Source organism: Leiobunum rupestre, chromosome 2 (genome assembly GCF_980474605.1).
Source record: "Leiobunum rupestre chromosome 2, qqLeiRupe1.1.hap1, whole genome shotgun sequence".
In the NCBI taxonomy this organism is placed as follows: domain Eukaryota; kingdom Metazoa; phylum Arthropoda; class Arachnida; order Opiliones; family Sclerosomatidae; genus Leiobunum; species Leiobunum rupestre.
Genome location: NC_143385.1, coordinates 6,745,459 through 6,806,470, shown reverse-complemented (window position 1 = coordinate 6,806,470; position 61,012 = coordinate 6,745,459). Strand labels below are relative to the sequence as shown.

General features: G+C 36.5%; 1 protein-coding gene across 1 annotated transcript; it reads left to right on the top strand.

Annotated features, from left to right (window-relative positions):
* The first annotated feature begins 10,178 nt into the window (after positions 1-10,178).
* On the top strand, positions 10,179-57,254 carry LOC149955614 (cytochrome P450 3A8-like). Its single transcript, XM_090164568.1, has 14 exons — positions 10,179-10,455; positions 30,218-30,317; positions 37,426-37,478; positions 37,823-37,919; positions 38,172-38,288; positions 39,031-39,119; positions 41,858-42,003; positions 47,015-47,130; positions 48,088-48,226; positions 49,017-49,177; positions 49,299-49,387; positions 54,749-54,892; positions 55,517-55,679; positions 57,066-57,254. The coding sequence occupies exons 1-14, from the start codon at positions 10,382-10,384 to the stop codon at positions 57,144-57,146; spliced, it is 1,569 nt and encodes a 522-aa protein (XP_090020694.1). The 5' UTR covers positions 10,179-10,381; the 3' UTR covers positions 57,147-57,254.
* The last annotated feature ends 3,758 nt before the right edge of the window (positions 57,255-61,012 follow it).

Genomic DNA, 61,012 nt, shown 5'->3' with positions numbered 1-61,012 from the left:
ACGCAACCGTCACCAATATCTACTCTGGCGCTGACCCAACGCCACTTTTAGCGATAGATTCTCTGGCGCTGACCCGACGCGGCCATCACCGATAGCCTTTCAGGCGCTGACCTGACGCTGCCGTCACGGATATCTTCTCTGGCGCTGACCCGACGCCGCCGTCACCGATAGCTTCTCAGGCGCCAACCCAACGCCGCCATCACTAACATCTTCTCTGGCGCTGACCTGACGCCGCCGTCACGGATATCTTCTCTGGCTCTTACCCGACGACGTCATCACTAATATATTCTCTGGCGCTGACCCGACGCCACCTTAACCAATTTCTTCTCTGGCGCTGACCCGACGCCGCCGTAACGGATATCTTCTCTGGCGCTGACCTGACGCCGCCGTGCCGATAGCGTCTCAATCGCCAACCCAACGCCGCCATCACTAATATATTCTCTGGCGCTGACCCGACGCCGCCTTAACCAATAACTTCTCTGGCGCTGACCCGATGCCGCCGTCACCAATAGCTTCTCTTGCGCTGACCTGACGCCGCCGTGCCGATAGCTTCTTAATCGCCAACCCAACGCCGCCATCACGCATATCTTCTCTGGCACTTACCCGACGCCGCCACCACTAATAAATTATCTGGCGCTGACCCGACGCCACCTTAATCAATTTCTTCTCTGGCGCTGCCCCGACGCCGCCATCACTAATAGCTTCTCTGGCGCCAACCCGACGCTGCCATCACTAATATATTCTCTGGCGCTGACCCGACGCCGCCTTAACCAATTTCTTCTCTGGCGCCGACCCGACGCCGCCGTCACGGATATCTTCTCTGGCGCTGACCTGACGCCGCCGTCCCGATAGCTTCTCAGGCGCCAACCCAACGCCGCCATCACTAATATATTATCTGGCGCTGACCTGACGCCGCCGTCCCGATAGCTTCTCAGGCGACAACCCAACGCCGCCGTCCCGATAGCTTCTCAGGCGCCAACCCAACACCGCCATCACTAATATCTTCTCTGGCGCTGACCTGACGCCGCCGTCACGGATATCTTCTCTTGCACCGACCCGACGCCGCGGTCACCAAAAGCTTCTCTTGCGCTGACCCGACGCCGCCGTCACGGATATCTTCTCTGGCGCTGACCTGACGCCGCCGTCCCGATAGCTTCTCAGGCGCCAACCCAACGCCGCCATCACTAATATATTCTCTGGCGCTGACCTGACGCCGCCGTCCCGATAGCTTCTCAGGCGCCAACCCAACGCCGCCATCACTAATATCTTCTCTGGTGCTGACCTAACGCCGCCGTCACGGATATCTTCTCTGGTATTTACCCAACGCCGCCATCACTAATATATTCTCTGGCGCTGACCCGACGCCGCCTTAACCAATTTCTTCTCTGGCGCTGACCCGACGCCGCCGTCACTGATAGCTTCTCAGGCGCTGACCCGACGCCGCCGTCACGGATATCTTCTCTGGCGCTGACCTGACGCCGCCGTCCCGATAGCTTCTCAGGCGCCAACCCAACGCCGCCATCACTAATATATTCTCTGGCGCTGACCTGACGCCGCCGTCCCGATAGCTTGTCAGGCGACAACCCAACGCCGCCGTCCCGATAGCTTCTCAGGCGCCAACCCAACGCCGCCATCACTAATATCTTCTCTGGCGCTGACCTGACGCCGCCGTCACGGATATCTTCTCTGGCACTTACCAAACACCGCCATCACTAATATATTCTCTGGCGCTGACCCGACGCCGCCTTAACCAATTTCTTCTCTGGCGCCGACCCGACGCCGCGGTCACTGATAGCTTCTCAGGCGCTGACCCGACGCCGCCGTCACGGATATCTTCTCTGGCGCTGACCTGACGCCGCCGTCCCGATAGCTTCTCAGGCACCAACCCAACGCCGCCATCACTAATATCTTCTCTGGCGCTGACCTGACGCCGCCGTCACGGATATCTTATCTGGCGCTGACCTGGCGCCGCCGTCCCGATAGCTTCTCAGGCGCCAACCCAACGCCGCCAACACTAATATCTTCTCTGGCACTGACCTGACGCCGCCGTCACGGATATCTTCTCTGGCGCTTACCCGACGCCGCCATCACTAATATATTCTCTGGCGCTGACCCGACGCCGCCTTAACCAATTTCTTCTCTGGCGCCAACCCGACGCCGCCGTCACCGATAGCTTCTCTGGCGCTGACCTGACGCCGCCGTCCCGATAGCTTCTCAGGCGCCAACCCAACGCCGCCATCACGGATATCTTCTCTGGCGCTGACCTGACGCCGCCGTCACGGATATCTTCTCTGGCGCTTACCCGACGCCGCCATCACTAATATATTCTCTGGCGCCGACCCGACGCCGCCATCACCAATAGCTTCTCTTGCGCTGACCTGACGCCGCCATCACCGATAGCTTCTCTGGCGCTGATCTAACGCCGCAGTTACCGATAGCTTCTTTGGCGCTAATCTAACGCCGCAGTTACCGATAGCTTCTCTGGCGCTGATCTGACGCCGCAGTTACCGATAGCTTCTCTGGCTCCGACCTGACGCCGCTTTTAGCGATAGCTTCTCAGACGCTGACCCGACGCCGCCGTCACGGATATCTTCTCTGGCGCTGACCGGACGCCGCCGTCCCGATAGCTTCTCAGGCGCCAACCCAACGCCGCCATCACTTATATCTTCTCTGGCGCTGATCTGACGCCGCCGTCACGGATATCTTCTCTGGCGCTTACCCGACGCCGCCGTCACGGATATCTTCTCTGGCGCTTACCCGACGCCGCCATCACTAATATATTCTCTGGCGCCGACCCGACGCCGCCATCACCAATAGCTTCTCTGGCGCAGATCTAACGCCGCAGTTACCGATAGCTTCTTTGGCGCTAATCTAACGCCGCAGTTACCGATAGCTTCTCTGGCGCTGATCTGACGCCGCAGTTACCGATAGCTTCTCTGGCTCCGACCTGACGCCGCTTTTAGCGATAGCTTCTCTGGCTCCGACCTGACGCCGCTTTTAGCGATAGCTTCTCTGGCGCTGACTCGACGCCGCCATCACCGTTATCTACTCTGTAAAATAACTAGAAGAACTATTTAAAATGTCAAAAAAAATAGTTGACGCAAAATATTTAATGCATTTTTAATACAGTTTTGAAATTTGCGTGCATAACGTGGCTCAGCTTTGCTTGTTGAAGTCGAGTTTTCTGATCATCGAGAAGTTTGGATGTTAACAATTATTCAGAACGGTGATGCTCCAAAATGGCCTTTTTAAATTTAGCTCCATCGTACCCCAAAAAAGTGAACGATTTGGAAAAAGAAATGAACTGGGTTTTAGAAATAATTTGGTCTGGGTAATAAAAAAAGTCAATAAATGAAAGTAGTCTCAAAATCATTCCCGACTTTTTAGCCCTAAAAATTGCAGCCTGAACAGCTTTGTCAGTATAAAGAGAAACCAGATTATAAATTCAGTCACGTAGTTCGAACTTTGACGGGGATTTTACGGAAGTGATTTTTCTCTACAGTTTCTTCAACAATGCATTTATTTTGATTGAGCGAGAATTTGTTGAGACGATCCTCGAATTCCATTTGGCGCGAGAGGGGGGAGGAAAAACGTCACCGCTGCATGCTTCTATGGTGTCAGAAGACGTCAGCCATATGGAACCACTGACATACTGGGCCTTTTTGATTATTTTGGGGAGAAGAATCTTACTCTTCGAGTCACGCTGACATTGGTCTTTACATAATCATTTTCTCGACGGTAGAAATAAATACGTTCTTGGTTTCAAAGGTTTCTTCATTTGCTTTTCCCAGCGGGGTCACTCCACAACAAATCATACAAATGGTTTTATATTTGTCCACTATAAATTTTTCTTACAGTTGGTTCTACGGACCTTTGGTCACAAAAACATGGTTTTAGAAAATCGATATTTAAAATATATCAAAAATGATAAAAATTACCCCTTTAAATTCCTAACCGATTTTAATTCTACAAAGGTTATTTTTAAGCGTTATTAGCTACAAATTAGCCACATTCACACGTACCCTCGGAAACATTTTGCCTCGTTTTGATATCGCTGCGGTTCTTAGCATTTGGGAATCATTTTGTTCACACGTTTGATTTCCTGTGAGTTTTGAAGAAAATTAGGCATGCGTAGTATAGAAATATATTTAGAAGTTGGTCTGCTCACGCATTTGAGTTACGTTTCAAAACATTCAAACCCAGAAGAAATTTGTTGTATTTTTAAAACAAATAGAAAGAAAGTTGCGAGACATTTTCTTCTAAAAAGGCATAACAATTTTACTAGGCGCAAAAAAATTCACGATGGACGATTTTTGTATAAAAAGGCTCATGGTTTGCAAAAACCGACTCGATGACGTCACGAATCGCTGCCAAAATGGTCAACGAAGCGAATCAGCTGGAGCGATCTGAAACGCTGGGACGCGCAACGGTCACTGTTCACACATACCCTCTACAACGTTGCAGAGGGTATGTGTGAACGCGGCTAGTGTAATCTTAAAGTTTTTTCTTAACGCTTATGCGTGAACGAAAACTATCGCTACGCCCCCTTTGGTTCGCCATTGAAACCTAGCAGACGCTTTTAGATTTTCCTGATCATTATTCGTAAATTTAACTTTATAAATAATGATACTTGCATTTTAAAATAATTTAGGCACCCTTTGCTTATATTTTGATAAGCTTATTTAAAAAAAACCGTTCGTATGACTTTTTAATTGGTCTGTAACAGACACTAGATCATACGCGCCATTTCGGAGAAGCTAGTGCCGTTACGCAGCCTAGACTCATTTCGGAAGCCAATAGAGGTTCAAAAACCTTTGACCTTTAAACCGCTACGCGAATATTAGGAGAATGTATCAGATATATTTTGAATAACCGAAATCCCAAAAAAGAATTTTTAGTTCTAGAGATAAAATATTTTGGAAAACCCAGTTAGCATCAAAATTTTGTCATTTAAGTTGTTAGAAATAAGGTTTTGTTTAACTTTGAAACATTTTTTGTCTTGACAACTTAAAACAATATATAAGTATTTTAGAATTTTATAGTAAAACACCGTGTCAAAAACTTTAATTCACTTTTCATTGTAAAAGTCAAAGGGCAACTGTTAGCAGGTCAAAGGTTAGGAAATATAAATTTCCAATATCATCTATAAGACAAGCTCTTTAAAATGAGCGCAAAGCCATCTAAATTGTACTATTATTTTAGACATATAGTATGCTACCTGATTTAGTGGTGAAAGTCATTTTTAATAAATATAGAAAAAAGGGTTTTACAAAATAACTTTTAGATTTTGGTATTTTCTATTAAACACAGACCTGAGATTTGAAAATAAATATTAAATTAATATTAAATAATTTGATAAAATTTGAAACGAGGGTTGACTGATTTAAATCAAGTGATTGTTTTTGAAAAATCATTGTTTTAAATTGAACAAGGTAATTCAATCGAAGAATAAAAAATGGCGAAAAATAGTTTCTTAAAATAATAAAATAGAAAATCTGAGCAAAATAAATATTAAATAATAATTAAATTTAATTAAGATTTCATTTAAATCAAGATAAGGTAACGGATAAAAGTAAAATAATCGTGAATTATACAGGAAAAGAGCCATTAATTGTATAAAAGTCCAAAAAATCCGATTTAAATAAATATATCGATTGATTTTATTTTTATTAAAAAATCAAAAAGAGCCAACCTTGTCTATGATGTGCTATTTTTAACAATTTTTTCACAATTTAAATATGAAATATCTCAAAAACAGTTTATCGTACAATAAAAATAATTTGAAAATTGGAATTTTCTCACAAAACGACTTCAAGAACCCAATTTTTAATGTGAAAAGGTAGGGCGGAAAAAGAAAACCAAATTTTGGGCGATTTTTCGTGGAATAACCCAGTGGTAGGTACTTCTTCACGATTAAATTAAAATGGGCGGAACGTCGCGTCGTATGCTTTCTATATTTAGTAGCCTCGTTTCCTGGTTTTCCAAAGGGCGTATTAACCGGGCATTATTATGTCACTAATTTTTGGAAAACATGTTTGCGACTTATATTTTCATACCAAAAATGAAACTATTATTAGTATCTTGTATCGCAAATATTTATTATTAAAATAGCCAAAGATCCTGAATATATCATACGGGTATTCAGTGGTAGATTTATTTATATTATTTGTCCTACTTTGAAAGTGTACACCATGCATACTCTTCATCCTTTTACAATCAAAGGGTCACAGGGTCATAGCTCGACAAATTTATTTATTTCAATATTTGGTACACGTTGAGGTAAGTCATCACCGTGTTTGCCTTTAAAATGCCATTTTTCTTTTAGTTAATTAATTTCTAAAAGTTTAAAATTGTCGCCCACGTTGAATAATCGTTACCACTTTTTCTTCACACAAGCAAAAGTTTTAAGAGAGTAGCATTAGGAGATGATTGCCTTAGCTTGAGCGTATAAGCGCTTTCATTCCTCAAAATAAAGAGTAACCACCCAAAAATTGTTGTTGTTAATTTGGTTTGTACCAGGGAGCACGATTACGAAATAAAATATTAATAAAAGTAAAACGAGTTGGTTGAATTTTTTTGGAAAAGCGCTTCTTAATATTGTTCAATTTTCGTGGTTTTCGTGTTCTCTTTTTTAAAAAAAATGTCTAAATTGCTACATAATCGTTTTTTAAAGGTGTTACTACAAATATATTTCATGTTTTGGGTGACGGGACGAAGTTTTCAAACGATTCTGACGACCTTCAAATTTCCAAATCAATACAAATTGCACGCACATTTTTTATCTTTCAAGAGGCGTGCGCGAAATTGAACGATTTATTCGATATTGAAATATTAAGCACGCTTTTACAAGTATTTCCCGGCTCTCTGTATTACCATATGTAACATAATTACTCATAAGTGTGCCAGAAAGAACTTTTTCACAATGAGACCTTGTTGCAAGGATATGACGTAATTGACGTCACTTAACCAGTTGATGACGGTTTTATCGTTATCAAAACTAGTTCGGGCGGGGAGTGAAGGAAGTTAAAACCAGTTTTACGCGACGTTAGTCTGTATTTTCTTTGGTGGCTGTGAAAAAAGGTTTTATGTTACATATGGTATTACTACTAACCTCCCTGGGTACGCCTTCGATTTCTTAAATTGGTGGTACAGAGATCTTTATGCCACGCGGGCCAACAGCTCCCTTCCATTAATATCCCCGACTGATGTCGTATCATAAATTAATAATATATATCTTATTAGTGAAGAATATATTTATGTGTACAACTAATGTTAAAGACTATTAACTATTTAACTATTACATCGATAAAATAAGGTTTGTAAATAACTATTTATCCCTACGCAGTGTTTTTTTTTAAATTGCGTATACAGGGTCTTTTTTTTTGCTCGGAAAAGTGTTTTTTTTCAAAAACTATTTATAGTACCGATTTCAAATTTGGAAAGTCAATTCTCTATACCGGGGGACATCAGTTTGAGAAATTTGAGCGTTTTCGGTAATGTTTTTCACCAATTTTGAAAAATTATTTTTCGACCACTAGGTGCGAGATAAAAAATTTCTATTATAAAGTTGTAGGCCGTCATCGAAAACCCTTAAAAATTGTTCACTCGACGAAAAACAATTTATTTATCAGTGAAAATTCGAGCTTGAAAAATTTACAAGTTGGTGAAGCCAAATTACGATTGTTTGAAACGATAATTGAAAAGGGAACAAGTCTAATACAAACGTAGTAGAGTTTTCACACTTGAAAAATTGTACACGTTTGGTTTTTAAATGCAGATATTTTATTCACATAAATTTTTACAAAACATTTTCAATAATATCACCATTGGCTGCAACACAGGTTTGTGCGCGGACAATTAAGTTCTCAAACGCTTTCTCTACCATTTCTGGTGTGACGTCTCGGCAAGCACTGATTATTCGTCTAATGAGTTCCTCCCTAGTTTCAATGGGCGTGGCGTATACCTTTGCTTTAACGAATCCCCAGATAAAATAATCCAGCGGTGTTAGGTCAGGTGACCTTGCTGGCCAATGCACTGGACCATTTCTCCCTATCCACCTTTCAGGAAACTCGTTGTTGAGGTGCTCAGTTACTTGCCGGGAAAAATGCGGAGGGGCGCCATCTTGCTGAAACCACAACTGACGTCTTTCAGCCAATGGAAAGTCGTCGATTGCGTCACTCAGTTCGTTCTGTAGAAAATGTAAATACCTTTGGCCGTTGAGGTTCGTCGGCAGGAAAAAGGGACCAATCAAACGGTTTCCAACAAGTCCAACCCAAACATTGACCCGTTCAAATTGAACCTGGTGATGATATTCAAAACCCCAATGTGGGTTGATGTCAGACCAAAGATGGCTGTTTTGATGATTAAAGGGCCCATCTCTAGAAAATGACGCTTCGTCGGAGAACAAAACATGGCGCAAAAATTGTCTATCTTCTTGGACAGCATTTAGTAACCAGTTGCTAAATTCATAACGTCTTTGATGGTCTCCGTCAATTAGTCCTTGGTGGAGCGTAGCTCTGTATGGGTGATAGCGATTCTTACGAAGAATTTTCCACACACGATTTGCAGAACAACCCAAATCAGCAGCGGCGTTAGCGCAACTGTGACGAGGATATGCCACAAAGTACGCGAGTACATTGTTCTCGAAGTCTAAATCCGGTTGACCCAATCCGCGAAACCTAGATTGCAAGTTACCAAATTGATTCAAATCGTGAATTGCTCGTCTTACTGTATTTACAGATGGTGCTCCATTTGGATGTCTTTCTGCGAAGATTTCAGTCACTCTTCTAAGGTTTTGCGCTGCTTCTCCAAAGTAAATGGCAACTATCTCGGTACGCTCAGCTACTGAATAACGAGGCATTGTTCGAAATATTATCAAACACTGATAATAATCTCCCAAAGTTTTCCTTTAAATACCCAATGCATGTTTAGGATTGACCTATAGCCTCGTGTTTTTTAAATCCGGTCGTTGTTTTAACCAAAGTTTCAACTGGATTAGGTAATTCGGTTTCAATTATCGTTTCAAACAATCGTAATTTGGCTTCACCAACTTGTAAATCTTTCAAGCTCGAATTTTCACTGATAAATAAATTGTTTTTTGTCGAGTGAACAATTTTTAAGGGTTTTCGATGACGGCCTACAACTTTATAATAGAAATTTTTTATCTCGCACCTAGTGGTCGAAAAATAATTTTTCAAAATTGGTGAAAAACATTACCGAAAACGCTCAAATTCCTCAAACTGATGTCCCCCGGTATAGAGAATTGACCTTCCAAATTTGAAATCGGTACTATAAATAGTTTTTGAAAAAAAAACACTTTTCCGAGCAAAAAAAAAGACCCTGTATAGTTAAGACAAGTAGCTCTTTTTGTTCATAAAATATTTTGCATGCATGGACCAATAAGAGATTTTAAGGGAAATGCAGAGAAAATGACTGAGAGTGTAGTGATTTCAATGATGGCAGATCCTAAAAATTAAATTTCCTAGAGTTGAAAGTCGGAATATTATCAATGTAAAATTACCGAGGCCATTTTTCCGGAAAAAGGGGTTTTCATGCCATCTAGGAGCAACAAACACAAGGAGAACGCAGCTAGCCTTTAAACTTGCTAACGCAGTGCTGTGTACAAATTGCATTGGACGAGCCTTTACGCTGACCGTTTTACGGGCTCGATCCCATCTTGTGGCACTGGTAGAAAACTCGGAAAAACGCCTTCCGCGTTGAGCTTGCAAGTTCTCTGCCCACTGGTTTAAGGGGTTTTCCCCCGAGCTCTTCGGTTTCCCCTTCCATAAAAACTTGTCAAGGTTAACGGTAATAGTTAGTGTAGGGAGCTGTTGGCTCGATCGTGTGGCATGCAGGGCTTGCCACCACCGTCCTACGCATTGTAACCCGGCCACCTGAATTAAAGGCTTTAAAAGTCGCTTGATGACTTAGGCCTAAGGTGGTGCCTTGGGTATTATCTTAGCTGATTATTATTATTATTTTTATTATTAACTGTAAGTCATCCAAAATTCAAAATTTGCGCTTACCAATGTGGCAACTTTGTATATATATCTTAACTAGATTAAAAACATAGGACATTGTTGTACAATTGTTTTTTAAATAATCATTTTTTTATTGTTATAACATGTACAAGATAGTCTACAAATACAATTTGTATATATCTTAAATTTACGATCTACATGTGAATGATACATCGGCGCTTATCAAAACAGGTTCTACAAACGATACGGCTGTCTCTTTCGCGAAATCTTGATTTGCGATAACGATTTGCGTGTCTGACGACACAATAGGCGTCCTGAAGCGAGCAAATGTTGCCTTACCCACGTCAATACCGATGCGGGTCCTCTGTTTAGAGTTTTCACAGTTTAATAATTGAAAGAAAATGGCAGTGATTGAAGCCGTCGAGATCGCCTCCGCGTTAACACTAGTATTAATATCTTCGGTTCTGGCATACTGGTGAGTACTCTTAAATATTTATATATTCCCCGTTTTCTTGACGGTATGTTATTCGGATATTTTGGTCGTTCTGTGGCGAGGTCTCTAATTATCGTGAAACCGTTTTTTTATTGGAGTGAAAAATTCAGAAATACGATATTATACGTTTACTTTTAAGTTAAATATATTATGTAAATAGAATAACAAAGCGTTTGCGACCGTGTGTACGTTAAGGCTTACGTGAGGTTTTTCATTATCTTCACGTGTTTACCGAAACGTGCACTCGGAAAAATAACTACGGTTCAACGTCCAGGCTGATTCAATTGATTGTCCTTTAAATTGCTGCATTAATTGATTATAATATAACACTAGTTAAATAAAAAAACATGCAAATTTAACAAATTATTTTAATAATCTAATGATTAACGGTATATAAAAAAGTTGTTGGGTTTAATGGTATTAGTAAGTGTAGGGAGCTGTTGGCTCGTGTGGCATGAAGACAACCCTCCTATACACTTCTTTTTTTTTTAGAAGTTCGTTATGAGCGATTGTAACGGGTGGGACAATTCAGTCCGCTCGTCCATTTGATTAATCAGGTGCGAGATATGTGTTACGGCCACGCCAACGGGGGGATACTTGGGGATAGGGTTGGGACACCCGTGGCGGAAGTATGACAACCACCCGTTGGGGAATTAGTGGTCGTCCACACACGGCCATCCACAAACTCTGCCTCCCGGACGCCTGGGATTACAGGAGTGAGCCACTACTCCCGGCCGTCCTATGCACTTTATTATAAGAATAATAATATTATAATAATAATCAGCTAGGCTAATACCATTGGCATCACCTGAGGCCCAAGTAAACTAGCGACTTTTACCTAATTTCAGCTAGCTTCGCTACCATGCATGGTAGGAGGGTGGTGGCCAGCTCTTCAGGCCACGCGAATCAACAGCTCCCAACACTCACTAAATATAATCCAGTCCCCTAACCTAATGGTCATAAAATCAGGTAGATGACGTGGGTATACGGTGGTGTGAAAGGTATTAGATTATCTAATTATGAATTAAAAATAACCTCAATCTTACTCTTGGAAAAATTGCTTATTAAGGTTTAAATTAGATGCACATTTTTAATTAAGCAATGTACACTAAATAAACTTCACTATTTTTTAAATTTTGTTAACAATTTTAAAAGTAAATTTCACTGCTTAAGTAATTACTATAACAATTACGAATGATATGGATAACTTGCGTAGCATTTTACAATATCAGTGTCAACGTTACTTTAGACTTCGTGTCACCTTTTTGTACGCTTCACGTGGTCTCGAGCTGATGAACACGTGCAGGCGCCCTTGCCTGTACCTTGTGCCTGTACCATGGATGAAGGATATGACTGGAAGGCGATACAGTCATAAGGATACGCGACTCTATAGGAAATTTAGCAGACTGGATTTTGAAGCGCCGCCTGTGAGCCAGCGCTGGTACTGCGAAAATAAATAAATATAAATTATATATCGTTTTTTCCCGATCGACTAGAGCTTTAAAATGGCCGACGGTGGAGAAAGTTTTAGTTGGAATTTGTAAAGTTGCGCGGCCTATCAATGTGAAAATTCGAGGGCAAATAGTCCAGAATTATCATTTTTTCGATTTCCTAAGGATAGAGAAAGGTAATTATCATAAAATTCGTCCGTCGAAATATCATTAAACCGTACATTTTATACACTCATAATGTAGATGTCAGAAATGGATTGAGAAAACTGGAAGGCTAGATTTTTTAGAGCGGTCAGACTTGAACAAAACTGGTGTCGTTTTATGTGCAAATCATTTTGAAGAAAATGTCTTTGCAGATGTCAAAAAGAGGTTAGTGTTAAAATTACATATTTTAAGTACGTAACCTTTATTGAAAATGAAAAATTTTACAGGAATACTTTGTTAAAAAACGCTGTACCAACTATTTTCCAAAAACTACCAGAAATTGTCCTGTTTGAAAGTCAGCCACTTAGTGAATCTGGATCAGCCAATGCCGATGATTCTATGGTGCTTAATGAAAATCAATCTGAGAATGCAAATGTTGAACTACTGGAAGTGAATGAAGTCAATTTAGAAAATTTTAATTCTAATGTTAATTACCAACGAAAATTTGTAAAAGCTAGACGATTGCTTAAAACTCAATATAATGTAAACCAAAATCTCACTAAGAAAGTTTGTAAACGGGAGAGAGAGCTCAAATTGGATCCAATTGACATTCATTTTTCAAATTTACCTGAAAAGGGCAAACTCTTTTTGAAAATGCAATTACGGCTTAATAACAAGTCTGCTAGGGGTAGGAGATTTTCAAATTATGAAAAACAAATGTGTCTTGCATTACATTTTCAAGGGCCCAAAGTATACAGACAGCTACGTAAAATGTTTCACTTACCAGCACCTCGAACCCTTAACTCTTGGCTTGAAAACTTACCTTGCAGAACCTGATTTCAAAAAGATATTATTGATTTACTGAAATTAAAAGTTGAAACTATGACTGAAGAAGAAAAATTAACAGTTGTTACAGTTGATGAAATGTCGTTAAAAGAAGCCCTTCAATATGACACGAAAAATGATGCTGTTGATGGCTTTGAAGATTTCGATAAATGTAGAACTTCAGAATATGCCAACCATGCTGCAGTTTTCATGTTATCAGGTTTAACTTATTTTTGGAAACAACCTATCTCGTATTATTTTGTGAAAGACTCTATGAAAAAAGACATGCTTCATGACATTTTGGTTGAAACAGTAGAAATGTTAATTGAAATTGGCTTTAAAGTAAAAATAGTGATATGTGACCAGGGTACGAACAACCAGGCAGTATTCAAAAGACTTAACTTCTCTGAAGAGACCCCATATGTTATAATAAAAAATAGTAAAGTGTTTTTTTATGCCAGATGTTCCTCACCTATTTAAATCTATCAGAAGTATGCTTTTGAAATATGACTTTGAAGTTGAAGGGGAACAAGTTTCTTGGGATGATATTGAAACCTTTCACGGTCTGGATTCAGTAGAAGAATTTCGAATAGCTCCAAAATTAACAGAAAAGGATTTAAATCCAACCAACTTACAGAAGATGTCTGTGAAACGGGCTTGCCATGTTTTTAGTCATTCCGTTGGTATGGGAATATACATGTACGTATTGACCAAAAAAATGAAAAAAGAGTGCTTGGCAACAGCAAATTTTATAAAAGTTATGGATAAACTTTTTGATATATTTAACTCCAGCAATTTGAAATCAGACAAAGATTCAAGAAAACCACTGGTAAAAGACTGTGCAAGCTTATCATTTTTGAAAGAAAAACAAGAATGGTTTACAAAGATAAAAGTATTGGATTGCAAAAGAGAACCACCATGTATTAAGGGATGGCGAATTGCCATCTCAGGTTTATTGAAATTAAGCCATGATCTCTTTGAAAACCATGAACTAAAATTTATTTTGACGTCTAATCTTAATCAAGATGTGCTTGAAAATTTCTTCTCAAAAGCGCGGTCCTTAACAGGAAGCAATGAGAACCCAACTTGCCAGCAATTTCGTGACACATTCCGAAAGCTCTTGTGTTCTTCTTTATTCTCAAAATCAGACAAGTCTAATTGCAAAAATGTAGAAGAGAAATACATTGTAAAATTGACAGAATTGATGAGCATTAATTTAAATGAAGCTCCAGTTGAAGATGAAGAAATAAATTTCTGCGACAGTTTAAATGTAATGCCTCCACCTACATCAGTTACCCATCTTCCACTTGTACATAGAAATGTTCTAACGCATGTTGCTGGTTATATAGGAAAAAAAATGATTGAAACTCACCCACATTGTAACAAATGCCAAAATGCCATACTAAAAGATTCAACAAAAATAGACAATGACAATGAGATGCTAATCATACTGCGTTCCTACATAAACGGTTCGGATAAAGAGTTTGGAAACTTAAAAGTGCCTACTACCACATTTTCGGAAGCTATAATGAAATTTGACGTTTTTTTTTATCAGCTTTTCAGTCGCACAATGCATAAGAAAAATCTCATGGCAAAACTGGATTTCAAAATGAGAGAAATTGAACTTCCCGAGTCAATATGTAAAGAAATACAAATAAAAGCCCGACAGTTTTTCATCAGATGTAGGATTCTTCGTTCCCTTACAGTACATAATGAAGATCACGCAGTAGCTAAAGCTGCCATGAGAAAAAGTCGAAGTATTAAAGAAAATATAGATGTGAATGAAAGAAAGAATCGCAAACTTGCAAAGGTTCTACACTTGTAGACGTACTATACAAGATACCAATTTGGGTTATACATGAATATGTAGTTTGCTATTTTGAAATATATGAAAGTTACCATTTTCTATTTAGAAAAGTATGAAAAAATTTTCTACCTGATTTCAATGCAGTCTTAAGTTTGTAAGACTTAATGTTATATGTGAATATATTATAAGAGGAATATATTACTACATAAAGAATTAAACATATTATTATTCATAATAAAACAAAACTTTAATCCATACTGATTTTTGAATTTATCATACACGTATTACTAATTATTAAACAGTTTAATAACTACATTTAGTAAGTTTAATTTAAAACCTTAGTTGTAAATGAGTGACAAAGGCCTAGTAATTTCAGTTAGATAAAATGCACGGTTTAATGATATTTCGACGAATTTTATAATAATTACCTTTCTCTATCCTTAGGAAACCGAAAAAAATTATACTTCTTGGACTAATTGCATTCGAACTTTCACATTTATAGGCCTCGCAACTTTATGAATTCCAACTAAAAACTTCTCTGCCGTCGGCCATTTTAAAGCTCTAGTCGATCGGAAAAAAAAATAAATATATATTTATTTTCGCAGTACCAGCGCTGACTCACAGGCGGCGCTTCAAAATCCAGTCTGCTAAATTTCCTATAGAGTCGCGTATCCTTATGACTGTATCGCCTTCCAGTCATATCCTTCATCCATGCCTGTACTATTTTAAATTAGGCCTGTAATGAAATGGCCGACTTCGTAAAAGAGTGTATATATAGACAGTATATTTTATATGCAGCTAGAAAAATATAATTAATTAGACATTTTCCAAATGCATCAGTCAGAAGGTCAATGTTTAGTACATCTATAAGGTGGCCTACGTGAATGTTGAGATATCATTATTTCAGGGTACAAAAGTTGGCTTAAACCTTAAACTGATAAATGAGTACGGTATCACACTCGTTTCTAAACAAATAAATCCGGAAAAACGATAGCATAATCCTTCAGGATTAGGGTTAACAGGAGCACGGACATTCTATATACAGAACGAGTCACTTAATCGAAAAATTCGCCGCGAAACGTCACACGTCTCTGCGCATACTTTTCGCGCAAAAAGAGGCGATGTAAACAAACCGTGCCGTCACGATTTTGAAAGCACGTGTAAAAGTACTCTGCTTTGCTCGCATTGCCTTATCTATTCGGAAGCAAACAAATTAAGTTACAATAATTTTATAATTTAAAATGAATTCTCCTAATAATAAATTAACCAAGAAAAGGTTATTACACGGCCATGAAACGAATTTTAAAGGAAAGGAACGCGTGCTAAAAAGAAGTAAAGAAATATCAACGAAAAAGTCTAAGCCATGGTTAAAACATGTGGAACATTCATACGCAAAGTAATTCATTTTTCTTACAAAACAATCTCTTATAAATGATTGATTTGCCAATTTTTTATTAACATTATTTTTAGACCTCCTAATACTGCAACAATTCCTAGTCCAAATGTCTCATGTTTAATGCCTAAACCACCATCAGCTATTTTAACAAAAGAATTTAAAGTATCAAGTTTAGATGTTCAAGATTTTAAATTAGTGGACATAGTGGCTGACACTAATTTAGCAGCTGAACAAGTGATAGGATTGCCAGAAAGAAATGAGCCCGATGAAATCCCCTTATCTAGTGATATTAATAAAAGGAAAACAGAAGCATCAGTGAAAACAGCTACTTTTCATAACATTGTGATCTCATTGTGTACAGGTGAATTTATGAAATTATTTCGGTTGACGTTGAATGATTTTCAAGAACTACTTTTTCAGGAAGGTCCCAAAAACATTAAAAAAATTATAACTACTTTAAAAAATATTGAAGATCTAGATTGGCCTGAAGGAAAAGATATTTTTAACGGGCACATAATCAAAAACCTTTGTAACTACCATGCAAGCATGCACAATTTGATGTCTAGTCAAAAAAATATTAATGCTGCTAGTGCTTATTTGGCAAAATTCAATTGTCTTTCAGAAAGGGAACTTTGTTTTTTCTCTGTTGATTTTTTACGTAGGTTTTCTATGCATTTAAGAAAGTTTATAACAAACAACTTAGTCATTAACCAAGAAAGTGATAAATATTGCCCAAAAGATACTAAAATGGCAAAAGAGGAAGAGATTTTATTTTACGTAGCTGGTTCCACTATAAATTCAATTAAGAAATGGATACCTGAAAATGTACATTTTATGCCTTTAGTTTGTTATAAAGGTGATCCTAGTCATTCCATTCTTTCAAAAAAAAATAGCTACTATTGCTGATTGGACAATTAGAATGAATCGTGATGGTCTACTATTTGTTAACGAAGCCACCTTTGAATTATTCCAACTAATAAATTCGTTAGTAGATCCTTTTTATAGCACCGCGTTAAATCTTACGCGTGAAAATGTTAATAGGAGAGATTTGGCGAAAGAAAAAGTCTTGAATGATCAAAATGTAAACCAAATATGGCTAAGAATTTTGGAATCATTGCATTTTGAAGGGAAAAAACAAATTACTAATCATACTAGTGAAATCATTTATAAAGTTAAGAGGGAAAGCACTGTCATTACATTATAGAAATAAGTACCAAGCTTCGAGGAAAATTCTACTTAAGTCAAAGGCTAATTTACGAAAAGGACTAAAAAAAAAGTGTGAAGAACAAAATTCTTAATCGACTTTTAAATAAAATGGTTATTTTTATTAAACTGAATTGTCTTTAAATACGGTGGTATTTCCATTCTCAGCAATTTTGAATACATTTTTTACTCTTTTTAACTTATCTACATTTTGAGCGTACTGGTAAGCACTGGGATTTGCTGCACGGTGCTTTCCAAATTCCTTTTCCAGGTTATCTTGATTCAAACGATAAGAGAGAACAAACTGGGCTCCTTTTCCAAGCAAAAATTTTATAATTCCAGATACAGACTTTGCTGAAAAAATACACAATTAATAATTAGATAAAATTTGTACGTTACTACAAAAATATAAATATATTTTTGGTTATTCATATATACCAGTTATTTTCAAGCCTTCTGACGTTTCTTTGCTGAGTAGCATGGAATTTATCTGTTCAGTAGTGAATGTGTTGGGCTTGTTGCGTACTTCAGTTTCCCAATTTTCAAAAAAATCAACAAAGTCGTTTTCGAGCCACTGTAGATAGAATAGAAAATTAACTAACTAAGATAGGCACGGGTAACTTCACAATTACCTTCACCCTTGGATCCTCAATACTCGTAAAGGGTGTTACATTTGGATTCCTTTTGCGATGACTTTCTCCGAAATTTCTGGTGTTCATAACATCAAAGAACTTGTCCATTATTCTTATAAAAGCCACAGTTTCTCTCACCGTGTCGCTGTAACGTTTCTCTAAAGCATTTGCAATAGTTTTGCTTAATACCTGGGCTGCTAAATTGACTTTCATTTTGGCATATGACCTTGGATAGACATGTTCCAGGGTTAATTTTATTTTGGCAACAGTTTGATCTTTCGTGGTAAATCTTCTTGAAATAAGTTACATATGCATTTCCACTGTCTAAGGCATAGTCATTTCGACATTTGAACCCAGATTCGTCAAAAGATGTTTTGAGCACTTTCCTATTGCAGCTTGCTCCATCTCCTGTGACTGCAAGAACCCTGATTCTTAAATATTCTAATTTCGATATAGCTTCCCAAATAATGGAATAAAGAATATCACTGGATAAACTATCACTTGGCAAATGTGCCAAAGGGAATTTAAGTTTGGTAGTTATACCTTGCACCATGATTTGTAGTATATGAGTTGCTACTGGAGTTGTCTCCGATGATGTTAATAATCTTTTTTCTTCAAAAACCGAGTCACCATAAGCGTTAGTTTGACAAAACCAATCAATTCCCCTGTGTTGTTCTTATAAACAACGTCCTCTTTCACCTTAATTTCGTCAACTAATAAATTAAAAAATTTTTGGTGTTCTTCTACACATGTTTCAGTAAAAATGGTTTTCAACTCCTTAAACGAATCATTGTTGAACCCAGATTTTGCTCCAAAATGGGACGCGTAATTGTATAGAGATCTCCTTGAAGGTAACTCTAAGCAACTACTTCTTTCCATTGCTTCGTAAGCTGAAGGAGACTTATTTTGAAGGTACAAACACCATTGTATCATCTTTGGGTGCCACCGTCTTCCGTGTTTATTTTTACATTTTAAAGCCTTGATTTGTTCTTGAATAAATAGGCTTCGATCCGAGTCTTCAGGATAGTAATTTTTGTGGCTTTCCAATGTTTGATACATTAAATCACTATCAACTTCAAATAGAGTTTGACCATTTTCTTTTATTTCACGTTTTATTTGTTTTTTCTTCGAAACCTGGTTTTTTCTGTAAGCTTCACGTTTATTTTGCCTCTGAATTGTTTTAAGGAGGGTTGATTTTTCCATATTTACAAAACTCAAACGCTTGATTTTCTTCTTAGTATTTGACACACTAGATATACTTTTATCATTTAAATTCTGACGAGACTTCCTTTTTCTGAGAGAAGTTTTGAGATTTTTGCACTTTTGGAAAATGGTATTTGTCGTTAAGTAATCGCGTGAGAATGAATGAATAGCGTTATCATGCCAGGAGTAGAAACCAGTTTTTTTGAAACAGTTTCAAATTCTTTTTTCAAAATTTCACTAGTAACACCTTTGCAAATTCCATAGTCATCTAAAATACTGATGGCTTGCGTAACCTGATCAAACGATAGTCTTTACATCACTAAACAAATTTCTAAACATAAAAACAGCTGTGTGATCCGAGGAAATAAGTTTGTTCAAAACTTTTATCTCAATATTTTTAGCAGACGTTACTTCTGAATCTAGTTCAATCGTTATAGAGATTATGTTGCTATTGTTTATTTTAGAAAATTTCAGCAAATTTAATTCTTGGTCCATTTCATTATAAGAAAAAGCCCAACCTTTGGGTATGTATTTAGAAAGTTCAGTTGCAATATAGTGAAAAGAGTTGTCCATTAACTCTGTCATGTCTTTCAATTTAGTTGAGTTTGATTGTTCGCACACAGAATCATTGTGTATCTGATAAACATCTTCTGGTTCTTGTTTAATTGAGTGATTGTCTATAATTGGTACATATAAATGAGGATTAACATCATAGGACACTGCGTCCTCCAACTGTCCGATAAATTCTTCATCAGCTCTCAAAGTTGTATTGGCTTTATTTGATTCAGAAATATTTTCTAGTTCTTGATTTACTGCAGATACTGATGGAACATGTACATCGAGTTTTTGATCCCAAGAATGGGATTGTTGTCTTAGAGTGAACCACTTCTTTTCTTCAGCCTTATAGAAGTCGTATTGTTCTTTAAAAATATGAAATTTTTTAAGTATAGGTAATAGATTTCCACACTAATACGTATTGTATCACCACCATACCTTATATTCATCTGTTTTCCTATAGTCCACGATATCAGGATTTGCTACTGTGGGACGTTGACCCCCTTTAAAGTGTAAGGAACAAACGAAGGTATTTTTCTTTATGCTATTTACATTGAAAGTATCGAGTCTCCCACACCTGGCTATCCATTCTTTACATTTCGTTAATGTTTTTTTAGGTTTTGGAAATGGTACAAAAAAAACCTTTTCCCCGTTCTTCATAAAACGTGAATCGTTTTTACAGCTCTCATAAGCACACCGTTTTGTTTTTCCCATTGTCAAACGTATCTGAGATTAATAATAACATAATAATGCAAAATTTTCAAGACAAAATTAAACTACGGCCTAAATAACACTCGGCTCCGCCATTTTGTTTGTTTACATCGAGTCCCCTTTTAACTGAGAAATTTTCTTTCAGTACTGCCAGATTTTGGGACAAATAAGGCGAGCATAAAAAACATGGGCGACTCCATTCAGTGACTCGTCCTGTATATAGAATGTCCGTGACAGGAGCGCGTACGTTTCAAAAATGCCAAACCTTTGTCGTTTACGATAAGACACTGAATTTATTTAATTATTTGTAGAAATTTTTTGGGGAAAAAGATCATTAGTGAATATGAAACCACTCTTCAATTCGGCTAAAAAAATATTTGGACCCGAAAAGGCGCAGTTTTATTTTTTCGTAATTGCTCAAGAAGAATTTTTTGTTACACGTAACGTAACTTTCAACGAAATACTAATATCTACTATACTTACATTGTCAGTCTCAAGTTAAAGCGTTACCGACGCGATATTTGTACAATCGTGTGACTTATCTTATAGTTCTGGTCCACAAATTCCAAAAATCTTTTTTTTTCTATAATTTATTACGTATACATTTTTAAATAAGCCGCCGAAAATTTCTCATTTTGGGGCACTCGGCATTACTAAGCTCCCACTACTTTTTTTAATCAACTGCTTACGTCACGTCTCACTCGTGTCAGTCTCAAAGAGAAAACTCCCGGAACCGAGGCGGCGGCCGGCGGACGCCAAAAATCCAGACGGCAAATGCGTAGCGTTACCCGGCTGCAAGGCGGCGCGTACGAAATTCCCGCTAGACATGGTAACAGGACGCGAAAATGGCGCCAAGGCCCGTTCGCGGCGCGATAATTCGAAAACGCGAAAAACGTGAATTAATAATTTAAACGCACGAAATTAATAAAAACCACTACAGTACTTAGTAGACTGAATGTTTAGACACTCTAAAAACACAAACACAGCAATGGCAGTGCTGAAAAAACTAGAAACTCAGCAAAAAATAATGGAGGAAAAATTAACGACAAACCCAAAAACGCGCCGTTCATTAACCGCAACGATCTCGATAGCTGTCGAATCAGAAACGCTGTCAACTCTTAACGTCACTTCAACCACCCCTCCCCAGCAAATTCCAAAAGTTGCTTTTCAATCGTAATTTGTACTTTTAATTTTAATTAATTATTTAAATTTATTTTAAAGAAATACATAACGCTATAGACAGTATTTTCCAAAATTATACGACGCGCGTAGGAATACTTAGAAATTTTACTCTTTATTGAGAGCTGAAATTGCCGGTCCTCTCATATTACCCTTTTTTGAGAGATTAAATTGCCGTTCCTCTCATTTTACCTTTTTTGAGAGCCTAATTTGCCGGTCCTCTCATTTTATCTTTTTTGAGAGCTTAAATTGCCGTTCCTCTTAATTTATCTTTTTTGAGAGCTTAATTTGCCGGTCCTCTCATTTCATTCTTTTTGAGAGCTTAAATTGCAGGTTCTCTCATTTTACTCTTTTTGAGAGTTTAAATTGCAGGTTCTCTCATTTTACTCTTTTTGAGAGCTAATTGCAGGTTCTCTCATTTTACTCTTTTTGAGAGCTAATTCCAGGTTCTTTCATTTTACTCTTTATTGAGCTGAAATTTCTGGTCCTCTCATTTTAATCTTTATTGAGAGCTAATTACAGGTCCTCTCATTTTACTCTTTGAGGGCTAAAACTTCCGATCATCTCATTTTAATCTTTATTGAGAGCTAATTGCGGGTACTCTCATTTTACTCTTTATTGAGCTGAAATTTACGATCCTCTTATTTTCTTGTATAAATATATTTTACCATCTCTTTTACCTGTATTTATGTAGCTCTAACTATACATTTTTTCATGTAGGATTTTTAAAATATTTCGCGTGTTCCTAAATCTAAATATAAATACTTACCCACTCATTCGACATTTTCTGGCAGTAAAATGCACATGTCCTTGAAAATTTATTTTGCCAAAAGTTGTTCCTTCTCATTATAAGTTGAGGTACTTGAAATATATGATGGGAATTCCAATTCGACTAATTATTTTAAACACTGGGAAACGTTAACAGGCTTGACGTTCATCGTGTAACCTTACACGCTAAGCTTCCCTTATTAAATATTTCAAATTGTAGATGTATCAGAACATGCGATATTTAGAAGAAATAACCACTGATTTGTTAGTAGTTGAAGACGTTAAATATAGTGCTAGACCCTTAGTGCTACACTTCTATAGTAAACTTGTTTTTATATACGTTATGCTTGTACAGATACTACAGGATGTTACGGATAAGAGTACCGAAACTTTTATATTGTATTCTATGGGTCCCTAGGAGTTTAAAATGTCAAATTAACCATATCCAAAACAGCGCCGTTTCAGAGTTATGAGCTTTCAAAAATCGGCCTAGAAACATCGAAATCAACGCAAATGTGAAATGTTCATCTTCCTTGACCCCAATTGTTTTCATAAATTGATCGCTTGTTTTTTAGCGATAAAGTGAAAAAAAAAACAGATTGTCGAATATCCAAAGATCATTCGGAAAAATCCACCTCCAGATTTGGGACTTACTAATTTTAAGCTGTAAAGATTGACTAAATCTTTCGAGTTAATGATAATATCAGCTAAACCCTTGTAGTGAGAGATACGCAAAAACCAAGGACACATAATTAAATGGTTATCTTTTTTAATAAATACAAAAAATATTTACAACAACTTTTCAACGTCGTTTAAATGATTGACGAACGTTTTCAAAGATTTTTGGTGTATTATACGAATAGTCTCACATCCATTAATTATGCGCTGCTGCGAGTCGTCGACATCTCGGACTTCGGTTTTGTAAACTAAGTCTTTGAGATGTCCCCAAAGATAAAAATCACATGGGTTCAAATCGGGAGATCGTGCCGGCCATGGAATGGCTCCTCCTCGTCCTACCCACCTTCAAAGGAAAGGTCGCATCAAGATAATCTCTTACGGCAATTCGGAAATGTGGTGGCGCTCCATCGTTCAAGAGCCACATTCATTGATGTTCGAAAGTTTTTTACACCTAGCTAGTGATATTGTAATTTTCGGTATAAAACATCTGGTTAATTTGGAAATTTAATCACTTTGTGATCACACGCGATAGTGATTGCAAATTTTACCAACGCGGATATGCACTTCATGTACGGACGAGTCTAAGGAAGAGGAGCTCAAGCCCGTTGATTTTTTTTATTCGTAATTGTAACGTGTGGGACAAATTCAGTCCGCTCGTCCACTTGATTAATCAGGGCGAGATATGTGTAACGGCCACGCCAAGGCGACTGGGGGATACGTGGGGACCGGGGTGGGGACACCCGTGGCGGAAGTATTCCGACCACCCGTCGACCTCACACGGCCATGCACAAACTCTGCCTCCCAGACGCTTGGGATTACAGGAGTACGCCACTACTCCCAGCAAGCCCGTAGATTGTACCAAGAAACCTTCCCTAATAGAAGAATACCGAACAGACGAACTAAGAAAAGTGGGGACCAGCGCTAACGAGAAACTGGCCAACTCCAACCCTCGTGAGAAGGAGTACGAAACGTTCCACTTGATGTAGAAGAACAGGTTATTACTTCAATTTCCAACTACGTTTAAATTTTCAACTTTAAAGAAACCGTTTGTCTTGAAAGTTTCAGGTATTGACAATTTTCGACGATGAGCCAAGTACAAGTACTCGTCAAGTAGAAAGGCAGCATTGGTGTAAATCATGTCGTGGTGTGGAGAATTCTACATCGGTATCGTTATCACCTTTACCACCGTCGAAAAGTCCAAGCTTAAACGAAGTCGACTATCCTCGCTGTATCAACTTCTGCCAGTGGTTTGTGGACAGTGCACAGGACCATCCGCAGTTCCCAAGTATCATCCTTGCACGCGATGAGGCCAATTTATCCCGATATTATATTCTCAATTTGCACAATAACCACCAGTGGAGCCAAAACAACCCTCACGGAGCTGTTGTCGCATCGCACCAAGAGAAAATCAGTCTCAGCATCTGGTGGGGCATTCTTGGAGACCATTTAGTGGGACCCTACTTCCTTCCGCCTAGGCTAAATGGAGAGTCTTGAAAAGAGTTTCTTTTATTTTATAATTTTTATTATTATTATTATTTCTTCTTTTTATCTATGGGGACATCTCAAAGACTTAGTTTACAAAAACAAAGTCCGAATTGTCGACGACTTACGGCAGCGCATAATTGATGGATTTGAGACTATTCGTAATACACCAAAAATCTTTGAAAACGTTCGTCAATCATTTAAACGACGTTGTCGTTTGTGTATTAAAGCCAAGGTGGGCATTTTGAACAGTTGTTGTAAATAATTTTTTGTATTAATAAAAAAAGATAACAATTTCATTATGTGTCCTTGGTTTTTACTCTCTACTATTGCTTAGCTGATGTTATCATTAACATGAAAGATTTAATAATTAGTCAATCTTTCCAGCTTAAATTTAGTAAGTTTAAAACCTGGCGGAGCATACTTCTGAATGATCTTTCGACAATCTGTTGATCACTTTATCGCTCAAAAACCACCGACAAATTTATTAAAACAATTGGGGTCAAAGAAGAAGGATAATGATTTAAAATTTACGTTGATTTCGATGTTTTGTGAGCTCGTAACTCTCAAACGGGTCTTTTTAGGACCATGGTTCATTTGACATTTTAAATCGTAGAGACCCTTAGGATACAATATAAAAGTTTCGGTACTCTTATCCTTAACTCCATGTATACAGTTCAATAAAATAAACCAACCTACTGTAATTTACTCACATTAACTTTAAAAATATTGTACTTTAAAATCATGTCATTAATTCGTAAGTTACAAATATAAAAAAAGAAATAAAACGAAACCGAAAAATTTAGTTCAAATGGAAGAGGTAGTCTTCCAAAGAAGCACCCGGCCGAAAGGTGCTCAAACAGAGGCGGCGTTTCCTCTTTGGACCGCAATCGCGATACGTTGCACCAAATACTCGACGCAGCGCGGCTCGGAAGAAATGTCTCGAATCTTACGGCCTATGAGGTGAATAAGAGACAAAACGTCACGTCCGAAGGCGCCAAGGGTTTCAATGGCTACTTGGATCTCTTCTTTGTTTCAGCCTGGGTAGCGTCCCAGAGAGGGGCTGAAGACGAAGAGATCAAGTAGGAAGGTGCTAGGGGATCAGTGCAGGTAAAATCCCAAACAAGAGCTTAACCACCTTAAATAATTTTAGGCCCTACCACAGACAGATAAATTTTAAATATTGACTATCACAAACCACACACAAAATAAGAATTAAAAACTAACTAGAAATTAACAAAAACAAATTACTGAAACATATTTTTCTTATGAATTCTTTGGTAATTTTTTTAAATTGATTCAACGTTTTTACGTCGTTAGTCCTAAAACGTATTAAATAATTTTGCACCTTTATAGAAAATTTATTTTAATTTTTTAGCGGTGTTAACTTTTGGAAGGACTAGAAAATTATTACGTGTTGTGTACGATAGATTCGTATTAGTTAATGTAAAGGATGAAAAAATTAGCGAATAAGTAGATTAGTCCATTAATAAAAGGGATAATAAAGCTAAACCTTAAACAAATTTGAAGAAATTTAAAAACTTACATAAAGCTCGTACCGATAGGTCCTCGAGCAAACAAAAAGACGCGAAACTCGGACCAAATAGATCTTCGAGTGAGAAATAAAATAAAATAAATTAGCCAGAAATTCCAACGGTAGACCGGTTTCGTCCTATTTGGAACTCGTCAGTACCATGCGGGAAATCTTGCTTGCGACTGTTACACCGAAAAGGGAAACTAAGCCTAAACAAAATCCGTGATAATCACCTCGGGTATTCTCCTTGTAAGTCGAAAGTTTTTTAAATATAAAATGACTCCCAATACGTAGTTACCTTTGTCTTATTAATAATCTCTTTATAGACACTTGATATTGCTAGTTCTACGTTGCTGTTATTTCTAAACTGTGTGTCCGTTAATATTTTATATGTATATAAAGGTTAATTTGCAATGACCCAGATATACTTGCAAAGAACCCAAATTATTTTGCGTGTACCCAACTTTACTTGGTCTTGCTTATTTAGCTCGAATTTATCTTACTTCTTTCATATTTTCTCTAATGTATTCTTTTTTATTTTTTTTAACATCATTAAAGATACCTGGAAAGTAATTGATAACCATCTAGGCAAACCACAAAAAGATTACGATCGTTTGAGAATTCCTCTCCTCGGACGATCTTGATAAGATTTTACGCAACACATCCCTCCCACCAACGATCAAAATAGCCTAAACACCCTCGATAATGTTAATAATATTCCCAATAAGCGAAACTATAAAGTCCTGGGGAGCTGAGAAGATGGTAGTCACGTGACTTGGTGGAGAACTGCAGCGCCATCTATCCTAAGAAATACGAATTATCTAAATTATCTAATTAATATTATTATCTAAAACATTTTGTAATAGAAAGGTGTAAGTTAATTAGCTGTCAGCAGTATCTGGAAGGAATAATCTTTACCGTCGCACGACCAATTTTGAACACGAGTTAGCAAAATGTAAGTGAGATGGTAGTCACGTGATTTTGTTTTCCCATTTTAACAAGTTGGTTAAGACCAAATTTACTTAATAGTTTCAATAGTGCTGCAGCCTGTAGACGAGAAAGAAGTTCTTAATATTATTAATAATTTGAGAGCTGGCTCAGCTCCCGGGGCAGATGGAATTATTCATAGACTAATCAAACATGCAAAATTTCATCTATTTAAGTCACTGATGTTCCTGATAAATCAGAGTTTCATAACCGGATGTTACCCATAATACTTCAGAAAGCTATTATTATTCTTATCTTTAAGAAGGGTGTTTTCGCTAGCCCTAGTAACTACAGGCTGATATCTTTGCTATCATAGCATAGCGAAAATTACCGACCACTGTTTCAATTCGCAACTCTCGAATTTTAGTGAAAATTTAATATTCTTACGACTAACAAATTTTAATTTCGTATAAACAGCGGAATAGAATTTGCGGTAGCTAAGGGTATTGATGGTCATTGGAGCGTTTCTCGATTGGCGAAAGGCCTTTGATGCCGCTAACCATGAGAGACTACTTCATTTATCGGAATTGAAGAGGTATCGCGTTCAATTGGATCTTATTACAAACAAACCGAGCGACTCAAGTCTATCAAGCGAAAATGAATTAAAAAGCGGGGTTCCACAGGGGTCAATTTTATCTCCTATCGTGTTTCATATTTTTACTAACGACATTGCATCTACAATTGATAATGACACTCTAACACTCTACGCGGATGATATCGCTTTGGTAGATAGTGACTTAAATTTTCTAACTTTAATTCATAGAAAAAATTATAAATTCCAAAATTATATTGTTTAATTATTTGGGGCAATACAACCAAAACAAATCCAGCCCACACCGAACCTATTTTTCAATCTCACGAAATTTTAAATATATCTCAATAATTTGTGTATTGCTCGTTATTTATTTATAAATCAGTTCATTCAAAGGACTTTAATATATTCAAATATGCAAATCAATGTATCTACAATACCCGAACGAAAACATTGTTAACAAATTCCTTTTCTAAAACAGAATCAGGGTGTAAAAAATGTAATTCTCTAGATTTTATAGAAGCGAAAAATATTAATCAATTTTAAAAAAAATTACCAAAAACTCTAAAACCAGTTATATACAACTATATAATATAAATTTGGAACGAAAAACATAGTAACATAAATAAAAAAAAACCCAAAATAACGGGCTCAAAGACCTTAATCAGAGTTGCGGCCTATAATAATAAAGAATAAATAAAATTATTATTATTATTTTCCGTATTTATCGACTTGGTTTAATTTAGTCGAATTAACTCATATAATTCGAAATTTGTTGTATTTCCCTTAATATATTTATATTTTTCTTAATTTACACAATTGATTAAACTTTGTCCAATTTAGTTGAATTTACCAAAATATTTTGAGATTTTACCCAACTTCACTTATCTTACTGAATTTTACTCGTATTCATCTCGAATTATTTTAAAATACCTGAATTTAGTGGATTTTTCGGTTAAATTACCCAATTTGTCTAATTTAGTCGAAATTACTTAAGACGGAAGCAAGTGTTTTGTGTATCTGGGAAAAAAGTAGAGATGCCGCTGAAACACGTCTCTTGCTGGTGTGGTCAGAAAAATATTTTTATTTCAATTTCACGTGATTTAGGTACACTCATTGTACGGTTAAAGTTGAGAGCAGCGCGTACACTCCTAAAAAATGGTGTATTTTCAAACCTTTAAGTTTTTTTTCTTGTCCCATATTTAACACCTTAAGAGGTTTATAAAGGGTGTTTATTTACACTATTTGGGGTGCTTATGTCCTCCGTTTTCGTTCCTCTGTTAACAGTTTGCGGTATAAAACTATTCCCTTCAGGGCTATTATCTACTCCCTCTAGGGTACAAGACCACTCCTTTTAGGGTACCATACGACTGCTTTCAGGGTGTTACACTACCCCCTTAAGGGTTCTATAATACTCCCTTAAGGGTTCTATAATACTCCCTTAAGGGTTCTATAATACTCCCTTAAGGGTTCTATAATACTCCCTTAAGGGTTCTATAATACTCCCTTAAGGGTTCTATAATACTCCCTTAAGGGTTCTATAATACTCCCTTAAGGGTTCTATAATACTCCCTTAAGGGTTCTATAATACTCCCTTAAGGGTTCTATAATGCTCCCTTAAGGGTTCTATAATGCTCCCTTAAGGGTTCTATAATGCTCCCTTAAGGGTTCTATAATGCTCCCTTAAGGGTTCTATAATGCTCCCTTAAGGGTTCTATAATGCTCCCTTAAGGGTTCTATAATGCTCCCTTAAGGGTTCTATAATGCTCCCTTAAGGGTTCTATAATGCTCCCTTAAGGGTTCTATAATGCTCCCTTAAGGGTTCTATAATACTCCCTTAAGGGTTCTATAATGCTCCCTTAAGGGTTCTATAATGCTCCCTTAAGGGTTCTATAATGCTCCCTTAAGGGTTCTATAATGCTCCCTTAAGGGTTCTATAATGCTCCCTTAAGGGTTCTATAATGCTCCCTTAAGGGTTCTATAATACTCCCTTAAGGGTTCTATAATGCTCCCTTAAGGGTTCTATAATGCTCCCTTAAGGGTTCTATAATGCTCCCTTAAGGGTTCTATAATGCTCCCTTAAGGGTTCTATAATGCTCCCTTAAGGGTTCTATAATGCTCCCTTAAGGGTTCTATAATGCTCCCTTAAGGGTTCTATAATGCTCCCTTAAGGGTTCTATAATGCTCCCTTAAGGGTTCTATAATGCTCCCTTAAGGGTTCTATAATGCTCCCTTAAGGGTTCTATAATGCTCCCTTAAGGGTTCTATAATGCTCCCTTAAGGGTTCTATAATGCTCCCTTAAGGGTTCTATAATGCTCCCTTAAGGGTTCTATAATGCTCCCTTAAGGGTTCTAAACTACTGCCTTTAAGGTTCTAAACTACTGCCTTTAAGGTTCTAAACTACTGCCTTTAAGGTTCTAAACTACTGCCTTTAAGGTTCTAAACTACTAAAACACGATTTATCGCGAGTGATCGCGAGTTATCTGATCTACGGTGCTAATTTCTAGCAAATATTTTGAGAATCATTGACATAACTGCTTGATTAATTTAATTGATTAATTAAAATTAAATTGGGTAATTTGATTTTTCAAATATATCGTTTGGATTGTTTCAATAATATTATTGTGAGATGAAGATCATTCAATTTGTCTTTCAGGTATTATCTGAAGAACTACAATTATTGGTCGGACAAGAATATTCCCTTTGAAACTCCAATTCCGATTCTTGGAACGCTGTGGCATATGGTCGGAGGAAAGGTAAAATATCTTGCTTTTAACGAAACGGTGTGGTCGTACCAAGGTCGCGTAGAAGTAACTAAGAACTATAAAAATATTGAATACTGGAACCATAAAGTTCTTGTTCTCAAACTCTGGGAATCGATTGGCGCCCTCTAACAAATAATTATTGAGAAAGTAAATGCCAATATAAAATGTTTCTAGATACATTTTGAAAACTACCTTTACAATTAAATGGTCACACAATTTCTACGCTAGAGCAGGCCTGGAAATAGGGCAGGCAAAGACAAATTACGATTAGTCGAATATATTATACAGGCTGTTAAATAAAAAACGATACAGAGCCAATTACTCAAAATGTGCTTTATGTAAGAATTTGAAATTTTCAGGTTACATCGAGGGTGCAGGGGGACAAATGGCAATGAAAATTTCAATGACCTTGAACCAGGTCTTCAAGGTCATTCAATTTTTATCTCAAGAACCGTTAGGATTAGAAGAATAGTTTCAATTAGAAATGTGTTCAACGTTTAATTATAAGTCTAAACAGCTTTGACCCGATCTAATTTGACATAAGGTCGTGTGGGTCATTCTAATCAAGACACGACATTTAAGGGCTTATAAATCGAAAACTACCAGATCTAATGGATCAAAATTGTCGTGACACTCTAAACTGAGTGAAGGAGTTTGAAATTTGTAACTTATGATGACCTTGAAACATTAGTTCAAGGTCATTCAAAATTTATCTCGAGAACCATTATTAGGAGAATGGTTCCAATTAGAAAAATGCCCCGCAAGGTTTTTTAAGTCAAATTACCTTTTACTCGAGGTAAATAAACCAATAAAACTCCAAAATTAACGTTAATTAATTGATTTAAGACGTACCAAGTATTTTTATTAACTTTTTTAGTGTAAATGTTTTAAACACAAAAGAAATTAAAGAAGTAATTGAAATAAATTGAATGACCTTGAACTAATTGTTCAAGGTCATCATAAGTTACAAATTACGAACTCGTTTAGAAAGTCACGACAATTTTGATCCATTAGATCTGGTAGTTTTCGATTTATAAGCCCTTAAATGTCGTGTCTTTATTTGAATACCACACGACCTTATGGTTTTTGGTCTAACATTTCTCGGCTTCCCAATGGTTAAATTAGATCGGGTGAAAGTTGTTTAGACTTAAAATTAAACGTAGAGCACATTTCGAATTGGAACCATTCTTCTAATCCTTATGGTTCTTGAGATAAAATTTGAATGATCTTGAAGACCTGGTTCAAGGTCATTGAAAATTTCATTGAAATTTGTCCCCCTGCACCCTCTATGTAATCTGCAAATTTAAAATTCTTACATAAAACACATTTTGAGTAATTGGCTCTGTATCGTTTTTTAGTTAACACCCTGTATAACAGAAAATAATTAATTTTACCCAAAATATAGTAATATATTTTACCCGAAAATAAAGTAATATATTTTACCCAAAATATAGTAATATATTTTACCCAAAATATAGTGATATATTTTACCCAAAATATAGTGATATATTTTACCCAAAATAGAGTGATATATTTTACCCAAAATAGAGTGATATATTTTACCCAAAATAGAGTGATATATTTTACCCAAAATAGAGTGATATATTTTACCCAAAATAGAGTGATATATTTTACCCAAAATAGAGTGATATATGTTACCCAAAATAGAGTGATATATTTTACCCAAAATAGAGTGATATATTTTACCCAAAATAGAGTGATATATTTTACCCAAAATAGAGTGATATATTTTACCCAAAATAGAGTGATATATGTTACCCAAAATAGAGTGATATATTTTACCCAAAATAGAGTGATATATTTTACCCAAAATAGAGTGATATATTTTACCCAAAATAGTGATATATTTTACCCAAAATAGAGTGATATATTTTACCCAAAATAGAGTGATATATTTTACCCAAAATAGAGTGATATATTTTACCCAAAATAGTGATATATTTTACCCAAAATAGTAATATATTTTACCCAAAATATAGTGATATAATTTGCCCAAAATATAGTGATATAATTTGCCCAAAATATAGTGAAATAATTTACCCAAAATATAGTGATATAATTTACCCAAAATATAGTGATATAATTTACCCAAAATATAGTGATATAATTTACCCAAAATATAGTGATATAATTTACCCGAAAATATAGTGATATAATTTACCTGAAAATATAGTGATACAATTTACCCGAAAATATAGTGATATAATTTACCCGAAAATATAGTGATATAATTTACCCGAAAATATAGTGATATATTTTACCCGAAAATATAGTGATATATTTTACCCAAAATATAGTGATATATTTTACCCAAAATATAGTGATTTAATTTACCCGAAAATATAGTGATTTAATTTACCCAAAATATAGTGATTTAATTTACCCAAATTATAGTGATTTAATTTACCCAAAATATAGTGATTTAATTTAGCCGAAAATATAGTGATTTAATTTACCCGAAAATATAGTGATTTAATTTACCCGAAAATATAGTGATTTAATTTACCCGAAAATATAGTGATTTAATTTACCCGAAAATATAGTGATTTAATTTACCCGAAAATATAGTGATTTAATTTACCCGAAAATATAGTGATTTAATTTACCCGAAAATATAGTGATTTAATTTACCCTTAAATATAGTGATATATTTTACCCGAAAATATAGTGATATATTTTACCCGAAAATATAGTGATATATTTTACCCGAAAATATAGTGATATATTTTACCCGAAAATATAGTGATATATTTTACCCGAAAATATAGTGATATATTTTACCCGAAAATATAGTGATATATTTTACCCGAAAATATAGTGATATATTTTACCCGAAAATATAGTGATATATTTTACCCGAAAATATAGTGATATATTTTACCCGAAAATATAGTGATATATTTTAACCGAAAATATAGTGATATATTTTACCCGAAAATGTAGTGATATATTTTACCCGAAAATATAGTGATATATTTTACCCGAAAATGTAGTGATATATTTTACCCGAAAATATAGTGATATATTTTACCCGAAAATGTAGTGATATATTTTACCCGAAAATATAGTGATATATTTTACCCGAAAATGTAGTGATATATTTTACCCGAAAATGTAGTGATATATTTTACCCGAAAATGTAGTGATATATTTTACCCGAAAATGTAGTGATATATTTTACCCGAAAATATAGTGATATATTTTACCCGAAAATATAGTGATATATTTTACCCGAAAATATAGTGATATATTTTACCCGAAAATATAGTGATATATTTTACCCGAAAATATAGTGATATATTTTACCCGAAAATATAGTGATATATTTTACCCGAAAATATAGTGATATATTTTACCCGAATATATAGTAATATATTTTACCCGAATATATAGTAATATATTTTACCCGAAAATATAGTGATATATTTTACCCGAAAATGTAGTGATATATTTTACCCGAATATATAGTAATATATTTTACCCGAAAATATAGTAATATATTTTACCCGAAAATATAGTAATATATTTTACCCGAAAATATAGTTATATATTTTACCCGAAAATATAGTTATATATTTTACCCGAAAATATAGTTATATAACTATATTTTCGGGTAAAATATATCGCTATATTTTCGGGTAAAATATATTACTATATTTTCGGGTAAAATATATCACTATATTTTCGGGTAAAATATATCACTATATTTTCGGGTAAAATATATCACTATATTTTCGGGTAAAATATATCACTATATTTTCGGGTAAAATATATAACTATATTTTCGGGTAAAATATATCACTATATTTTCGGGTAAAATATATAACTATATTTTCGGGTAAAATATATAACTATATTTTCGGGTAAAATATATATTTTACCCGAAAATATAGTTATATATTTTACCCGAAAATATAGTGATATATTTTACCCGAAAATATAGTTATATATTTTACCCGAAAATATAGTGATATATTTTACCCGAAAATATAGTGATATATTTTACCCGAAAATATAGTGATATATTTTACCCGAAAATATAGTGATATATTTTACCCGAAAATATAGTAATATATTTTACCCGAAAATATAGCGATATATTTTACCCGAAAATATAGCGATATATTTTACCCGAAAATATAGCGATATATTTTACCCGAAAATATAGCGATATATTTTACCCGAAAATATAGCGATATATTTTACCCGAAAATATAGTGATATATTTTACCCGAAAATATAGTGATATATTTTACCCGAATATATAGTAATATATTTTACCCGAATATATAGTAATATATTTTACCCGAATATATAGTAATATATTTTACCCGAAAATATAGTAATATATTTTACCCGAAAATATAGTAATATATTTTACCCGAAAATATAGTAATATATTTTACCCGAAAATATAGTAATATATTTTACCCGAAAATATAGTTATATATTTTACCCGAAAATATAGTTATATATTTTACCCGAAAATATAGTTATATATTTTACCCGAAAATATAGTTATATATTTTACCCGAAAATATAGTTATATATTTTACCCGAAAATATAGTTATATATTTTACCCGAAAATATAGTTATATATTTTACCCGAAAATATAGTTATATATTTTACCCGAAAATATAGTGATATATTTTACCCGAAAATATAGTGATATATTTTACCCGAAAATATAGTGATATATTTTACCCGAAAATATAATTTACCCAAAATATAATATATTTTAATCATGTTATTATTGTGCTGGTAAAATTTCACAGTGGAAATGGTTAAGTTTCCAACAAATAAAGTAAATATTAACTAACAATTAACGTTGTTGAACTCTTGAACAAACAAAATAAAATTACCATGAGCAGTGTAGGATCTTCACAGCACTTTTTTCCTTTCCCTTCTGAAACCCCTTCTTTGCCGGACCGCGATTAGGCTCGCTTGTCACTCCAAACTCCTCACCTCCGCGTTTAACGTTTCCTCGCTGACTGACTAATCCACTATTTAATATGTGAAGCAGCCTCCCGGTTCAGCCTAACTTTTCAGCGCACTCTAAGGCGGTCTCGGTACCCTCGCGGACCCCTCACGGCCGGTGTCCCATTGTCGTCGGCGAAATTGGTGGCCACTTACGGAGATTAAAAGTTTCTGATCTCTTCGGAAATCGAAGACTTGTCAAATCTGACAAGCAACCCAGAAGATAATTTAATAATAAACATTTGTTGTAAATTGTTTATAATTGTTTGAATATTTTCTCTCAAACATCGAACGTCTAGCTATTATACAGCTATGTATTATTTTTACAACCCCGTGTCTGTCGGTGTGTGGGTGTGTGTCTGCTTGGGCTGCGAACGCGTTCGCATTTTCGGAGCAAAGTGTAATCGCTGTGTACGCAGTTTATAATTAGGGAAAAGGTTTTTCCAAAAGCGTCCTCTTTTTTTCATAGGGTGTATTATAATTTTCTTTTGAGAATTGTGATTATACGTGAAGAATATTCGACGTTTGGACGGACCAAGTGCTGAGGGTAACGGTAAACGTCTCAACGTCCAAATGGCAGGGTTTCCACCAAATGTTTAAGGTATACGTTTATTGTCATTTTGCGATAGTATCGAGCGGGGTTCAAACCCGAGCCCTCCTGCATGACAGGCGAGTGTTCTAACACAGAACCATCTATACATGTTACGCTTCACTGAAAATTATAAACTTATCTTAAGCGGAAGAGTATATTAATAGTTTCTGAATTCTTTCATTTTTTACGTATGAAATTATAAAGGTCAAATCATTTTTAGGGCAGTCAACAGAGATAAGAGGGTTAAAGGGTAGAACCCCTTAGGGTCTATATAGTTTTGGTCTATCGGTATTTACTTTTGAACTGTAATGGGTTGCCGAGAGTAGTGGCGTACTCCTGTAATCCCAAGCGTCAGGGAGGCAGAGTTAGTGGATGGTCGTGTGAGGAAGACCACCAGTCCCTCAACGGTTGATCGGAATACTTCCGCAACGGGTGCCACCACACCTGTCCCCACGTATCCCCCCCCCCTGTTGGCGTGACCGTTATACATATCTCGCACTGATTAATAAAATGGACGAGAGGACTGAATTGTCCCACACGTCACAATCGCCTAAAAAAACTTTAATGGGTTATTTATAAATGCAAATTTCAGTTGTGTTCAAGGCACTCTTATGTTTTTCGTTTTGCTTATCTTACTCGTAACGTCTTAATTTATTTACGTGTTTTCTTATCGGCTTTAAATGTGTGATACATTTTCATTAATGTCGTTTAGTTTTCACTATTCAGCTAAGGGTTTTTGTGTGCGTTATAAGCCGGGAAGTGTTAACGGGGTAAGGTGTTTAAGTTTTTTTTTTAAGACAATTTGTTTACCGTGGGTACTTCGATTGTTTTTCTTCTGGATTGCTAAGTATTTGAATTACCTTGTTGTTTGATTGGGTTATTATTATATATTTTTCTATTGGTCATTTTCTTGTTTTATTTCGTTTATCGAAAGTGTTGATAAAGTGGGGGAGAATTCATGTCTACGATTTTTTATTTGCATTGCCTTTTACCGGCTTTGTTGGGTGGTCGGGTTGACCTCGTGCAGTTTTTATAAGTGCTTTCACTTATAGTTTTTGTTTACGCTTAAAATTTAATTTTCCGTGTATATTTGATTGTTTAAGACCCTAAAATAGTTTCTCGCACGTATACATTTTACGTTTCGTGAGCGTTCTAATAAATGTTATCAATAATTATTTGAAATGGAGATATTTAAATAATAATTTTCAAGTAGTTAAATGCGTACAACATTTTCTTCCCAAATCGCGCTGCAAATCAAGGAATTCTGGAGGTCTTGGTCAATTTCAGAAACGTCAATTGAAAGTTTTTAAATAGTTGTGTGAGACTTGTTTAAAACATTTTATTTGAAACTTTCCAACGTATATATCGCGACTATTTGGCACTTTATTCGGTATCTTCCGCGAATTTGTGGGCTTTTTTACGTGAGCGCTTTTACGTAAAGTTGTTTTATTTTTCTCTAAAAATCTAGAAACACTTTACATATTTCTTAATTAATAGTTAATTACAGGCATTCCACGAAGTGGACCAGTACCTCTACAGAAAGCACGGAAAACTTTTCGGGTGAGTCCATTTAGGTTTTAAATCACCTTCGCATCACTGTCACTATTATTAATACTAGCCTTCAAAATATTTTATGGTTAACCATCTCAAATAACTTATAATTTATTTATATTATTATTTATAATCAAATATTTAATGAATGAAGGGTTAATTGAAGTTTAGGGCAAACTCTAAACACACAACTTTAACAAACACTTCTCGGTGTTAATAAATAAATGAGAAAAATCCCAGACGTGTAGGTAGCGCCATATTCAGAATAGTACAAATACCTTTCATCAACTGCCTAATAATTTGATTAAATAAATTAAATATTAATTTCTGTTACAAATTTGATTTCTTATTAGGGCATATGCAGGAAGTCTTCCAACAGTTTATGTTTCCGACCCAGAACTCGTGAAATCGATTTTCGTCAAAGATTTCCACGTGTTTTCCACGAGAAGAGTAAGTTTTTTCTCGACCGGACTGGCGACCTAAAGGAGGACTCAGGGCGCTTTAGTGATGAACTAGGGCCCCAAAAAGGTATCTTAATGCTAGGGCACCAAGAGCTATCCCGGTTTCGCTTTAGGGGCCAATCCGGTCAAAGTTTTAAACAAATATGGATCTAAAATTGTCCAGATTAAAATTCCAAAATCCGTTGGGATGAATACTTCCAATCGCGGAACCAACGAGGCTAATTAGTTGAATTTCTTTTAGACATTTTCAACGGGTCACCATGTGATGGACAATATGTTATCCGTGCTCACAGGAGAGAAATGGAGAAATGTGCGAAACACGATTACGCCGGCCTTTTCAACGGGAAAAATCAAAAACGTGAGACACATTCTTTACACTAAGAACAAGAACTTCGTGCGATATAAATAGCCAAGTTTCTAAAAGGTGTACATTAAAATAATTTTTAGCTGGCGGTGGGTGATCAACGTCATAATAACCAAACCCCTTCCTTCCTAGAGACTAATAATAATAAAAATAATCAGCTAGGCCTAAGTCATCAAGCGACTTTTGAAGCCTTAAAATCAGGTGGCCGGGTTACTACCTAATATTGTTCCGATGTTGAGGGTTCAAACGATTCTTGACTTATCTCGAAAAGGCTTATTGTAATGGCATTAACCATAGTATTTGATACTTCAACCAAATTATCTCTACGTCAGTGGCATAAATAACGACGACCTAAGGGTTCTAGTGTGCGCACCAGCTTTTCGCAAATAATTGTTAGCAGAGTAATAAAGATAATTTTTGAATAAGGATAGGTAGGGAGAAAATGTCAGAGTGCAAAGTAAGGTAGAGCTTTCCTCAGTGGCGTAAATAAATACCCCCTAGAGCCTGTGGTGTGGACGGGCCCCCCAAAAATAAGGGACCCCTCTGGAGAAATAAATTTTCCGTGATAAGATGGAGTACCAAAATAAGTTTCGCCCACACCTTTCTCAGTTTCGCCACTGTGATCGCTTCTCGTTTTCTAGAGCCGGATGAACCCGTATACAGACATTAATAAATATTCTTGACGTCCCTGAATTACTTTTTTCAAATGTCAGACCTTAATTTTGTTTTCTTTCAGATGATACCTATAATTTCTGATTGCGCAACAATCTCAACGAACAACTTCAGAAAATATGCCGCCGCTGGTGAAGCTGTCGACTGCAAAAAGTGCGTCCGATTACATTTTTATACATTCTAATCTAGGGTTGCCGCGGTTCGGTTAGGTTCCGGTTCTTGAAGGAACCAGAACCGAACCGAGAGCCGAAATTATAGCAAGTCATTTTCGGAGCAGAATGTCGAAAACTAAAAGGAAAACTAGCTCACGCAGGCGGCGAAGCTATTTTCGCTTATTTCCAATTATTTGGAAGTATCATAGAACACGCGGCAAAATAAAAACCAATAGTTTGGACAAACCGAAATTAAGTGATTTCTAAATACAACGGTTTTTCCTTCCAATTGAGACACTAGACATAATTGTCCTTGTCACTTGTCACTATTATCAGTGGTTTATTTATTCTTTTTCGCGACTTTTTCAAAAGTAATAGTATTCGAAAAGAATTCGGTTCTTTCGGTTCCGGTTCCGGTTCTACATGGAACCGGAAACTGAACTGAAATCGGAATTTCGGTTCGGTTCCGGTTAGTTCATTTCTAAACGGCAACCCTATTCTAATCTAATCTTAAAGATAGTAGTAAATAAATAGTTATTTTAGCTGGGTAACCCAACCTTCCTCCGGGGCCACAGTTAGTTGAGTTGACTCTATAGTTCTCACAGTGTAAGACGTATTCCTTAAATTTAAGGCACGATAGTGAAATTAAATGTTAATACACGCTCGTTTTTCCACTATTGTACAGGCGCCTTTCACAACTTTGTAACAATTTTTCTACACGTCTGAAATAAAATAACATTATCAAGCGCACTAGTGCAAACCAACCATGAAGCTCCAGTCGTATGATCGCTAGTAGCCAGAAAAATACTTAAAAACTGTCAATCTGTTTCAATTAAATATTTTTACCTTTTGCTTCGCAAACCCATTGAATTTGAAGTTATCAGCTACTATTCTTAAGTAATATTATCTCGCTGGCAACTAGGAGCAACAAACACAGCACTCCACACAAGGAGAACGCAACCCATCGAAAGTCGTGCATTTTCTTGTGTAGATTTTTCATTTCATTTCATTATCGCCTGCTGCCGTCGGAAGGGGAAAATTCGGAAATGTTCTTCCCCCCTTCCCGTAAAACGTTCAGCGTAAAATTTCGTCCAATGAAGTTTGTACCCAACACTGCCTTAGCGTGTTTAAAGGCTAGCTGCGTTCTCCTTGTGTTTGTTGCTCCTAGGTGGCAAGTAGGGAACGCAGAGTTTTAATGTTTTTTACGTGCTACTAAAACATGCTTCTTCAGATCCATCTCTCGACTAACTCCCTCTGTGATAACTTAGCATTTGCGCAGTCGCTGTAACGTCAAATTTCCCCGAGTTTTAAATCTTCAAAATCTAATAGCGTTTTATATCGTCAAGTGCCCCATTGAATGCTACCAACATAGATCACGTGGTTACCAATCTCACGTGTTCAAATTATATAATTTTATCTATTAACGAAAAACAAGGAAACCTTAAGGGCCCTAGGACCTCAGATAAAGACAGTGGACATAAAAATAGCTTGTTTGGCTTACTTTGTCCTCTAACGATAAAAAAAAACACAGGCAAGAAACCTCCGAAAATATAAACTAAAGGTAGTAGACGCTTCAATAAAACCGATCGATCAATTTGCTAAGAAGAATTAATAAACCGAGTCTGGACGTGCAAACTGCTTAGGCCTTGCTAATTGGGCGCTAAGTAATTTCAGAAATACGGGTATAATATAATAAAGGGTATACATGTATACAAAGCGACTGCGAATATCAAAAAAGCTAGACCTAACAGAGCTGTTTGCATTGACGCTCGCTGTTTTCGTGGAGTTTTTGCTTTTGGAAAATCTAAAATCAGCCTTAAAGGGTCTTAGAAAAATGAAAAATGATTATTCGTCTGCTAGCACGAGTTACGGAAGGAGAGGAGATACCTAAAATTCAGTTCGAATTTTTCCGATTATTCTGTGGCGATCTAAAGCAACTGTCGCCTCTATAAATTCCACCTGTCTTATGATAAGGCAATGAATCAATCTACTGCATAGCATAGTGCCATCTATTCACGACCGAAAACTATCGCTACGCCCCCTTTGGTTCGCCATGGAAACCTTGATAGGGAGGGGCTAAATTTGAATTTATAATTAATGATACTGCCATTTTAATATAAACTTTGCATCGTTTTGATAAGTTTAATTAATAAAAAGCGTTCATATGACTTTTAGTTTTGTCTGTAACAGACGCTAGATCTTAGGCGCAACCTCGGAAGAGCTAGTGCCGTTACGCCACCAAAACTCGTTTCGGTCGTGAATTAATGGCAAAGGACGCAAAAATTCAAAATAGAAAAAAAACCGTAGTCAGAGAACCATTGTAGAGTAGTATAATTAGACCACTTATATACTCTATTTAAATTGTTAGAAGACTTGATTTGACTTCAGTACGATTTTCAGTTGGTTCTTTGGCTAGCCAGGCCTATCTAGTAACCAATCAAGCGAAAATGTTTGTTGAAGTACTATTAGGTGTTTCTATAAAATACGGTAGGTCACGTGTAAATGTTTTTTCTGCGTCATTAGCTATAATTATTGAAGATGGAGAGCACGTGCGGGAACAGAAAAATATTTTGTAACTATAGAAGTCCACGTGCGAAACATTTTTTAATTTTTGTTTTATTTTATGGAATCACCTATTCCGACCGGTCCTGGAAAGATAGTTTTATTAAAGCGAGAATGTGGCTGTCTTATATTTTCTTAATGATAATTTTAGAAGCTTAAAGTGAAACTTTTCCCCAGATTGTACGGCAACTACACGTTGGACGTCATAGCAAATGTGGCGTATGGGACGAGACTCGATTCGCACAACGATCCAGATAATAAATTCGTCGAATACGCCAGCAAGATGTTTGCCAAAGAATTGAGCATTTCAGCTATTCTTGCCTGTAAGATGTCGTTAATCTAAGTCATTGTGACCCGTTGTAACGAAATACAACGTATTACCATGGATTAAATAACCTTACAGGGATAGTTCTCTCTAACACATTTTATTATACTACGAGTTGAAGATGTTTGTTTCAAACGAGGCTGCCAGATATTTTGGCCTTCCCCTCATTTTTACCCCCTTTACTGATACAAATACGGAATAAGATTTCTTGACACGTTGCCATCTCACGGCGGCTTTTGGCGAATTTAATATTTTCCAATGGTTTGTTTTATTACATTTGAAATTGAAATATTCAATCGTGGTCAGTACCTCAGTGGCTCTGGAGCTTCCGGTTTAAATGTGGGAAATAATAAGTACTATAAGCGACCTTTTTCATATGGTTTTTTAGCCATTTATGATAATCACCTAATTTTTCGTTAAATTGTTTATAGGCTTTCCAACTGTAAACAAGTTTTCAATAGATAGGCCTTGGCCTACAAAAATAATAATTTCATCAATCGCGATTGCACCTCTTTTGCAATTCCCCCCCCCCCCGTGTAGCGGTAAAATCGAGACTTCCGGTCGTTGACAATTCTGGCCACCAGGGTACGCTGGAGCAAATATTGTACCCCAGAGAACTATAACTGTAAGGTTATTTAATCCATGGTATTACCAAGACATTACGCATTTATGCACTTGGTTTGCTTAAGGAAGACTTGGGTGGCCCTGATTATATTTTTTAATAGAAACCGACGTGGTTTTCGAGTGAAATTATCGCTCACAACTTGTTAAGCTAGACACGGCGCCTAGTCAGCATTGAACCGAGGGGCTGATCACTCCCCGTAATCGGTGTACAATCCTGTCGCTTTGACTGCACTAAAATGATTACGTAAGTGAGTACAGATTTAGCACTACCAAAGGCTGTACTCATTTGCATATTTATTTTCAGAGTGGTTAGCCCCTCGCATTGAACCTTGTCTCGAATATAAGCAAACTTACCTTCTGTGCTCTTTTTAAAACATCTAAAAACGTGATTTTACGCGGTGCTAGATCAGTTTCCCGAAGAAAATTAAAAATTTACAAGATGTGGTTTCTGAAATTAATTTTCTAATAAATCTATTTTCCGAGTTAGTGTCATTCGTACTACCATATGTAACATAATTACTCATAAGTATGCCTCTGTATAACATTTGAAATAAATTCAATGAGACCTTGTTTCACGCGGAACATACAATGAGCGGACCCAAAAGTGCGAAATTTTTTATAATCCTTGCGCTATTGAAAAGGTTACCATGTAAATGAAATCATGTGATCGCGAGGCACGAGCTAAACTTGACATGGGCAAAGCCAGAAACGCGCGAGGAATTCTCACTAACTTCCGTTTCCCATCAGTAAAGTTGATGACGTGTATTTCGTCACGTAGTTGTAAGTGACGTAATTTACGTCATATCCCGTGAACAAGGTTTCATTAAAGAAAATGCTTTTATGGCATACTTATGAGTGATTATGTTACATATGGTACTACTTACGCGGCACCAAGAGATCCTTTTTATTTGAAGTGTATACATGTACAGAAGGTCCCAATTTTCTCTGACAGGGCATTTTTCTCAAAAAATTAGCTAAGGTAGGGCGGCTAAGTATTGAAAGTTAAATAAAATATATATTTTGACCGGTAGGTGATAGAAGAAACTTTTCAATAAAAAGGTTGTAGAGCATACTGAAAACGTACAATTAAACTTGGTTTCGGATGAAGAAGACCTATTTTTCACCAAGATATGAGGTTTTTAAAAATTTGGTTTTTATATAAATTTTTCCGAAATTTTCAATACTTAGCCTACCCTAGCTAAAAAATATACCCTGTAAATTTAACAACTCCATCTTTTGTAGTTTCTGATAAAAATGCCCTTTCAAAGCATTAAAAGTGGCTCGATGCCTTGGGTATTAGCCTAGCTTATTATTATTATTATAAATTGGGACAGTGGGCACCTTGTATAGTCATCTTTACCAAAATCTATTTGTAGTACGTAAATATGTTGACAAACGTTAACATTGTATCTTCCCTAGAGAACTCCGCGTATCTGGAATTAATGCTATCACCAAGAACGTATTTATTTATATTTATATATTTATTTATTAAGGGAAACTGACCCTTTTCTAATATTCTTCGAGCAAGAGAATAGCCATAGAGTAACCCACTCAGATAGAGTGGAAGGCTATCAGCGAAACTTGTGAACACTTTTCGTACGCAACGTCTTGTTTTCATGGCGAGAAATAAACAAGTTGGACTAAAGTTGATGTACAATATCTGGATAAAAAGTCAATTTATACTCTAAAAAATGTAAAAACAAAACCATCGCTCTTCGGACTATATTTATTCACGCCTCGAAAACAAGCTGGCCCGTTAGGTTTCATGTTTCATGCGCTTCTATTGGGCCTTCCACTCTATGCGAGTGGTTTACTCTATGAGAGTAGCGGTATAAGTTAAACGTCACTTGCGTTTGCTTGAATGACGTCGTAAGACGTAGGTTTTATGGAGCCAATGAGATCCCATGTGATTTAATGTTTTTATCTTTCGAGTAAGAGGGGTAGTGTGAACAAACCTAAAAATTATCTTAGCATTTTAATTATCACAAAGTAAAAATAACTAATGACAGTTGCCCCGTTAAATATCTAAACCTGATCGTTGAATAGTTTTTTACCCGTGGGTTGGCTACTTGCGCATTGAGTTCGCAATATAACCCGGCTACCTGGAATAATGGCATTACACGTTTGATTACTTAGGCCAATCATGGTGCTTTGCTAATTATTATTACATCAATATTTTCCTTGTATAAAATGTAAACTGTTCAATTTCTGATATATTAATCCACGCAAGAAAATCGAGAGGGCACAAAGTGTAGAAGTGAAGACGAAACGTCATACTAAACATAATATGACTGCTCTATCCTCGATGGCCGAACTCGTATAATATACGAGGAATTATTAAGCACAGGAATCCATACCTCTACTTAGAATGCTTAACCTGACGTACCGTGTATGGTAAGATCACTCTGACGGCTTTGGCCCTGCCTACGAGAGCACAATCCCCTCTGCGCGCACTCCCCTCTCACGTAGTGGTTTGTTAAGTTAACATAGTGACGTCAAAAAAACTGTCAGCCCCATCGACGCGAAAATCGTCCGCGATAAGCATTCCAAGTAGAGGTATGGATTCTTGTTAAGCAGTATAATATTCCATTTTTTTATAATCAGCTATGCTAATACCCAAGGCACCACCTTAGGCCCAAGTCATCTAGCGACCTTTAATGAAATTAATTTAGGTGACCGGGTTGTACTGCGTAGAAGGGTGGTGGCAAGCTTTTCACGCCACGCGAGCCAATAGCTTCCTACACTTACTATTAACGTCATTTCAGAGATTCTTTTGATTTGGCTTTGACGTATTGAAATGGCGGAAGGTAGACGGAAATCGGTGATCCACATCTATGTGTGATATACCCAGTTATATATTCTATTAAATCTAAAGAAAAAGAGTATTTATTTAAACTCAAGGGATAATGACTATGTTGAGGTGATTTTTATCGTTTCTTTCAATCAACCTCACGCTCTACCGATATGCTTGATACTGACAGGGGTCCAGCCATGGGGCAGAAGAAAGCTGTTACACCAACATTTTTCAGATCTGGCAAATTTTATTTCAGTTAGTCAGGGGGCTGGTTTCGCTTCCACTCGCACCCAGGGCCGGCAGGTGGTGTTCGGCTCGTGTGGGTAGTTGGCCGGTAGGGGGAGAATCTCTCCAGAAAATATAATAGCTTTTAATCGGCTTAACAACTATTTTCAGTCGGATCAGTCCATACCGAAAGTTCCGAAACCGTTCACCGTTCTTATACACATTAAAATAATAATAGTATGAAAAATTATAACACCAATCATTACCTGAATCTCCGAAGTTTTAAAATTTGTTAAACAAACTAACCGTTAAATTGCAAAACACGGTCCTCATTTATTCCCTCAGTTAATAGAATTTGAGATACAATTAAACGATAGCACGACGCGAGACGTTGCTATGTTTTTAAACAAACATTACTCGTAAAAATAATACAATAAATCTAGGAGGTTGACGAAACAGTTCCTTAGAAAAAATGAAGATATGCTCGAGAAGTCGGTTTCTAAACAAAATTTGACATCTAGAGTACTAGACGAAGTGTTCAAGACTTCAAGTGTAGAAAAATATGAAACCATTTTCAATTTGAGCACTATTTTTCCAAATGCTGCAATAGAATATCAAAATTTTCATCTCGCCAAGTGGGCATTGCTTTGCCAAACTCTTCGAATTTTAGACGGGGGAAGCTCCCCCATCCTCGAATTAAAGTGGGTATTTTACCCACTTGGAACTTACCGTGTGGGTAGTGCTACCAACTATACCCACATCTTCCGCCGGCCCTGCTCGCACCCCCATCTCTCGGCTCCGGTTATCGATAAGTGAATTTTGCTGCCCCTCCAATAAAACCCTCTGCGTTACGCCCCTGAATACCAAACTGGTACCTATCCTACAATAAATGATAAAAATGACGCTACGTTTTTCCCTTAACTTGTGGTAATTTTACTTTATCTTCCCTATGATTGTTCCCTTATTCCGATGATAAAATACGCGAAAAAGTAGATTAGTCCATAATTAAAAGGGATAATATATCTAAACCCTAAACAAATTTGAAGAAATTAAAAAAACTTACTAATAACTCGTACCGATAGGACTTCGAGCGAATCTCGGATCAAATAGATCTTCGAGTAATAAACTACATAAAAACTAAATAAAATAGCCAGAAATTCCAACGGTAGACCGGTTTCGTTCTATTTGGAACTCATCAGTACCGTGCGGGAAATCTGGCTGGTGACTGTTATATCGAAAAGAGAAACTAAGCCTAAACATAAAAAATTTCAAAACGCGTTGCATAGCTAATCTACTTTTTCGCGTATTTTATCATCCTTCTCACAGTCCATAGGTGGTCTCTTCTAACTCCTTATTCCGATATTAGTTGTATTTCCAAGACTCGGACGCTTACTGGGCATCAGCTTCTTTCCAGCGGACAGTTTGGAGTTCTTCGAGAATATCACCAAGGCAATTGTAGAAAGGAGAGAAAAGAATAATGAGGTTGGTAGACTTTTATACGAAACCGATAAAAGATCACAGAATCGTTTCAATGTTGAGTTTAATTACATAATCACGTGTTTTGAGAACAGTCATGTAACGAAAGAGAAGCAATTCCGTGAAATTCGGCCAGAATTTTTCCAACTATACTGTGAACCTTTAAGGTTTATCGAGAAGAATGAAAATATTAAAGTAAGACTCGTCTATAGATAGATTTTCAAAAACAAATATGGATTGAATGTTGTTTCTCCCTCTAAAAGCGAAAAAGTAATTACCATTTATTTTGGCTAGAGGGCCCATACTGTCCAGTCGAGTACTTTAAATAACTTCGATGGTCAGTCACCGACTTCCCAGCAGCCAGACTTGATTGTTTTCTTCGAGGGAAAGGGTCACGCGTAGTAGCATTATATAAAATATAAATAACTAACTTTTTAACGGTTATAGAAACACAATTCCAATTGCATTGGTTTATTTTTTCCAGTCTTTCAAAAGGTAAAAAGGGATTTAAGCTTGAACAACTAATTGGAGATAAACTAATTAAGTTAAATTTTTCGACATGGTTTTTCACATTAAATATTATTCAGAATCAATTATGGCAATTTTTTGAAATATTAAGACATCTACAAATTTATTAAAATTGCTGTTCCATTGAAAAGTACTCTAATGCTGTGTTAGAAGTAAACCTTAACATAAGTGGAAAGTACTTGCATTCAACTTAACTACTATCGTACTACAAAAGAATGCAGTGCGTTAAATGGGGATTTTTTATTAGGTAAAAATTCCTACGTCCCATTTTTCAAAACTCTTTACTCCTTTTAATTGCATAGTTACTAAAAGGCTGGACGACCATTACTAAAGCTTTTAGCAAATCATATGGGTCATTGTTCGACGGCGACTAACGAGCAGCGAAATTTGAACGTGGTTTTGTTAGTTAATTGTTTTGTCTTTTGCTCTTTGAAGGCAAGACATGACTTCTTGCAATTGATGATGGACAGCCTTAAGGAGAGAACGGAACAAGAGACGGCGGAAGAAGACACCGAAGAAACTGAAATTAATTCTAAACCACAAATATCCAAAGTAGAAGATATAAAACGAAAACGTAAACTAATTTACTTATTTTGGGTTTGGTTTGACGGTGATTCGTTGTCTTGCATTGCTTATACACGTTTTACTACGATTTTTGGGCTTCGAAAGCTTATAGTAGCCACCATTTATTAAAAATTCCGAAAACCTTAGTCATGTCATGAGATCGTGAATAGAGGTCGGGGATGGTTAACTTTTATTCAATAGATAAAGCTCTCAAAATTATTCGTAAAACGGTTTGATCAAGTAATGTATATTTCTGTATTATCCGATTAATTTTTTGATAAATTGGTAAAATGAATCGGAAAAACGACGTTTTTTTCGATAAAAAGCTAAAACTTTACGAATAAAACATGTTTTTTAATCATTTTCCGAAATATTAACCGGTAAATTTCTTTTGTTTACATTTTTCCCAGGAAAAAAAATCAATTTAAACATAAATTATGTATTTTTGCCTTTTGGTACATTGTGTTTGCAGCGCCATTTTCCTTGTATGCTCCCCCTTGACTTGACGTGATGGGTCATTGACCTTTTGTTAAGCTAATAAAGAACTAAAGAACTGAACGAAAGTTACCACGCAAACTCTCAGGCTAACTTCGTCGTCCACTTGCTTTCGCGTTTCAGGTGGCCTTTGAAAGCGCCTCGCTAGGGGGAATTTTCTTCTTGTGATAACTTCACTCTTTGTAGAGCTATCGGTAACAGAAATTTCCATATACTTTTGGAACAATATTATAGAATTAAGGAGATACTGGGCAGCCCCTATAAATTTGTACCTGAAAGTATAACAAAATTTTAATATTTTTCAGCTTTGACGAGAGATGTGGCATTCTCTCAATGCGTGATGTTTTTCATCGCTGGTTACGATAGCACAGCTTCGACACTTACCTTCGTGTCTTACTACTTGGCCTTAAATCCTAATATTCAGCAGAAATTACTCGAAGAAGTCGATCGTATCTGGAAAAACCGAGTAAGCGCTAGTGGCGCACCCAAATTGGGGGCTACTGCGGTTTGAGTATAATGCCCCCCTCCATCGGTGTGCCATTAGGCAGCGCAAATAAAACTAATAACTTAATTACTTCATTCAATAGACCGTTCTTGACTCGGAAGCGCTTTTTGAAACGAAGTATCTTGATGCTGTAATAGATGAAAGTTTACGAATGTCACCTCCAGGAACACGGTTGGTCTTTTATTATTGTATAAGCTCGAGGAACACGGTTGGCCTTTTATTATAGCCAAGGCTCCATGAACACGGTTAGCTTTTTATTATAGCAAAGTCTCCACGGACACAGTTAGCCTTTTATTATAGCATAGTCTCCATGAACACAGTTAGCCTTTTATTATAGCATAGTCTCCATGAACACAGTTGACCTTCTATTATAGCATAGTTTCCAGGAACACTATTGGCCTTTTATTATTGTATGAGCTCAAGGAACACGGTTGATCTTTTATTATAGCATAGTTCCTAGGTTAAACTCTGCCACTCGGGTTTAAAAAGAGCTGACTGGTTACTCTACAGAAAGTGTTAAAGGACCTTTATCCTTCGTGGACTAACTTAAAAAAATCAACCTGATTGACTTTCCCACATAAGAGCTCTGTGTAACTTCCAGGCAAAGTGGCGAGGGATCTTCTTCGCTAGAAAATTTTTGTTTGTGAACACTCAAATGCTTTCATAAGTGGCCTGGCTAGGGTGTTTTAGCTGACACTTGGCCGCTGGCTACGTCCAAGCGTGTGTTAGCTGACGTTTTTTCGATAGTTTCTACTCCATTTAAGTGATTACTAGAAAATTCCGAAAGGACCTCCTATTGTGGTCCCAGAGGGTAGAAAGGGTACAGATATAGTTCGATACAGTGGCGGATCTTGTTTTTGTGGGGCCCCAGGCGCACTCTGATCTTTAGGCCCCGGGGCCTGACCCCTAAGGACCCTAGTAAGAATGGGCATGGAACCAACTAACGCTAGGGACGGTTCACAGAAATACATTTATGGCGGCTCTCGTGAAGAGCGTGCTTTAACAACCCCGCTCGCTTTTTTACCCTCCCGAACAAAATTTGGTGATTCAATCCGGAAACCATTAGGATCTTCACGCCACCCATCGGCAGTTTTAGAAACTAAAATACCGATTTTCGTGAATAGTAGAAGTTACCTGTACCTAATTATCGTTAACTAAATGAGAAAATATGGTAAGACCTAAGATATGCGTGTATTTCCAAAACAAACGCACGTGATAAACTATTATTATCTTGAAAGGGTGGCCTTTTTTCGATTTCTCGTTTATAGGAATTCCTATCATTTCAGATACATTTGAACTAAACATTTTCCCAGATTACACTGTTAATTAACTACCGTCGTAATTATCACAGCTTAAACGGTTAATTAACTATCGTCGTAATTATCACAGCTTTTACGCATTATGAATCTACAAATTTTAAGCCTTGTTTATAACCCGCGTAGCAGACCGCAATTTTCCGCAAAAGATTTTTTTCCCCTCCGATTGTCGTCCCTCCCTTTCAACACAAAATGAATCACCTATCCGGAGTTGCGCGTAATTCTCGCTAGGCGCGTTGTCAAAATACAATTTTCAGGTTTTCTTATTTGTGACCCGTCCCTAGCGTTAGTTGGTTCCATGGAATGGGATAGTTTTCCAAAATATTGCTTTTTAAATTTAGTTCTTGGCACAAAAAAATTGCACTTTTTCAAATATATTTGAAATACATTTGGAAAGTCTCAAACAAATTTTTAAGTTATGTGTAGATTTTTCCGGAAGTGAAGAGAAGCACATTGTGAAAAACTAAATGAAAAGAGACTTAAAACGGTTTTAAAATTCACAATTTATTTATTTAAAAATCCAACGTTTCGGAGGAACTCTTCCTCCTTCTTCAGGGATTTTTTAAAAATGACTGAAAGGTAGTCGCCTCCCCGCTTCCCCCGTATTTGATTATAAAATGGCATTTAGCTTACGAAGTTACGAATCGAATTTCTAGATTTTCTTATACATAATACACTTACTAATTTTGCGAATGTTTATAGGAACAAAGGCAATTCTGTACTATCTGGGACAACAAAAGTAGAACTAATGGAAACACAGTTTTATTGTTTAATCAATACTAAGTAAAAAGAGTATTAGCATTACGTAGTGAATACTACACTTTTCGCTTAGTCGAGCAGCGATAATTGTGCTCGAGAGCGTAACAGATACCACATTTACTTTTAGTCAAAAGGCCGAGCGATGATGCGAAAGTCGCTGGGAATTCATATATATAAACACAACAAAACCAGCCACAGAACGATAAAGCACCAGAGTGGAAATCGATTTTGTAGGCCAAATACCAACGAGACTTACGATATCTCCCAATCTTCGTCTACTTTGGCCTTAGTTCTAAAAAATGCTAAAATAATTGCACGTCCATCACGTGCTCTACGTGCTCAAAACGCTAAAAATAAAAAAAATGAAGTACAAATAATATTAATATTACTAAAATCAAGGAAATATATCCCCACCCAAATCCCCTACTTTTACCCCTGGTCCCGCTTAGATGGTGGAATTAACAAACACAAGAAAAATCCATTGAAAAGTTTTTAAACATTATAATAAAAAAACTCCATTAGTTTCGTCTACAAATAATAATTGTATCTTCGTATACCCTGAGGAATATCAAAATGTACCAATACTCTTTTTACTTAGTCTAGATTAAACAATAAAACTGTGTTTTCATCAATTCTACTTTTGTTGTCCCAGATAGTAAAGAATCCCCGGAACAAATGCGGCGACTTAGCGACTATAAACCATTTAATCTGTTATTTCAAAAAAAAATAAAATAAACGCAATCACCTCTGACAGTGACATGTCACATCGATAAATGTAAAAATTACTATTTAAACGTTAAAAAGCAGAATCATTTGCTTTTTTATAAAGATTCCAGAATCCATCTGTCTGATGTTTATATAAAAAATTACTAGAATTAAACAAATCTAAATCTGAGACAAATACAAAATACACAAGCAAAATCAACTTTTTCCATAGAAATATGAAACAGGAATACAGGATAGACCCAAGATTCAACGGATGGGTAGTACGGAGTTGATATAATAATCAGCTATGCTAACACCCAAGGCACCACCCTAAGCCTAAGTCATCAAGCGAGTTTTGAAGCCCTTAATTCAGGTGGCCGGGTTACAATGCGTAGGAGGGTGGCGGCAAGCCCTGCATGCCACGCGGTCGAGCCAACAGCTCCCTACACTAACTATTACCGTTAACTTAGACAAGTTTTTATGGAAGGGGAAACCGAAGAACTCGGGGAAAAACCCCTTAAACCAGTGGGGAGAGAACTTGCAAACTAAACGCAGAATGAGTTGTTCCGAGTTTTCACCCAGTGCCACAAGCTGGGATTGAACCCGGCTCCTCTTGCTGCGAGGCGAAAGTGCTAACCACTCCGCCATCCCACTTACTAGCAGACTACAGTATTTTGCTATTTTGCCCTGGTGAGCCGTCGTGCCGATCAAGGCGCCATCATCGGTCATTCCAGAAACTAAAGGATTCTATTGAACTAATAGACTACTAAATAATAATATTTGGACCTACCAATTGCAAAATATCCAAACAGAATCACTATAAAAAAAATTAAAACTCCTCGACTTAATTAAGTGGTCCACTAACCCCCCTCCTATTTAATTAATCAACTGGTCCGAGAATTTTTTAAACTGGTCATTTGCCGACTGCCACCGCCTTATTTCCCACGCTGCTCTTACCTCTCCGCGTGCGCAACGGGGATGCGCGTAAGAGCCAATCGCACCCGTCTAAAATCTTAATATTTATCCCCTTCATGCAACTACGAATCTAAAGGCAGTCTTTCCCCGAGACTCTTGGTTCCTCTCGGTCACCACCCTCATACGCATTGTAATCCGGCCACCTGAATTCAGGGGCGTAGGAACGTTCTAGAAATTGGAGGGGGCAAAGATAAACGAAAAGGGGTCTGGAGAATGGTTTTTAATTTTTAATGGAGTGTAGCTTCTCCGAATGCATGCGTACTTGTTACTACTATGTAAATTGGCGGGAAAAGACTGAAATTTAAACACAGTTGAGGTTCTATAAACTGTATATGCTTTTAAAATGATAATTTGAGTCTTTTGAAGATTTCAACTGACCAAAGGTTGGAGGGGGCAATAACATTAGTTGCCCCTCCCAGCAAAATTCCAGGGAGGGGCATTGCCCCCCCCTGCCCCTCCCGGTTCCTACGCCCCTGCCTGAATTAATGGTTTCAAAAGTCGCTGGATGACTTAGGCCTAAGGTGGTGCCTTGGGTATTAGCCTAGCTGGTTATTTATTTCTCTTCTCCACCCCATCTTTGGGTTTTTGACAGGCTAAGCTAAAAACTCGAACGAACGAAGATGAACTTCATCTAAAGCGGGGGCCTGAAAATCGTTGGGTGCTCCATCCGATTTTGAGGCCCTCGCTTTCGATGAGGCCCCAGGCACGGGCCTTATGCGCCTGTGCGGTATTCCGCCACTGGTTCGATATTCATCGGAGTAATGTGTATAAAATATTTACCAACTCTAATTTCAACAAAGCTTATTGGTTGAGACCACCCCAAAACTTGAAAACCTGGAAACGCCATTGTTTCGTAATGAAAACTGTAATTTACTTTGGCTAAACTATGAAAAATAATTGAAAAAGAACGTAAAATTTACTTTCATAAAGGGTAATATCGTAATTTGAGATCAAAACGGGTTTTCTTAGATATTTATAGCCATTAACGTAACTTGGTAGTCAACCTACCAACGAAGAGAGTTTTACTACTAGTTTGCGGTACAATTATAGTTTACTGGAGCACGAAAAAAACAATAAAAAATGTTTGACCACGGCAAGTTTAAAAAAAAATAATTTGAAAAATTTCGATTTTATACTGACAGCAGATTTTCTTATATTTCGAGGAAATATTGTTATAGTTTAGGTATGCCGGGAGTAGTTTCTATGTTAGTACTTACGATGTCAGTAGGTGAGATTTATATATCCACCCACCATGATTATATAAAATGGGGTTGGTGGTTCCCCCAGGTTCTTTAATGTTTTATGGATTAGTTACGACCATAGATATATATGGCTTTGTAGCGTATCCTACTTCATCGCCAAATATATATTTGTTACCAGAGAATTCAGGAACATTGACGTTAATAATAATATATTCAAAATTTAAAGTCGATATTAAAATTTTTTTTCAAACTTGTGGCGGTTAAAAAATATTTGTAATGTTTTTTTTACTACTTGAGGACTTCTTATTAGCCTAAATAAAGTGTTTCCTGAAAGGCACCAGTATACTATAATCCTACCTGGTCCTCAGTAGAGATATAGGGAGTTTATAGTATGACGTGCCACTACGTCACCCGTGCTTTTTCCTATTGATAAAAAATTTCCCCCCACAATGGCGGCCATGCTCAAAGCTACGGAGTGATATTTCCCTATAGTGTTTAAATGTATCTAATATTTAACATAGCACCTTTTCCGATTCGCGGGTTATTTTCTTTCTTTAAAAATGTTTACGGCCCAGGTTGGAGAGAACTGCTGAAGCAGATTATGTACTGGGAGAAACTGGAGTGGTAGTTCCGAAAGGAATGATTGTGACAATTCCCGCGTACTCAATGCACCACGACCCGCAGTATTTTCCTGAACCAGAGAAATTCAAGCCTGAAAGGTAATGACTAATGTAATATGTATTTATCACTTATCTTTAATTCTAACATCATTCTAAGTAAACAGGCTAATTTATTTCTATTATCCTATTAATAAAATATCAGGCACGTAGGAGCTAATACAAATATTCGACGGTCACATGACAGCTAAAACGCAAAAACCCATCTGTATTGACTTTAGTCATTGGGTTTTCAAAACGAATTGCGAGGATAGTTGTTTTAAACAGGTTTCGTTGCGCTAGTTTAAAAAGCAACGCGAAGAAAGTTCATCAGGAAGTTATGACGGAAAAAGCATTTTCTTGATATTTTTGCGGTGTGCCAGGGTACATGAAGAAGAAAGTGATTGGAGGATATTACAATAATTATAAAAAGGCAATAAGACCCAATCCATGCTTACAACTTCGTTGTCGTGTATTCTGCATACAAGCATGTAATTCTAACGATTAGCTCTGGTTTTCTACGGCACGTATTAATAACATTGTATAAACTAGCATTAATATAGATTCCTATAGCTGTATGGAATCGAATTAGTCGGTCGTGTTATGGTCTCTAAAGGCCTATAGAAGGTCTATATTATTTTAAGTATAGAGTGTAAACCAATATATAGCAAGTTTGTGGTATTCCAGATTCATACCGAAGGAGAACAACGAAGTGCAGCCTTACAGTTATTTGCCATTTGGCTCAGGTCCAAGAGGCTGCATCGCAATGAGGTTGGCCCTGGTGGAAGTTAAAATCTGCTTGCTCCATGTCTTAAGATATGTGGAATTCTCGAGAAGCGCCGAGACAACGGTAAGAATAAGGATATTTTACTTTATCTTCCCCGGAAGTAAAATCCGATTAAAATGGGAATGTAAGCAGAAACTTACGCCGCTAAACGTCGTGTTAAGTTTTAACAAGTTGGCAAGCCAAAATATACCTCTCCTCGGAAGTGTTTCTAATTTTCAGTGAAGCTTAACATGTATCCGTGGTTCTGCGGTAGAACGCTCACCTGTCGTGCAGGAGGGCTCGTTTTCGAATCCCGCCCGATACTAACGCAAACTCAAAACAAATTGTACAACACCCAATGACAAAAAGCGGGCTCTTTTGGAAAAGCTTTTCCCTAATTCCAAGAAACTGCGAACGCAGTGATTACGCTTTGCTCGGAAAATGCTTACGCGTTCACAGACTAGACATACAGACACGGGGATTGTAAAACCCCTCTGATTATTCAATTTGCTAGTACGCTTCCTCAAGACTATAGCAAATTGAATAATCAGGCGTCAACTGCTTAGAGGGTCTAACTCTTGCTCGATTGTGCCACTATCCGCGAAAGTTTCTTCTTGCATCTTCATTGGCTTTTTTCTAATGCCTATTGTGCAAATGGTGTTAGTTCGTATACGTAATTTTAGTCTGAGAGAATAAACAGTTTGAAAAACTCACAAAAATGCGTAAACACGGAACTTTTGCTTTTTTTTCGCCGACGACGTGTCGTTCTAAATTCTGCTAGGCAAAATCGTTTAGAATTATACGTTACCATCACGGACCGTGTAGAGATATGCGGTCCGTGGTACCACCTAGCAACACGACGTGTAAGGGGCGTAGGAACCAGGGGAAATGCCCCTCCCAAACAATTTTCTGAGGTGCAACTAATGTTATAGCTCTGTTGAAAATTAAAATTTATGATATAAAAGAATGGCTCCTTAATTTTCTTTAGTAATATTGTTTTTTTATCAAAATAAACTTGATTCTTACCAAAATTCCTTCTATTTTTCTGTTAATTATCAATTTAAAATCAATCTTTGAAATTTCCAAATGCAAAAAATACTAAATCTGGTCCGTTTTTTTGGTTTTATATATTTTTTAATCGCCAGAGTAATACCCCCCCAGACCACCGGGTATAAACTACTTTGCTTCTGCTCGCAACTTCTGAAATGAACCTACGTCACTGCGACGTGTAGTTCGTGTCAGGCTGTTTAAAATGTTAGAAATTATGTCATTTTGATTTTTCTTCACATACCATTTTAATAAAATCGTTTTTAGGAATTTGCTTATCTGTATTTCCCAACATTAAAGAAATATTTCAAATCTAGCTTACACTTTCGGGTTTAAGCATTTGTATGTGTAGCTGAAACCATCTAATAATTATTTCATTCCTGATTTTGTTCTTTAAATGAAACATGTCTTTTCTCTAATTAGGTTCCGATGACATACTTGAAAGCTACACCGTTGCTTCAACCAAAGAATGTTATCTTGCGCGTGAAACCCAGAGGAAAATGAACAACTTTAGGTGCTTGAATATGAACACCATCCCGATTAGTTAATCAGATCATAATTATTTCGTTATTTAAATTGTTAATAATTTTATTTGTCATTTATATATTTTTACCACGGTAATAATATTGTGATCCCATTTACAATATTGAAAAGAGTGATTTGGTCAGCTTTTTGATCACCATAAGAAACTAATTTCAAATGATTGACACTTTTTATAAATATTTGTAAAATTTACCGTTTTTTCGCAAATATTATCAAAATTTGTTTTAAACCCCTTTTTAATTTACTCTTTTTGCTTTGTTGTCACACCAGTGGCACAGCATTTATACCAAATAAAAAGAATATTAAAAAACACTGACTAGCGGAAAAAATAAATTATTTATCAGAACACTAAACACGGCCTAAGGAAACAAAAAATCACTTCCTAGAGAATCAAAAATAACCGTTCTGAGTATGGCTACTCGGGCCAAGGAGCTAGCGATAATAGTCCAATATCAAAACAAGACAACAAAATATTACAAGTAATAAAGCAAGAGAGTCAATGAATTTAACGAAAGAAAAAATCAGCTGAAAGGGGGTAATGGTAGACCAACCATGTGGATGTCCTTATTACACGAAACCAAAACAGGACGTCAATATCTAAGATAACAGACACAGAAATTCTACGAATGATGAATTGAGCATATGAATGTGAAATACAAAACTGGGTTTGATAAGAGCAATCCAAATTTTGTTTTCTATAATATGTGCCAAATGGACCTCTGAGAACTGCGACATAGCGAGTACCGTCTGGTTTGGTAGCCATGCAATTTGATATCTTCTGATTTTAAGTAAGCAACAAAGTAGGTCTTCCATGTCGATGTTTTGACGGCGTACTGCACGGAATCTGGGATTGACATCTCCAATGGGATTGAAATCTCGAACAGTTCCGATAACGGTGTTACGAATTGGTGTTCTTTTTAGGATAGCGAATACTAAATAACTAGAGGCATCTTTTACTCTTCCCTCTTGTCAGCGCAAGTTAATGGTTTGCTTGCCTCAAATATCTCTGTAGGTTTTCTAAGCCAGAAGCGGGTCCTAAATTTTTCAAGTACAACAATAATCGTAGCATAAGTAACCAAAAAGCGTACATAGTGAATACCGAATATATATTTTCAATAGGGAGTTCTAAATTTTGAAAGGTATCGAGACAAGTGCTATTTAGCAGATCGTTAAACGTGATAAATTAATAACGAACACGAGTTTGCTGCTAGTAGTTTGTCTGATAAATTATATTTGTAAAATTTACAAGCCTTCATGCAGAATTTCGGAAGGGTTTTCTCCACCTATACCATATATTTTACGGGAAATATTTATAATATTTTCGGTATAAGCATCCTCCTAGCTACAAGTAAAACGGCACTGAAATATTGCATAGTAGTAATCTCACTTCAAGGTCTAATTTCAGATAATTTCATCTCCCACTATCGAAAAAGGGTTCAAACATCAGAGTGACGTGGTGTTGCTGATAGTACTTTATATGGCTACGGTCAGTAACGCTTAGCAGACAAATCGGTGTATTTTTGATATAATCACTTACTACTTCACGACTTCTGGCGTTTCCGGCTTGGACCTCATCAAATAAATCCAATTTAATTGATTTAAATCAGCCAACTCTAATTTGAAGTCATAATTTCATCGTCAACAATTCCATTTACTTGTCGACTTACGTGGCAGAAAATGAAAACGATAATCATTATAAATATAATTATTATTTTTTTTATTAAGTTATTCATTAGATTGCATTTTAGTTCTATTAGTAAATCAAAATGTATAATGATAAAGGTGTTATATATGTATATATAACATTAGTATTATACATAATACATAACATTAGTGTTATATCAATGGTGCCTATTTCCAATTTAAAAGATTGCAAATTTGAGGATTTAGATACCATTTCGAGGTGAAATCGCCATGTTCAAGGTCGAGATCACCGAGCTAAGAATTCAGCATGATGCAAAACCATCACCCTGTAAAACGTGTTCAATATAACAATAAAACAGGTCGGTTTAATAATAAACGTTCAAAATAAATAGATTTAAAGAAAAATCATTTAAACGAATGCATAATTAAAAATTATATGCACAGATTTTTCTCTGAGTCAGGTCCAAATTGCTGGCCCCACCAGTAACGAAGAATTCAATGCGCAAGCTACTTCAAGTTCTTCGTAATGATTTATGAGAAAACTTGCTCAATAGACATTACAGCTGGAGAAACCGCCTTAGATTAATCACTAAGCTTGGAATACGTAACGATTTATGAATAAAATTGTTATGTAGCGCTCTTCCACTTTGCCTAGACGTCATTAAAGGCTGAAATATCGATCGTACCAACGGGAAATGTTAAGTACGAGGTTAGATTAGTTAAATGTAGTGTCATAAGTCTATAATTATATAACGTAAGTGTGTTTGTTACTCGAAATAACTTCTGATAGCTATGTGTGGGGTGACTGTGATTTGATGTCATTATCTCTTGTAAAGAAAATACTCAACTTAAAAACCCAAATTTCAAGCTTCAGTTCTACATCTCGACACCAGTATTAGACTCAACGATTTAGTCGGAAGTCCACCAAATTTGTCCTGTCATACGCTCAGTAAAAAATTAACTCGCAAACGGTGATAGGCCCATGGTATTACTCATTTTTTTTGAGCTGGCTCTCTATTGGCCCGCGTCAAGAATATTCTTATAAACGCCCGTGTTTCGCTTCTATACTCATTATAAAGGATCACTTATTTAATGTTTTTCCGAATGGCGCGAACAGCGTCGGACAATTTTAAGCTGATAATTTGAATGCGGATTTTATGATCTGTTTCTACGACTTCGGAGTAGCAGCAATCATTTTCGCCGCCTGCGCGGCGCCGTTTACCACTCGACACGGTTATTAAGCCTAATAATCCATACTTGAAGTCACCGTAACTGCTATCGCTGTCAGAATCTAGGTGACTCTCTTATTTCTAATTCTTTAATTCAGGTAACATTGGTATCTAGTATACTTGTCAGGTTGTGAGTCTTCCGTCTCCTCTTGCTTGTTATTGATTTCAAATCTAATCACTTTTAGTCAACAAAAGGAAAGTAACTATTTGGAGAATCGAAATGAAGTTTTCAACGTAGGTTTTGTCTTTCGTAACTCTTAAAAGGCTAAAAAGCAATTACAGATACGTTTCGCACCAAAGACTGGAGGCCGCCATGGTATGTAATGTTTCCTAAAAGGGGATTGAGATCCTAACATCACGAAAAAGTAGGAATAAATTAATGTTTCGAGATTTTACTGTAATCATAACAAGGTCAGTTTTGTTCATATTTCTGTCATAATCAGAGTCTGGTTTGTTTCGACGGAAGGTTTTAGACTTTGTGTAGCTCCAAAATGTAAGCGCCTTCATTTTAAATAATTCATGACTGGCAACACTGCTATCATGGTTGTTTTGTTAATTGAAAGTTTAGTCTTTTTGCACATAATAATGCCAAGTAAAATACCATTTCCTGGTTTATTTTGGTAATGGCAATGAAAAATCGTTTTTTTTTCACTTGGTTCAAAAACTTAAGCAATACACGAAAAGCTTAGCACTCATATTTAAAAAATTAAAATTTGAACAGAAACTTAGCTCCTTCTTACTCAAAGAAAAATCCACTCTAGCAGAAACCTTAAGGATGACAGTAAGAACATTCGAGGAATTTATAAAAATAACCATATTCAATCACTGCTAAGTAAGCGAGAATGACGGATAAAGGGATGGGACTATGGCGACTATGCCGGTTTCCACGTTTTGACTTGAAACAATGTACCTATTTTATAAATATATTGAAATATCAGAGGTGACTGACTATTT

Coding starts and splice junctions, on each gene's coding strand:
- LOC149955614 (XM_090164568.1), top strand. CDS start 10,382: ATGGCAGTGATTGAAGCCGTCGAGATCGCCTCCGCGTTAACACTAGTA. Junction 37,479..37,822: donor AAGCACGGAAAACTTTTCGG/GTGAGTCCATTT, acceptor ATTTCTTATTAG/GGCATATGCAGGAAGTCTTC. Junction 38,289..39,030: donor CAACGGGAAAAATCAAAAAC/GTGAGACACATT, acceptor GTTTTCTTTCAG/ATGATACCTATAATTTCTGA.